The sequence below is a fragment of the Archocentrus centrarchus genome, chromosome 10, assembly GCF_007364275.1.
Source record: "Archocentrus centrarchus isolate MPI-CPG fArcCen1 chromosome 10, fArcCen1, whole genome shotgun sequence".
Lineage (NCBI taxonomy): Eukaryota > Metazoa > Chordata > Actinopteri > Cichliformes > Cichlidae > Archocentrus > Archocentrus centrarchus.
Window position 1 is genome coordinate 5117956 of NC_044355.1, and position 65517 is coordinate 5183472.

Consider the following 65517-nt stretch of genomic DNA (forward strand, 5'->3'; position numbering starts at 1 on the left):
TTAGCAGTCCTCAGTTCCTGCCAGCCAGGAGGAGACAGACACTGAAATGTGACCCTGGTGCTGCAAGTACTTTTGAAATCCCAGTTGCATAGCAACGCATCTCCATCTGCAGCTAAGCTTCTCTCCACCAAAGAAACAACTGTCATTTTTGCTTCACATGCAGTTTCATGCAATGAAACTTTTTTAGAGAAGGAAACATAAACGCCACGGAGTCTGAGGAGTACGGCCCTATTTTTCTAAATTCTTGACTGTCCTTTTACATATACTGTAAATACTTTTCTGGAGGTACATTTATATGTTAGACAAAGACAAAGAGATGCTGAAAAAATGAATGTATCAAAGAGATGGACAATCTACTCGCCAGCTCAGCAACACCAAAAGGCCTGAAAGACAGGCAGAAGAGGACGACTAAAGCACAGGATGACAGAATTATTTCCATGGTTAAGAAAGTCGACTCAACATTTAACCAAAGCAGGATCACTCTGGAGGAGGTAGGCGTGTCAGTGCCGATGTATATGGTTGCGGGATGTCTTCAAAGCATACCATATTATCGGTAATGGTCGAACTATGGCATGGACAGGTATTACTGACGATGTGACTGTGATAGTTGTAGCAGGACGAATTGAGGTCTGTATTCTCTGCTCAGATCAAGCCAAATGCTGCAAATCTGAGACAGCTGGGTCTCAGAAAATGATGAAGTATTTATAAAAATGGCTGTAAATCATGAACAGTATAAATAAGTTGTTTGAATTAAAGCTGAAAGTCTGCGCTTTAATCACATCATGACTGTTTGATTCACAATCCACTGTGGTGGTGTACGGAGGAAAAACTATACGAAAATGTGTATTTGTTCAACACATTATGGACCTAGCTGCAGCTTTCAAAGACATATAGGTGTTTATCATACAGAAAATATTATGAGTGATTATGAATGAGTTTTTTAATGCATTTTTTCTGGCCTGTAAGTACAAAAATAGTTCATTTAATATGCTGAATTTGCTGAACTTATTACTCATGCACTGCAAGTTAATAATCAGGTCATCTTTATAAAACGTTATGCTTCATTTCTCAGGAGTTAAGTGGGTTCTAGATTTTCCTTCTACGAAGTGGAGCTTGTTTCACCTTAGACATCGTCAAGAATTCATCACACAGCAACGCAGACACACAGACATGCAGGATAATTATTTGTTTTAACATCCTTAAGGCATCCTACACACATACACAAACAGCTTATGAGTACAAGCGCACACAGGAAATATATATTCATTCACATCTGTGAGAAAGTACAAAATTGTGTACACAAAAGAACACATAAAATTACATACACATTATAAAAAGAACAGCTGCACACAAAACGCAATCCCCAAATTTTATTTAAAAATCAGGAGACTCATTAGGGCAATTAAGGAGAGACTATTAGGGGGAATGAGAAGATTTTTGTATGCCACAAGATAATTTTCTCCTTCCATTAGGAGCCTTATACCAGTTTAATGAAGTTTGGATGCTGAGCAAGCATGTCATGCTTGTATTGATTACATCTTACACCTGTGCATACAATTAATCCTCTAAAACAAACACAAGGCACATGAGAGTTCTAAACAACACCTTTATTTTGTCTCCATCTTATAAAAACAATTGACATTAAACATACATACAGTACCAGTGAAAAGTTTGGACACACTCACCCATTCATATGAATCCATATGAATGAATGGGTGACGTGAAATGTGACCCCCCCCCCCCCCCCCCCCCCCCCCTATCTACATTTACATAAAGACATGCAGTAGGTATGAAATAAGGGAGCTGGCCTACAATATCAGGTGTGGAATTCTCTACACATGGAAGGACTCACAAAAACGCACACAAACTTGCACATGTTCAAATGCACGTCTGTGCTGTGTGCTCACAGTCGTGTGAAGATTCACTTTGGCTCAGAGCCTGATGCATTTATCTCCACACAGCTTGACATTTTTGTCCCAGTGGTAATCAGTCTTCTGGCCATGCATCTATTATCATCTAACACCTGGAATGTTGTGTTTCTGTTGCTGTACTTTTAGGGACTACAGTGTCTGTTTGTCTGTCTGTTGTTTTTGTCCTTGTAGTCAAAGCAGATGTAACTGATTGGATCTCACAGCAGATAAAAAAAAAAAAGAAGAAGAAAAATTTGGATTGCCGGCGGCATGTTTCAAAGGTCATCACTTTGATAAACAAAGTTAGGCGAGAGAAACGGCACAAAAGGACAGAGAACAATACAAACATAAGAGGACAATTCAGTATTTGTGTTTTGGTTACAACTGGAAACAGACAGCATAGTTGCCTTACAAATATGACATATTAATTTTTAGCAGGTTGTATGGTAAATAAAATGCACTGAACCAGTGTTTATGGAGTATTTAAAGGCGATGAGTGACATGCAAATGGAATAAAATGGAAAAAAAAATGTTTTGTTGTACAATATTAGTCTGCCCTTGATGGCATTACAAGGGCAGCGAATTTATTTAAATTATGATGAATACAGAAATAAGCAGTATTACTTCAGTGCTGTAAACAGTTACAAAACAAGATGTTGGTTGGTGGTTTTCAAGACGACCTGCTGAAGGTCAAACCCAGCATCAGAATGGGGCAGAAAGTTGATTTAAGTGACTCTGAAAATGGCCAGACTTGCTGGTCTGAGTATTTCAGAAACTGCTGATCTACTGGGATTTTCCCACACAACCATCTCTGCAGAGAATGGTCCAGAAAAGGGAACATATCCAGTGAGCTGCAGTTTTCCGGGCTAAAATGCTTTGGTGATGTCAGAGGTCAGAGGAGAATGGTCAGGTTGCTTTGAGCTGATAGCAAGGCAACAGTAATTCAAATAACAACTTGGTGCAACCAAGGTATGCAGAAGAGCTTCTCTGAAAGCACAACATGTCAAACCTTGAAGCAGATCGGCTACGGCAGCAGAAGACCGCACCAGGTGCCACTCCTGTCAGCTAAGATTAGGAAAATTTGTACAAGCTCACCAAAACTGGACAATAGAAGACTGGAAAAACTTGATGAATCTTGATTTCTGCTGCCACACTTGGATGGAAGGGTCAGAATTCGGTTTAAAGAGTTTTAAAGAATGGATCCATCCTGCCTAGTTCAATGGTGCAGGCTGGTGCTGTGGTGTAATGTGTGGGTGACAGTTTCTTGCCACACTCTGAGCCCCTTAGAATCAAGTGAGCATTCTTTAAACACCACAGCCTACCTGAGTATTGCTGCTGACCATGTCCATCCCTTTATGGCCACAGTGTATCCATCTTCTGATAACTGCCTCCAGCAGGATAATGCACAGTGAGCTTACTGTATTCAAATGGCCTGTACAGTCACCAGATCTCAATCCAGTAGAGCACCTTTGGGACATGGTGGAACATAAGATTCACATCGTGGATGTGAAAGTTGCTGCAGCTGGCAAATCTGCAACAACTTTGTGAGGTTATCATGCCATTATGGTCCAAAATCTCCAAGGAATGTAATCTCTGTCATCTTTAATATGTTTCACTATGTGGGAGCATAAATCTCTGCAGATCCATGTTGATTTTATAGGTCCTGTGGAAGGAGAGCGGATGAGAGGTTGAGACCTAGTTTCACATACTCTGCACCCCTCGGAGCCAATGCACAAGAGCAGCTTCAGATTCTAATACACATTATTGCTGAGTGCTGCTTTTTTAAAAGGACAGCATGGCTGTACACTTGGCTGGAGAGCATGGAGCATCTATTTTTATCTGGGCCCACAGAAGGGTTTCTGGGTGGTAAAACTGCAGAGCAAACAAGTTGATGCAATTATGAAGGCAAGCCATGCAGAAAATTATCAGACAATGATGGAAATTGTCATTGAAAGTCAGTCAGACACCTTAATGAACAGCTGAAGGTAAGCCAGTTAACTCACAAAAGGCAGTCAAATTTAACCTTGGATGATGGTATAGCTTCATGGACGTGTTGGGAGACAAGAATGAGTCAAATTATAATACAGCACTGATACTTTCTCCTTATTCTTAGCCTTTTTCATGGTTTGTTTTATTAAACTTCACATAAAAAACCTCAGCTGAACAAATGAGCTATCAGTTTATCCGGAGAAACGTTAAATTACAGCTTGTAATCCAGAAAATATGCGCCTGCGTTTCTGCTGGTGCAGCAACGGTACTCTAGCGCCCTCAAGTGAAAAATGAATGAAATCGCTCTCTCTATGAATGTGCAACATACATTTTGAAAAGTCGGAAACACATTGCTGTTTTTGTTCCGTGTTCACTTCTAAATTTACACAAGATGATTTTTTACGTTAGAAATTTCCCCATCGGAAAATATGAAATTTTATAAAATCTCAGGAATCTTTAAATAAAATCGGTGCAGAAAACTGGCTTAGCAAACAATGGCCGTAATTTATGTGAAAAGTGACAGGCCACAAGTTGTATGATCCAAGTTTATTTAAAGCACCTAAGCATCGTGCAGAATGGCCAGAATCATATACAGTACTGTACAGATATTATTGGATCACAATTAATTAATCCACTGATGTGCACGTATCTCTTTAGTGTTCTAGCTGTTAATTAATTATAAGCTTCCTTATATATTGCTGTGTAACTTGATCTTAATCTGCTACTACTACTTTTTTTATCTGCTCTTGTTTGGTTTATTTATTTGTTTTCTTTTTATTCATGTCTTTTGTTACATGGGCATTATTGCGGGGCTGGGAGGAAGAGCATTTCAGTCCTAGAAGGAGAAATGAGTCATCTTGAGCTTTTCTTTCAAGTCTCTTAAGAATTTATTCACTTAAATTTTTTAAATACTCCTGAAAAAATAGCAAATACCTTGAAAGAATGAAGATAGAGTGGGAAGGAATTAATTATATAGCAAATAAATACTTACATAATCTTTTAATATATATTTATGTCTATATAAATGTGCACAAGAAAGCTTTTTGATACCCATCCTCCTATGGAAAAATAGGTTACTGTACCTTTAACGCTTGCCAAGTTCCGGGTGCAAGCCGTGGCACACATGCGCAAAATTGAATGTTGTGGCGGGAAATGAACGCGACAACAAACTTTTTGAAGTGTTGACGCGCAGTTTGATTGTATATCTCGAAATAGAAAATGGTTGAAGGGCCGGGATGCACATTAAACGGAGAGAAAATCCGCTTAAAAGTCCAGAGAGGACAGAAAGTGAAAGAGATCAGAGGCAGTATGACAACATCAGCCGTAAGTAACCTTATGATATGTCACGGAGGAACAAGTTATGTAGCAAATTAGGCCTGTAGGTTGCTAGTCACCTAGCTGTTATTAAAGAAGATCAAAGATAAGCTGTGCCTGTGCTTTTTTTTTCCCCTGCTGCTAACTGGCTTACATCCTTGTACAGAAAAAAAGCTCCGAGACAAACGCTTTCCACTATTTTTGTGGCTGCCAGTACACCGGTGTGGAAACCCTGGGAAAGGAGCTCTTCATGTACTTTGGTCTACGAGCTTTAAGGTAAGGTAGACAGCTTTTATTTTTTCCCAGTATTAACAGTTTGTGTGCGCGCTGGACGGGGAGTCTAGACTAGAGCGACCCCATCAATGAATGCTGCGTTCAAGTGTTTCTGGAAAACTGACAGTTGTGTCGTTTCAAAGGGAAAGCCTTTTTTTCTGAAAAGATTAGCCTCATGCTCTTTGATTAAAATACATGTATATAATAGCTATAGACACCATATACAACCCTGTGAGTATATTCTGCGGGACAACCCAGCGACTCATCCTACAAGGTCCGTATGAGCTAATGGACCCCACTGTAAACAAAATGTGTACACTTCGCAATATGAATACAATTATATGATCAGGCACTGCTGTCGTAACTAGTATAAAAGATGGATGTAGCTGCTGTGACATCACCCACTGGTTTCTGAAGTCCCATATTGAATGTGATGAGAGTGAGTGGTGCAGGTCTGATTGTGAGAATGCACATTCATTGGCTAACAACTTGTCAATCATAAATCGTGAGCCAATGAGAATAACCTGTATAATCCTAGAGCTAAGCAGTCATAAAGTAAGCTTAACTTACAGCTTTTATAAGTACTACCAAAAAATATGATGAATTTTTGTGATTGCAGTAAAGCTAAGATAATTTTTCACTTATATTAAAGCAATTCATCGATTGGTTTGTGTGTTTTTTGTTGGTACACATCACAATGTTCAAACCTTCATTTGTAATTTTTGCATTTTACCTTTAATGGTGGTCAGGAGAAATCATCAATATGGATAATTCTTTTTTTTATAGAACCAAATGGTTTTCAACTCCATTAATCAAATATAAAAACATCCAGATACTTCATTACACTGATGTGGTTACAATGATCTAATTCAGAGATATTAAATACAGCAGATATAACTGCATCAACAGCAACATATTCATTCATGTAATGCAACTGTAAATGTACCTATGTTATTTTATTTTTAAATTAAAATAGTATTTTAATATAATCATCCCACATCATGGGACGGATGGATTCATATCTATGTAAATGAACCGATGTGGGCAAGCAGTTAGAGGTGTCTCCCAGGCTTATTTATTGCACAGCAGACTCTCCATCCACAAGGCCAACTTTCTGTCGTCTGGTGTCAAGTGTTAAAAGAACCGAGACGTGCTGTCTTTAAATGGTGTTTGTCTTTTTCTCTTTTTTTTGTCTTTCTTTTCTTACTCTCATCCTCCAGAGTTCACTTTGGAATGAATGGATCATTGCGTATAAACCCCGATGAGAGGAGGACTGGGAAGGACTCCGCTCCCGTGCTGGAAATACACCTTACCCACGACATAGTGTGCTTCTTTGACAGCACAGTGGAAATAAGGTAACGGGGACACCGGCCCAGCCTAGATAGATTGAGGTGACAGGAGTTCACCTTGAGGTATGAGTCTCATTGAGTGAGTATGTCCTATATTGGGCTGTCTGAAGACAGTGGCCATTGTTGCATGAAAAACGCAGCCTTTTTGGCTCAACATTTGTCCTGACCATTGACTGTAAGGTCCTGTTGTACTGCTCAGCAGCCAGACACACATTTATTTCTTCTGTCTGAAGGTTTCACCTATGCTATTCCATCTCATAACAAACAAACAAACCATACAGAATATATGAAAGAAACAATTTTGAAAAGTGTAACCTTGAGAGCACCAGTTGACCTCGTGGCACACTTTCAATAACTGTCTCCATAAATTTTCTACCTTTTTCCAGTACTACAACTGTGTGTTTGCAGGTTAACAGAGGGCTGTGAGCAGAGGGTTAGGGCCATGGAGAGTCTAGATATATGCTCCTCCAAGTTCAGCTTCTCCCGCTCAGAGGAAGCAGTGAGGAGCCAGAGTAGCAGGATGCTTTGCGATGTTCTCCTTGACCAAGCCGTCATGCCGGGAGTCGGAAACATCATTAAAAACGAAGCCCTGTTTGACTCTGGCCTTCACCCAGCCGTGAAGGTATGGAAAAGATGATGGATTGTGTTCAGCAGAGGAATACCAAAAAAAAAAAAATGGATAAAAATGCAAGACAACTCTCTCAGAAAAAGTTTAAGCCCGTGTATTATTGAGTGATGCATCGCAATGAGGAGGGTAAAATAGGGGAAAGACAAACAAGCGCATTGCAGCACGGATATGCCTTTCCCTCTGTGCAGTTTGCAAATGGAAATATTTTTTACTTTCATGAATGTACGCGGTCCTTATTGCAACTCGAGAAGGGTTTTCTCTGTGAGTTATAGCATATATTTATCCTAAAACATGAATAAAATATTTTCTAATCTTGATGTGGAAATGATATTACATGAACTGTGAAGGATCCAATATGTCACATAGCTCTTTGGGAATATTTTTTTTTATTTTGTAGGCAAACTATACAAGAAAGGTGTAATTTTTGAGTTACCTATTTATTGCAGGTAAAAGAGCTTTATAGCATGAATACTTCTATTACTCAAATATTACTAGGGGCTCCAATCTGAAATGAATTTTTGCCCTCCTTAGAAAGTTTTAGATAGGATGCAAGAATATAGCACACATTAATCGAGGACTTTTGCAACCCTTCTTCTTCTTCTGGGACCACTGAATCTTTATGAGCTTCTCCTCTATTACCAAGCCCCTAGGAGTCCTGAAAGAGCAACAAGTACTGTTTTTATACACTGTCGGAGCCACAGTCAGGTTCTTTCTGCCTGGATATTTTTTTTGCATTGCATCAGTTTAAAACAGTCTTTCTCATTCCCATCTGCTGCTTTATTGTTTATGTGCTTGTAGTATTGATTTTGCCTGTGATGCGCTATTTGTCTCTGTTTTCAAATGAAAGGCAATACAAATAAGGTTTGCTCTCCCTTTTGTAAACTGTAACTAAATGTGCTTTTTCTTTTTTAGGTTCAGCAGCTGACAGGCGAACAGATTCGCCACTTGGTGAAAATGACTCGTGATTTCACTCTTCTGTTTTACAAGGTTAGGCATAAATCAGAAGTTGGTCTGTGGGATCTGTACGGGTTTATGTTGATCTGTGCACATTTAAATTGGGTATTTAGCTGCCACCTCATTTAGAGTCACTTGCAAGAATAGATTAACTCAAAATCCTATTTTGCCAAGAAAGGAGAGCAAAAACCAAAGCCCCGCTACCTAGAGAACAGAAAAACAAATATTCCTTCCTATACATAACAGACCAGTAAGGAAAGGTAATCTTTTTCTGTTTTCTTTATCCTTGTATTTTTATATCATCTTGTGTGCCCTCCTCATCTCTGTCAGTGTCGCAAATCTGGCTCTCCTCTCTACAAACATTACAAAGTCTACAAGCGTCCCCAGTGTGGCCAGTGTTTTCATGTCATCACAGCCTGTCGGCTTGGAGATAACGGCAGGATGACTTACTTCTGCGAGCATTGTCAGAAAGGAGATCCCAGCAGTGTGAACATCAGGTACAAATCCTTGTACACCTTTATGACTCAGTAGGTTCTGTCTTTATTTCTTTAAGGGCTGCTCCTTTGAAGGTTGGAAAAATATCTGCCACCAATTATGTTTTAACTTTGAGACTGAGATTAGGATAAGCATTTACTATGCCTTTTCTCAACAATGTAGTGCATACTTTATATCAGTGATATCCATCCAGGGGATTAGCGCTCCCTGCTGCAGAGCAGGGGCACTTCTGCAGCAGGAAGTGCACAGACAGATTCCTGAAACTCCTCCTCCTCCTTTCAGCTGCTCCCTTCAGGGGTCGCCGCAGCAGATCATCTGCCTCCATCTAACCCTATCTTTAGCGTCCCCCTCTGTCCCACCAACCCTCTGCATGTCCTCCTTCACTACATCCATGAATCTTCTCTGTGGTCTCCCTCTTTTCCTCCTGCCTGACAGCTCCATATTCAACATTATTTGCCCAATATATCCACTGTCCCTTCCTGTGCACTTCCAAACCATCTCAGCCTTGCCTCTCTAACTTTGTCTCCAAAACACTTGCCACTTCTTCACCTCTCTTGTGCACTGTCTGTGGCTTTTGATGGTTGACCCCAGATATTTAAACTCACCCACCTTCGATGCCTCACCTTCTTACATCTTCACTGTTACACCTGTCTCTCTCTCATTCACACGCATGTATTCTGTCTTGCTTCTACTGACTTTCATTCCTCTTCTCTCCAGAGCATACCTCCACCTCTCCAGGCACTCGTCCACCTGCTTTTTACTCTCACAATGTCATCTGCAAACATCATAGTCCATGGAGACTTCTGCCTGAGCTCATCTGTCAACCTGTTCATCACCATTGCAAACAAGAAGGGATTCAGAGCCTATCCCTGATGTATTCTCACCCCACCTTGAGCCCATCTGTCACTCCTACTGCACACCTCACCACTGTCTCGCTGTCCTTGCACATGTCCTGCACCAACCTCACATGCTTCTCTGTCACTCCTGACTCCCTCATGCAGTAATCTTTCCACAAAGACACAGTGCAGCTCCTTCTGACCATCTCTGTACTTGTACATCAACACTTGCAAAGCAAAACATTGTATCTATAGTGCTCTTTCTTGGCATAAAGCCATACTGCTGCTCGCTGATCATCACCTCTGTTAACCGATCTTCAACCATATCTTCATGGCTCATCAACTTTATCCAACAGCTCTGTACATCACCCTTGTTCTTGAAAACTGTCACCAGTAATATGCATATAAAAAAAAACTAACACCTTGAAGCAATGGATAAGGTCTAGAAATAGCACAAATAAATGCATATTTAATTTAAGTAGACCCTTATTTCCCAAGCGGTCACCATAGCAACTGCATGTTTGATTTGGCACAGATTTTTACCCTGGATTTATCTCGGCTTTGGACCGGCACTAGAAGCATACCAGTTTGGGACCCCCTGAGACAGGGTTTGTGTCTCCTCCCAGAATTGAACTAAGGATCCCGTAAGGCAAAAACATGAGCCAGTATACCACAGAGATACTGTTTAAATAGATAAGTAAAAGTCAAAAGCATTAAAAAAAATGCTTTAAAAAGTGGTTTAAACAGCTTGTTAAAACTAAGGTTTATCCTTGAAAGGATCACAGACTGTATAAAATATGGACGTAGCTTTTCATGTGGAAGTGCTTTAAACCTGCATTCCACCTGAAGGCCACTAGATGGCGATAGCTGCGGTTGCAAAAGGGCAGAGGTGGGCAAGTAAATTTCCCCATGGGCCACATGAGAAACTGGGGCTGGTGTGGAGGGCTGTGCAGAACTGAGAGCAGAATTGAGTTCAGCTCATGTGCAAAAAGACTTCCAGTCCTGGTGAAGACATAAAAATTCCAATCTTAAAAAAAAAAGTCTGATCATGCTGTGTGTCAAAAAGGTATGAAACAGTTTGCTCGCTGGCTAACAACATATTAATAACAAACATTAGCCAGTCACATTTGTTTGTTGCATCCAAGATGGTGACAGTAAAAATGCTTCGAAAAGGGACTTCAGAAAGTGGACGATGTCCATCTTTTACACTATGACATTACCAGCTAAAACTTCAAATGAGTTCTAATTGAACACATTTGAAGACAGGAGGCGGCTTTGATGAATAGGATTCTTGAGTCCATCCAGCAGGTTTTTGGTGGGAAGAAAAAGGTTGGGAACATGGGAATTTAAGAACTATAACATGAGTGGAAATATTCCAATGATAGAGTAAGGCCACAACTCCCTTTCTAATACACAATTTCTAGCTTTGAATTTGAAATTGTAATCCACTAACTTGCTAAAAATGCTTCACCAGCACAGAATAGTAAAGCTAGGTGTCATTTTTCAAAAGCTAGTCTTTTCATAAAGTTCCAGAGCTCTTTTAGATAATATGTTCAAATTTAGAGAGGCCATCTTTGCAGGCAGATGGGCTTGGCAGGGAGTGGGAAGTGTTATGAGGGAAATTAATGCGCATATAAGGCTGTGTTTGCCAGACAGGGCGCAGGCTCAACACCTCCTGGGCTGTGTTTGAGCAAAGCTTTGCGAGGGGTTAGAGTCTAAAGCCCTTACAACGCATTACACAGCTGATGAAGCAATCTGTGAGAAGTTTCCCGAAAGCCGCCGCTACTTTGCTCCTCCATGACTGTTGGCGCTGCAGATTTACCCTCTTGTCAAACATAGTTGAGCTTTATGTCAGAGCACTAACATGTACACTTGGAGCAATTATATGAAACACATTCTTGCATATCTCCATCCTCTGCTTGAACTTCAATTATTTGCTCAGGTAGAAGTCGACATCTGATTATGATGGAATTGTTGTAATCATGTGACTCATTATTATTGTTTTGGCCACAGTGGCTTTATTGACAGTTTTTAGAGTGACAGGAAAGACACGCAGCAAAGAGCAACAGGTCGGGACTCGAACCTGCACTGCCTACTTTTTGCCTCACGGCATACGTAGTCGCCTGCTCTACCACTAAGCTGCCCCAATGACTCATATTTTTTTTTTTTTTGAACAGAAGTTATCAAACTCTTTTTTATGTGTGCACATAATCAAAAGATACACAAATTCTGGACTTAGCTTAATAAAGTGACGCATTCTTTTGAATCTATAATGGATGAATGTGTGCTGGCATTTTTTGTGGTCCATTATGCACAGAATCATAATGCACCTTCACATCAAGCCTCCAACAAAGTTTAAATGTCTGTCACATATTTATCAACCTTTTCCAAAAAGCTAATAAAAAAACAGGAAACTGGATTCATAAATATGTCATTATCATCATCATCATTAGCATCGTTATCACCCACTCATGACTGATACAAGGTCTCTTTCTGACCTCCCATTATTTCTTAAATAAGATGCTAATTGAAATCTCTTTCAAACAACCATTTTAGTTGTTTGTGGATATTTCATATCTATTGTCTCAATAATGTCCTTGTATATCATTAAATGAAAGATGCCAGAGTCTCCGGGACACGGGGCAATGCAAGTGAATAACTGTACTTTGGCATCTTAATAATAAAAAAGTGCTATTTTCTTCTGTTGTGGGTTTTTTTTTTTTTTTTTAAACAGTAAATTTGAAGATTCATGGATAACAACAATGATTATAGTCCAGCATTAAAAATATAAATTAAAGAGCTTAAATAAAAGATGCCAGAGTTGCACATACTGGTGGATTAGCCATTGCGCAAACGTAAAAGATTTTTAACACTGTTAATTTAGGGCACCTGTAGCATAAACCTTACATTGAGTGGTACTCTAATAAATTTGTTAAGCACCATGTGTATATATACACTCTATAAACTATATACACTATATAATGGCTCTTTTTTCTTTTTTGAAACCACTTTAGAGAGGCGGTGATTCAAATTCATTCTCAACATTTGCAACATTATCTCTGTTTCAAGACAAATGTGACTCACATTTTACTAATGTATTAAATGTGTGTCTGTGAAAACAGTAAAAGCCGCAGAGGTATATTCTAATCATCATCGCTTCCCTATTTTTCCCTGTTTATCTAGTAAGCTTCCAGTCAGGAACAGTCTGATTGGTTGGACCCATAACAACAGAACCAGTGATAATGTGGCTAAGAAAGAAGAGGAGGACTGGGCCTGTCAACTCTGCACACTCATCAACCAGCCAACAGCAACAGCGTGTGATGCCTGCCTCACTCCAAGACCCAAGGGTAAGTGAAATGTTCTGTCTTTACAGTCACTCAACTGGAGCGAATAAAATGTCTTTGCTAACAAGAGATAAAACAGTGGCTGTAGTTTTGCTGTTTAGCTGAATGATATCTTGTACAGACAGTGACGCTTAAGCACTTTTCAGTAAAAATGGGAAAAAGAGACGGAACGACACTGCAGCGAGGCGTCGCAGCTTCTCTGTGTGCGTTTGTATGTTGCAGCACGGATAATGAGCACGTCTGTCATTCGGCCATTAAGTGTCTGAAAGAAAATGTCCTTGTAGTGTCACTGTTGCAGCATACGAGCTACAGTTGAAGGGTTAGTTCGTATATGTGTTTCCTTAAGATTACACTGCCAAATTTCAAAGTTATTTAATTAATAGCTGAACGACTTTTGCCTGACGTTCTTATGCTGAGCTTCAAGGACATCGATGCATTGCTGAGGCTTTTTTTTTTTTGTAATATTACAGTTGAATTAGAAAACTGAGGCTTTCTTCTGTTCATCATCACCAAAACAAACCCCCTTAAGTCCAGTATTATTAGATAGCAAAATATTTCCCGCTTCAAATGGGTGAGTGGGTAGGTGTAAATCCTTCAATCCAATGTAATCATCTGAGTTTTAACCAGGTTAAAAGTCTACGTCACATATGTCAAAGCCCATCTGCGCTGTTTAATAAACATGTGTGAGGAAGTAAGGAGCGTGGTGGCATATTTTAGGTTGCTTTAAATGAATAAGATACTTATTTCTCCATAGAAAGCTGACTGAGCACACTTGCTCTTCCAGCAATACCCTGATTTGCATATGCACATTTATACATTTGCAACTTCCACCGTGGACCCCTGTGCATATCCACTGAAACAGTTGGGGGTTGAGGGCTTTGCTCAAGGGCACTTTAATGGCAGCTTTTGAGGGACCGGAGAGTGATATTTATTCAGTTCCCTGTTAATGACTGTTATGTCAGGCCTCACAGTCCATTACTGAAAACATTTTTAAAGCTTTTGATACGGTGGTTCATTTGACAGAATTTTGTACGAGGGCATTTTCAGCACCACGGATTGTGTGACATTTCATTTGACTACACGGCACAGCCATATACTGCCTGCTGATAAATGTTATGGCAAGCTAACCACTTAAAACTAACAACAACCTGCATTTTTCTGGGTGCAGTGGGTGCATCAGAATGAGCTGCAGCTGCTGAACGTGAATTGAGTTTCTCTCTGTCTCCATCTCCCCAGTCCACACAGATGACATTAGCGCTGAAGCATCACCCTTCACCACTGATTTGATTAAATATCCCTGCACTGCCTTCAAGAAACCACAAGAGGAGCTCAAAGTCAACTGGAGGTCTGCGTTTGGGACTTCCACCCTTGTTTTCTCTGACTTAAGCAAGAAGCCAAAGTCTGCAAAAGTCCCGCTTTCCCAAGCCGACAGTCATTTGAATTCCTTGGCGGCAGAAGAAGGTTTATATAAATACAGTGTTTGCCAAGGGACAACAAGCCCCAATTATGCCTCTGGTGGCTGGCAGAAGCAAAGAGCCGAGCTCTCCGATGGGGAATCACTGGCCTCCTACAGTCACCCATCCAAGAAAATGAGAATTGATCACAGTCCCTTTCCCAGTAACAATGCTCAAAATGGAGCCCCCAACTCAGGGTGAGTGAATCTCTTACTTGGATATTCATGGAAGAGTTTTTAATAAGCAAGGTTTTTTTTTTTATTTTTTTATTTTTTTGCAACGTCAGTAAAATGAGTGAGATTTTCAAACACTTAAAAAGAAAAAACTCAGATGGATAGGCATAGTACTATCCCAGGCATATGCAGGATTTTCCAACACACATCAACACAAAATGGTTCGTTTGCTAATTGGGTGTTCATGTGACAGCTTTTGCTGTTACATTTTCAGTGCATTTCAAACCGTTGACACCGTCTCTGTACTCCTGTCAGTACCCACAAAATGGAAGCGACAAGCCGTGCAACCTCCATGCCTCTCAGTCCCAGTGCCCCTTGCTGTGCATCCCATCGTCGCCCAGCTGTCCTCAGAGTGGTCCACAAGGAGGGGGAGAATAAGGGACGACAGTTCTACTCCTGCTCACTACCCAGAGAGACTAAGTGCAACTTCTTTGAGGTTAAAGTGGAAGGCAGCTTATCTGTTTGGCATTGCTTTTTTCTAGTCTTTGCACAACATGTTAGCAGTATGTTCAGAGAACACTTAAATAACTGGAATAAAAGTTTACAGCTTTACATCCAAGCTAACCAAACTTTATTTTCCCTGTTGCAGTGGGCAGACTTGCACTTCCCTTTATGTCACCACGGGAAACGCTGTTTAATGAGGACTGTTCTGAAACTAGGACCCAACAATGGCCGGAATTTTTACACCTGCAGCTTTCAAAAGGGTAAACAGTGTGGCTTTTTCCAGTGGGCTGAGAACAGACTTGGGGTTTCCATCCTACCCGGTTGCTAATGTCTTTGATTGCTCCTAAATTAAACCCCTGAATCGAGTGTTTACGAAAAAAATAGCTTGATACAGAAACAGGGTGGATATATAGTGGATATAGATGTGTTTCCAATTATTTTGTATTCTATGTTCACCTTTTAATAAGACATTGTTTTTAAATGTAAATGAATCCAAAAAGGCAAAAGCATAAACAGTTAAAACTGATTTTATTTACCAAATAAATTATCATGAACTTGCATGGATGCTGTTAATTTAAAAGATATGCATATACAGTTATACATCTTTCAAAAGCAATCGACAGATTTTAGGATCGGCGTGTTTGTCTGGGAGTTTGCCACCATGAAGTGGAACTGAGTGAAGCCAGGGACTTTGTTACAGGCTGCACCTGAAGAGATGAAAGAAAAATTGAAGTACTACAGGAACACAAACCTTTCTAACCCTTTCTCATTAAGATCCCATTTAGCTGCGACATGAAATGTGAGCTTTAAATGCATATGCTGTCTGACAATGAGAATTCTTATAACCTGTTAACATCTGTTCATCCAGGTGTCTCATTATATTCAGACCTCATTTTCTGTGGTGCCAAAGGAAGTTTGTGTGCAGGTGGTGAGAAAAACATTGTGGATATAGGGTAAACAGACACATTACTTAAAAGATGAAAAGGTTGACTTATTTGTAGGAGGAAAGATGAAGGGTGTGCTGCTTTAGCTGGCACTCTAATTTCAGACTTTGCGGTGGTTGACCTGAGAGCAAAACAACTTCTAGGGTAGAACAAATTTTGTTGGAGCTCATCAGTAAAAGGTAAAAGACAAACTCCAGAAAAGAAGATGGCTTCATTTAACTTTAATGTTGCTGCGGTCTAGTTAAACCCTTGGACCAAAAGATTGCTTCAGTAATGCCTGATCTTTATTAAGATTTTTTACTCTTCAGTCCCAGAAATTATATCTGTTCAGGCCTAATTTACACAGGACTGCCTTGTGATCATCTCCCTCCCCAACATGTTTACGATAAACCTTTAAGTGAATTTTACTATTTTATTCATGCATGTGCCAGTTTTTGTGTCAGTACCCTCGGCAAGAAGCTGTATGATTTATATTTGTGAACTCAAACACTCACCATAATGGCCTGTTGTGTTAGCACATATGATAGCTCCAAAGAACTCAGAGTAATGCCTCTTGATTCTGGAAATGGCCGACTTGCAGGCTGCTGAGGGATCGGCCCCGGCCCTCATCAACTCCACGGCCAAGTAACTGTTGGCAGGATTACACGGAGCACACATGAGGCAAACTAACAAGTGCTGTCAGGGGCTCCAACCAGGATCATGACAGTGATGCAGTTCAAATCATAGCATGGGATAAAAATAATGGAATAACCTGAATAAATACTGAATAAGTTAAAAACGGAAAAAGTTCCCTGCCTCACTCTGGTATACAAGAACATCATGCACAAAAATTAACATGAGGGGAATTTGTGTTAATGCACCATTACTTTTAAATTATTTGCTCCATTCAGACACTGCTGGTGCTATTAACTCCATTAGCCTTAGGTCAACTGTACAAAACAATGAGTGACACACTGCAAATTTCCTATAATTGACCTCGGTGAAAGTATGGGGGTTTTTAAATGGAAATTTTTGCAAGAGCCTTGTTCCTCAGTGGATTATTCTGACAGGAGAAATACGATCTTGAATGTTATGTTCTGGACTCTGTTGCAAGCAAATGAGTTTGCGCAAAAAAAATTATTTTTGGGAGTGTATCCTACATAGGAATCATAGACAAGCATTTAAAATTTATGGATAAGCAGTAGTTTAAGAACCACTGCAACACAAAATACAGCTGTTTTTAAAATGGCCTGTTGCTAGGCAGACTTGTAAATCATACATAGTAGGAAAAAAAACAAAAAAAAAAACCTTGGGGTTAGATAAAGGCTTTCTAAAGGTTCTCAAACCACCCAGTAGTTCCTGGAAGGGAATCACAATCTGGTTGAAAACTGGTTGCCTTCAGGTGTGTGTGTGTGTAACTGACTGTTAAGCTGAGTGCAGCTCAAAAGAACAGTATGTGTGCTTACTAAACTATCCTGGATAAATAAAGCCTAAAAAAATAACCCTTCTGAGACTGCTATATTCTCATAGCCTGGAAACAAACAGTCGCTTTAGTGAAATCTCACTTCGGCTGTGGAACGTACAAATGACAGTTTTGGGGCAACATAGTCACACCTCTACTCTTTATAATACTATTTTTGCACTTCCAGCTCGGGGCTCATGCCAAAAGCTGGCTGTTTAAAATCAACACGTCACATATGTCGATATTCTCTGGGAAAAAAAAAAGCCACCTAAAAGTCCTTTTATTTAAGAGGTGGCTGGAAAATAAATGCACAAAGAAGTTTCAAACCAGTGAACATGTCTAAAAGAATTTTAGGTGCAACAACAAAGTTCAGATTGTGTCCTGCTATAAATATACACCTATTTTCATCTGCTGAAAGACTCCACTGAAAGAGTGAATATAATTCCCCCCCATCACTTTAACATCGGTGATGTTCTTTAGTAGATTTTTTTCTGACATATATATATGTTATATGTTGATTTATATTTATTTTTATTTAATAAGAAAAGGGTTGGGGTACCTGGGTAGAAAACGCATCATAACATCTCCATCTCCAGTGGCAGCAGCAGCACCAGCTAAGCTGTCTGCATAGGCTCCAGCTCCGACAATAGGAGAGTCCCCAACACGACTGCAGGACAGGAAACATGACCGTGTAAACACAGTGCAGTGCCACATGAAAAACACACAAAAGGTCCTGCGCCTCTGGTTCTAAACTGGAATCCCAACCCTTCATTTAAACTTGCATATTAATAAAGAATAATCACAGTGTACATACCCTGGAACCTTGTGAGTTAGTCCATTGGTTGATGTACCGGCAGCCACGCGGCCATCACGATCAAGAGCGATCATCCCTGGTGCAAAAAAAATAATTGATTCTGAAACACCAGCCACCTCTTCATAGTTTCAAAAAAAGAAAAAGAAAAAAGCTAGACAAAGTAATTACAAGCTCCCGTGTGAGCTAGTGTTGACACTGATTAAATTTTTTTGAGCACACCATGAAATATCCCAGTAGTTCCAAGCGCACTGATAGGTAATATATAACTCTAGCTCCAACCCATTAAACTGAGAATTCATGTAGAAGCAATAAGGAATATACAAATTCAAAGTCTAAAACCTACACAGAAAACCTCCCTTATGTGGCCCGTTATATGGCTAAACATTTTCATACCTGTCTGATCTCAATGAAGTAGTTAAACACTAAACTATAACGTGCCTCAAGGAAAGCTGGTAAAAACCTACCTATAGTGTCGTGGGCGTGCACGTTAGCATGCTGTGCCCTCTTGCGCCATTTCAGCATTGCCTTCGGCCTGTACGGTCCACAGCATTTGGAAGGATCTGGACTGACATTCTTTCAACAGAAGAGAAAACCGCATCACTGTTTGCATAACGCTATTATCCCGAGACTCAATTACTGTAATGGCACACAAGCTAGACATGCTGATCTGCAAGCACTCTGATTTGCTATGATTTAATTACATAAAACCATCAGCACTATTGTCACCAAGTGGTTTGGTATTTAATAACATACAGTGGGGAGTCCTCCCTGTCTTTCAGTAGTCAAACATGTCCTGCTGAGACACAGACAACCCACTGGACCACCTCATTCAGTTGCTCTGGATAGTGTGTCGGCACATAGAACAAGATGTGGATATCTGTCAGAGCGTGGTGTAGTTTAAGAAAAGGTTCCCTGTCTAATTCAAGGAGTCTTGTCTGCTGCTATGAGTGACTGAGTCAACAGACTGTAGAGGCTGGTGTGAAAAGTTCAGTCTGCTCCTTTGAAGTTGCAGGTAAGTGGAATCCCTTTGAGGTGGATGAACAGCTGTAAAACCTGTGACTGTGAAAACCCCTAACGAAATTTGGACTTTGGATTCTGGTTAGCATGTGGACTAAAAAGTCTACTTAAAGGTGTTTTAATACAGAATATTTAACAGTTTGTTCATCACCACTGCTTGCATGTGTTCTCAAAGTGTCTGTGCATTATTCATAAAGCAAAGTCTGTTATATCCTGTTCCATGAAGGTGAATGTGAAACTCTTTTAAACCATTTCAAGGAGCCTTTGGGGGAAAAGCAAGTGATCAGCTTTATCTATTCCTGCATAACTGTCAAGATGAACTTTGAACAAGACACTTCGTGTACTGGGCTGTTCAACTGGTGTAAATTTGATCAATAGAACAATGGACCCTCTGGAGACAGATAACGGCTGATTTATTCTGCAGATTTTGAGTTATTAAGTTATTGGGGAAAATCACAGGAGCGTTCCACAGAAAACTAACACCCCCCCCCGCTGTAAGGCATCACCTCTACCACAAAATCTGGCTTTTTTCTTTTTTTTTATGAACTACTTTAGTATGCTTGTCAATTGTCCTGTTTAATATCAATCTTTTAGAAGCAGCACGCCTGTAGCCAACACAAGTGAGAAAAAAAAAACAGCCTAATACACAAGCACGCACCTTTCGATAATTAGGTTGGCAGCTGCCCTTCAGCCACTGTGTGAAAATATTCACAGATTTGTTGGTAGTCAGGTCTTCCGCAATGAAGCCCATGCTTTCAGCAAACACTGAAGCTATAAAGAGAGAAGCAATACTTTCAGGTCAAGTTAGACATTCTGGGCCACTCTGACTTTGGGTTATAACACAAACAAAGGGTCACAAACAAAGGAGGGACTGGAGGCAATTCTCTCTCATTTAGGTTTGTAGCACTGGCTTGTGAAGGAAAGCAAGAGACTCTACCGCTCCCTGAAGAATAACGGTTCAATTAGGATGTATAAATTGTTAGGGTTTCTTGACATATGCGCTACATTATTTGATTTAAAAGATATTTATCACTCTGGGGGAAAACTCCAGTTTCTTTTAAAATTACTCGCAGAGAAGTGTGAAGTTCTTCCCGGTCTACTAATTTACTGGAAATGGAGAAATAAAACAACACTCATGGTTTGTTTCCAGGACTTGAGTGCTATACAGTTATTCTCTTTATGGTCTGGGCATTACACTGCAGGCCACTAACTGGCAGTTGCCTGAAGATTAAAGATGGAACTGTCTAAGCAAATGAAATCTGTATGTTGCTGAGCAAATAACAGGAATTCACACTATTCCTTCCAATGTTAACCATAACAATACCTGATTCCCCCACTAGCAATGTGTGGTCAGTGTGCTCCATCACAGCTCTCGCAACTCCGATGGCATTCTTGATTCTTCTCAGGTCTGCAACTGCTCCCACCTCCATTGTATCACTGCTCATAGAGAGTCCGCAGAAAATAAACATCATTTCTGGTTTACCGGGCACAAACAGTATCTGCAAGTCATATATATCAGTCATAAACTAGTGTTGGGAATGAGCCCACGCTGCAACAATGGGTGCATGTATCAGACACTGCCCTCACAATGTTAACCCCCTGTACCCCTCATAAATAGTTGCCCAGAGATGAACCCAAACAATGTTTTTCAGTAGCAGGGGAGTGTATGCACAGACACACCTGGCTTCCTTAGCACTGACTGTAACACAGCATTCTTCAACTGAATTCAAATAGAGAAATGCCTGGAATTTCCACTTTTCTCTGGGAGTGTGAGCGCAAATGGAAGCTAATTCCTAAGGTCTGCCCTTTTCAGTGGTAATATAATGGGCTACATTATACTGAAAGGTGTTTCTAATATTTATCAAAAGAAACTAAAGCCTCTAGAATTTCCACAGAGCTAACTCCTCCCTGACACAGTATCAAAAATTTAACAATTTTGCAGAGCTGATATTTATTGCCAGACTGGTCTGCTGGATTACATTAAATTTTATGGTTTGGACTGTAGCACTCAGAGGCTACAATACATCTGCTGGTGATACCTACTGGATTTCTTATGTGGCTATATTGGATTGTGTGGAAGAGACTATTTTATCCTCACAATGTATTCATGAGTTTGTAGCCAAAAAAATGCCAATTTTCCTGAAGCGCTTTTCCACAGAGAAATAACAAACAGCTTACTGCTTGTTTTTGCTGCGAGATTACATTTGCTTCCATAAAAACTCCTGAGTGGGTAAATGTAATATTTTAGGACATGATAATTGGCAAACATTCAGATCCTACTGAGACTCTTAGTATTTTATTGAAGAACACGTTGCAGGAAAGAACAATCAGTTAAGGCTTTTAAAATATAGACAGCAGCAGCAGCACAAAAAAAAAATAAAAATCCAATAATATGCTGACAACTGCAGGAGATTAATTAACATGGTCAAGATTTAAGTCATCCTTGATTACATATAGGAACTTTCCAATGTATAAAAAAAAATAGTCAATTTTGTACTTGTTCAGGCTCCGACTTGCATGAACTACTACTACTACTAAAGCATAAGATTTGGAAAAGAAGATATCCTAAAAGCTGCACAAACTGGAGCTAGATAGAAACACAAGTTATTTTTCTGTTCTATGTTATTAATCTTTACTGCTTAACTGTGCTGCATTAGAAATGCCTTTTTTTTTTTTTTTACCATGTACTAATAATAACAGCACAGGGCACGTCGATGGTTTACCCGTTAATAATCATTGCGTCCAGCGTGGTCTCCCCAGACTCATCTGGGCTCCCGCCGTAGCCTACGCTGCCGTCACACTGCTCCATTTCACAGCGGGTGCACCCTCTCTCCACTGCGTCCAACACTGAGCCACCAGACTGCAGGACACTCCACGCTGCAGACACAATGAATCAATCAGCATGCGATATACTGTACAATGAAACAAATGCTATCCCCATGGCAGGAAGCTTCTGCCAGTCACATTTTACAGTGGAGGGATGGAGTCCCTGTGCCTAGCAAAATCTGTTGGGCTAAAATTTGACAAAGCCTTGAGAAATACCTTGCACATTTGGTAATCGAGCAGTGTCACATTTGGCTGCAAAAATGAACAGAAACCCTCATCAAATGAGTTTTGTTGTAGGGCACGCAAGTGAATTCATGACATCCGCTTGCCAAATTTAAAAATCAAGGCTGATGAGCTAAAGTTTGTGTAAGATGACCAGTACAAACCAGTGGTATTAAACAGAAAACACTCTAGCATTTGGTCACTGATCCCCCAAGTGCCCACAGAGGATCAAAATACCAACTGGTGGCCTGCCACCAGCTTGCTTCTAAATTCATTGTGTTCAGCACCACATATTCCCCCTCTTATCATTTATGACTTATCGCTCTTGATATTCTATTCTTAAGTTACTGCTCTTGTCTCGGGATATAATTCTCTCTTTCTTCATATCAAACTCTGCATTACACCCTTTTCTTTTTCTGGTGAATGGAAGAGATTAGCCTGCTATTGTCAGCTGCTTCTGTAAGCCCCCAAAGGAAAAGAGGCCTGCATGGGCGGATCAATAGTCGTGGCTCACAGAGTACACCTTTAAATATCTCCTTGCAAAACAGATAGCTGGGTATATTTTTCATTTTCATATCCTCCTCAGGGAAAAGAGGCGATATACATCTGATAAATGAAAGGGCATCCATCTATCAAATAGTGAGATTTTTAGTTAACTTTAATCATCTACAGGTCTGAGCTGTTGCTCAAAATGTTTTGAATACCATTTCTATCATTTTTCATTTTGAGCTGTGCATTTGGTGAAAATCCACTTGACGGATAAGTCCCAAGCAATGCTGAAATATTTTTGGTTTCAATTTGAAAATGTCCAATGTATCATCCAGAAGGAAATCAAATCGAGTACAGGCAGACACGGTGATGGCAGCTATGAAGCCTAGCGGGTTCTGTCCATTTCATATTCCCATCGAAGACTGATGGTCGTGCAAACTGTATGGATAAGCTCCATCCATGAGTCACATGATTACAGGAAAAAGGGAAAAAAACACACATTCATTTTCTTCTGTCTTTATGGAGAATTAATTATAGTGTTGCACTCTTAAGTGAACTACATGTATTTTCTTTCTTTGTAATGTGTAACAAAATTATAACAAACACAATGAGTGTTGCAAATGTTGCCCAGACCAGAGCCAGAACTCCTACAAAACCCTACAGAGCAACATTTGAGAACCAGTGGCTGTGACTGTGGCCAGTTACTGCCTGCTAATTGACACTACAGGATTCTACTAAATCCAGCATTAAGGTCTGCAGCTAAATAGAATTAGAGACATTGTTTTTTATTTAATAACTCATGCGTGTCATTTCTGAAAACCAAAATAAGGTGTGAGGAAATAAAGCATATTAGACTGAAAACAGGAGTGCAGATGCTAAATCCATTTTCTGCTTCTTTATCAAGAATTATGCATCACCTTATAATGTTTTTTGTTTATTAGTTTTCTTTTCATATTGCATTCATATGCAATATTTTACTAAAATCCACAAACTGTTTGTTTGCCCTCGAACTCCTGCACAATCAGGAGTTGAGAAACCAAAAGTGCCCCACAGGCACAGCTGTAAGCTCTTATCTGTATTAGATATTATGCATCATGTTGCCTCATAACCATCTACCAGTGGCCTACAATGACCCATTTGTAGCTTTTATGCACCTATAAGACCTTCTAAAAGCTTTGTATGTATTTTACTTTTAGGACAATAACATCTAATTTATCAAATATCGACTGAATAGCTCTAAGGTGTGATGTTTACAGTATCGATATTATAATATCAAATATTATATTACATCAGTTGACTCATTTGTCTGGCAGATGAGTGTAGTGGTACACTTATTTTTGAGACCAGGCATCCTCAAATCCAGGCCTCGAGAGCCGGTGTCCTGCAGGTTTTAGATGTGTCCCTGATCCAACACACCTGAATGAAATGGCTGAATTACCTCCTCAGTACGCAGTCAAGTTCTTCACAGTCCTGCTAATGACTTCTATATTTGACTCAGGTGTGTTGAAGCAGAGACACATCTAAAACCTGCAGGACACCAGACCTCGAGGCCTGGATTTGAGGATCCCTGTTTTTGACAGTGGTCAGCTGTAGTCGCTTGATTATTCATCCTGTAGATGTCTATATTTCATCTAGCACTCATCTACCCACGTGACCTTTTTTTTTTTTTTTTAACTTTTCCCAATGTAATTAAGTGTATCAGAGGGTTAGCATGAAGAGGCTAAACAATACTTAAGCGTGGACATGTACTAGTACAGCATGTAAAATACTTGCAAGTTTTGTTTGTTTTTTTTTCCTTATTGTAAATTGAAAGCGGAAGTGCGTAAATTCAGTGGACTGTATAATCCCTAGTGACAAAGTCCACTAATATTTAACGCTGAGACAGAAAACTGAGTCAGAAAACAAACTATCTGTAGAGAAATCATTAATCTGTGTGTGTGTGTGTGTGTGTGTGTGTGTGTGTGTCTGTTTTCTATTTATCTGCAATTTTAAACCACAGTGTCACGTGACTGAGCTCTGGACTGAATTAATCTTTTTCAGTAATTCCCAGTCATTTAAAGGAATGACCTACCTACAGCAGTTGCATTCTTGAATGGCCAAGTATTGATCACAAGAGGTAACGATGCATGTCCCAGAGTTAGCAGTGACGTCAAAGCGCAAATCAGCAGCGATGTATACATTTTGTTCTGCCGGTGCGTGGGGATATTACTATAACACTATTAAAACTTAATTACCATAAACACGCGGTTACTTCATAAGCCGTTAAAAATACACAAGCGCCGCTTGAGAAAAACAACTCGCGTTTACTTTTATGTTGGGTTTAAACTTCCTTGTTGTGTCACATGCTGAGTGGGTGGGATTTTCCATTAAAGGAACAGTGACCTGTCTAATGGATAAATAAATAAATGCGTGTACAAGTGGCATAATTTACCTTATGAATAATTTTTTTGTAAGTTTACGCATTTTGAAGACCTATATATAACAAACCTATATTATTAAAAGTAATATTTTCTTGAATTGCCTGAAGCTTGAAAGAAACTTATAAGCTTCTTTTGGGACACCTTCCACTTGTTAGAAAAACATTGTAACCAAAATCACAGTTTGTATAACACCGTTGGAAATTTATAGCTTTCTAATACCTAGCGACGTTATCACGAGTATAATATTGATTCACACTGATGAACTGTTTATGTGGTGAAAGCTAATGCCTGCTATCCTGCTAATTTGCTGGACTAATAACATCCAGTTGCATTCTTGCAGCCACCTGGATTTCATTGTAACCTGACCTTTTTATTGGCTCTTCTCATTACCTGCACCAGTGCGCTCAGACTTGACCGCTTGAAGAGTGTAAGTATTTGTTGCTTGTGCTTTCAGCCATTGTTGTTGCTTCTGTTGGAAGGTTTAATCTCAGGACAGTTTATTTGTGCTTGGCAAATGTCAGCAAGCTGACAAAGCTGCCCCACAGAGCTCCCCTTGTTGCTGGCTATTTTCTCAGGCCATTTTCAGCTTTGCCTGCTGTGCTGCTGGAATTATTTTGACACAGATTCAGTTTGTTAGAAGTCGGCTATATCAGACATTTGTTGCTTTTATGGCAGTCTTTGGGTTTGCTTGTTGTTGTTGTCAGAGAGCCTTCTTTTATCACCATTGCTGCATCTGCCTGTGTGTAGTTATTTCCACACATGCTGAAAAGGTGTAAGACCCAAGACTGTCTGTGTGGGTTCAGTTTGACACTTGTGTGCCATCATACTATTGATCTCAGTATTATACCCTAAAAACTAACAAGATTGTCTGGCTGAAGATGTGCACTCTGGTGACACTTTCACTGCACGCTCTGCTCCCCTTACACCTCTGCTGTCAGGATAGGAAATAGGACTGAAATTATACAAAATAAAAAGCTGCAGACACTAAGTACTACAAAATAAAATGCCACTGACAGAGAGGGACACGTTCAGTTTTGGTTCCACTCCAAAATCTAAAGACTGATAAAAAGATAAAAAAGTCCAGAAAGTGCCCAGACCTCCTTTTCACACACTTCCTATTGTGTCATACAGGACTGAGAACCTCCAGAAACGATAACCCTATCAGCAGCACGCTATCAAGAATATTTTTTTCTACATTTTGCTTTGTGAGTCAAAATCATCTTGTATTTTTTTTCATTGGCATATAAGTTTGATAAAGTTTGGCGTTCCATCCATCATCTTCCACTCATCCAATTCAGGTTTGCGGTGGGGCTGAAGCCTATCCCAGATGAGACAGGGAGAGACAGAAAACCATTCATGCTCACACTCACACCTACGGCTAATTTTGAATCACTAATTCACCTATCATGCATATGGACTGTGGGAGGAAGTCAGGAGTACTTGGACAAAGGGAGAACAGGAAAACTCCACACAGAAAGGCCACAGCTGGCTGGTGAGTTTGATCCTGTGACCTTCTTGCTGTGAGGCAACAGTGCTACTGTGCTGCCCATATAACTGCCTGTCCTGCTTACTTCTAGAACAATTACCCTTTTTTATGGCACTAAAAGGTTCCACTTGTGAAAACCAACCTGGAGCAGGAGCTTAAAAAAGTCCCCAAAACTCTGATATTTCCTAAATTATCTACCCCAGACACGTAAAAAAAGAGGTGACCTCCATAACTTATACAAACTTTGAACAGTTCCTCTAGTCCAAATGGCCCCCATAAAGTTACTACACAGGAGCTACCTTATGGGTATATGGAATCTGGCAATATTTAAAGGAGCATCTACTGTAGAAAAATGAGCATGAATACAGATAATGGGGTTAAAAATTCCAGCAGTATCTCCAAATAATAGGTGCTGCTCATCAACTGAATAACAGTACTATTGTGAAACATGGTGGTGACAGTCTAATTTAATGGGGGTGATGGAGACAGGGAGACTCATCAGAATAGATGGAAGGCTTTAGAAAAAGAACTGTAGTGGCCCAGTGCTCCCAGACTCTCACCCTATAGAATATTCTGTGACAAGACCTAAAGATGCCAGTATACGGATGTTTCCTGTCCACTGTGGGAGAGCTTGAAAGGATCACCCTGAAAGAATAGCTTAAACTGCCCAAATCCAGGTGTGGAAAGTTTGTAGAGACTTTCCAAAGGACACTCAAACCTACTGCTGCCAAAAGGGGCTCTGACAAAATACTGAACTTTGGAAGAAAAAGAAAAATAGTTTCTGAGTTTGGAAAACAAAAAGTGAAAATCAGTCACCTTTGTTTGTAATTTCATTTGATTTCTGAAGTATGGACTGATGGGCAAACACAGGCATTCTATCAATGTAAAATGAAATCCACAGTAGCTGTTTTGCAGCTCAGAGGCTGGATCCTTCAAAAAGTTGGTTGTTCAGAAAACATGAAATTCATTCTGAGCCTGCACTTTTTTTTTTTTCTTTTTTACCCAAAATGAAATGGTCCAGTCAGAGACCAAAAGTAATTGTGCACTCACCCAGTTCCTAGGAATTCTGGACAAATATCTAGTTGATGAGAATGATGTTTATTGTTCATCCACAACCAAAGTACTGTTACGCTGTTACTCAGTGTTTTTGATTTTGGCTAAGACAGACATAAATTATCTTCTGTCTTACTAGAGTGGAAAAATATTTTCTGAAAGTAATGAAAACCACACATAGTTGTGTGTTTGTGTGTGTTTTTCTTTTGTTTGTTTTTGTTTTATTTTCTGAATCATGAAAAGGGGGAAAAAAAAAAATGAGGACGTGAAGTTGTAAAATCCCTGTGTTCCCTGGATGATACTGTTCATAAAAATCAATGAGATGATTGTTTCACACAGCCCGCTCATACCTGCTGCTCAATGGAGACATTATTGGCCCATTACAGAAGAACCAAATGATGAATGTAAACCTTTGGATTTTCATTACGAGTCACTCATCAAACTAAAATTCCCTTGGAGAACACGTTTGGCATGAAGTCATCAGACGAGTATTATCTGCAGTCATTTTAGCATATAAATCTATCCCAATGTTCCATTAGTCTTTTCCTCGTCTTCAATTTACCTCCTGGAAAGAAGCATTTGATTGTGACAGAGTGAAGGAAACTGTCTGTGGTGAGAAGTTTTGGCATGCTCTTCATGTCACACCAAATGGCACTACATTGACACTACATGCATCATGCAGCGATTTTCTTTGAAGTTCCTTGAATAACATCCCCGCAGAGGAGGCAAAGTGTTCCTCAGAACAGAAAACTTGATAGAATTGGATCCTCTCATTTTTGAACGGACAAGAACAAAGCAAGGGCCGGGCGAAGAAACTAACAATATAGTCTAACCTTGAGACGTGGACGCCAACAGCGTGCCCTCTTCTACATTATTCATATGAAAAATACAATTTTCACTTATATTTTATTCATTGGTTTTCCTTAAACAATTGGGAGTCCTAGTGTGATTTGACAGGTATCTGATGGGGAGAAAATGGATAAGAGGGAAAGAGTATTATTACTTCCTCCTGCGTTATTGATCGAAATTAAACAACACCACCCACGAGAATCTCTTTTGACTAATAACTTCATCAATCACCTATGTCTTCTTAAGGTGTTTCTTAATGCCCTTCATAACAGTGCAAGAGGGCGTGCACCATGTCAGGATAGGTGAGTGCAACGGTATCTTAAAAGCTGCATGTAGAGGTAACCAAACCGCTGCGGTGCTGTAACACATGACAAACCACATCTGTTATGAGTGACAGCTGCTGACAGGCATTAGTAGTGATATGCAGTAGTTCTTTTAAAATAGAGCCCAGGTGATATTGATTTGAAGGCAGTGTCTGTTAAATCTAATAAAATACAATCTGCCATAAATTCTACTTTTATGAAAGTAGAATTTAAAGCTGATGTTGTTAAAAATGGTTTTTGACGTTGCTAAAATGGTGATGATTCCACTTTATTATCTAAAGTTTTCGTGTGTGGTTGCTGTGTGTTGGACTGCACTCCATTCCAGAAGTGTTCCTATTATCCCACCGCTCCACTTTCTGTTCATAAACAGTTGTCTGGTTGACACGATATGTAGAAGAAGCAGTTATTAAGTGACCAAAACATCGCTTTTAAATCTCTGTACTGCTGTTTCATGTGGAATAGCAGGATAACAGGCGCTTCTTGTTGTGTTGAAGTGCTTAAAAAAAAAAAAAAAAAGTCCTTCAGGCTGTGTTTAAGCCCAGAGAGATGCAGCAGACTGGTTAGATTCTCAAAATAAATGGTTTTACTAAAACACTGAAGTGTTGGTATTTATCAGTAGGAACAGATAGGAAGTGGCTAGTTTGATATGAGTTGTAATAAAGTGATATTTGAATGTATGTCTGTTGATTTTAGAGAACAGAGATTTTTAAAGAACACTGAGTAACTATGTTTACTTGAGGGATTATCATCTCAGTTAAATTATTTTTGTCAGATTTAAAAATAAATAAATAAATAAAACAAGCATTTGCAATTTTAATCCATCCTGAAACTCAAACAATGGCCATTGAACAAAAGAACTCAAGTGAAATGAATGCTTGTTTGTTTTGTCCTTCTTCATGAATGGCAGCTTAGGTTACAAGTTCTTTTTTAGGGTGTCCTAAGCAGATGGTTTGAAGGTTTGTCCAAAGACCTGCTTTTGTAACACAGTTGCCAGTGGGGAAAGTTTTGATCGTAGAATTGACAGTTCTGTTAAAAGACGAGTTGACTTTCAAAGAGCTAAAATGGGGTAAAATGCCAGCAAGGTAAGCTACAATACCAGCTGCCAAACACAAGAACACACATATATGTTCCATGGCTGGCACAGGACACAGGACGGGCTATTTCTTTGAACAGATCTGTCTTCAGAGAAAACACAACCCAAGTCTCTCATCCGACATCAGATAAAGCACTCTGACCATGAAAGTTTTTTTCATTAAGTTACAAAAAAAGTTAGAGGGTTTATCCAGTTTTCACACCTTAAAGCATAGCCAAGAAATTCCAATTACCCGGCTAAGCTAACTGCAAGTTTATCTGACACATACCTTCTTTGTTAAGTTGAGCAATTGTTGGGATTTCTGCCACAAATAAAGTCTGAAATGTTTGTGAATGACAACCGAATTTAAAAAATCTCATTAAATTATTAATATACAGTATTTTAGTGTGTATGTGTGTATTGTATATACTATATACATTATTAATTACTATTGTAAACACCCTTAATTCTAATATTTTCATTTTAGTTTATCATGCAAGACTGCATTTAACCAGAAAGCTAATCCTACATTACTACATATATGTACATGCCAAATAAATATTTTTAAAAAATAACTTTAAATGATTTAAAGAAGAAAATTGAGCCAAAACTACTAATAAAAAGCAAAGATTTCAAATTCTTACATTGTATAAGTCACTGTCAAAAACCACATCAGCCCATATCTCTTAACTGACGGGAGGAACAACACCCCCACCCCCCCACTCCCCCCGGCTCTTTAGAAGTGCAGCAGGCACTGACTTTCTCATTCCTCCCATGTTTTCAGGCAACTTTAAAAAAATAAATAATACAAACATTTACGTTGCACTTTACTGTATGTCAGATCCGTCTTGTCAGTGCACTATAGAGATTTAAATATTATGCACATATGTTAAGAAAACCCAATGTCATTCAATAACAAGCCCTCATTTGCATAAAAGTTTTTTTTTTTTTTTTAAACTTTGAGTCATGTCAGCTCTTGAGATCATGTTAGCAAATCTGCATAGTCAGTCAGCCGTCTACAGAGGCTTCAGGAGCTTAGATCCAGCTGTATTATTTGTGATTGAATGTTTGAATCTTGTGCAAACTGGGATCTGAGGCCATTCAGTGTTTGCTTTTTCATTTAGCTGAAGCTTGCTGAACAGACTGTCAGACATGCCGGATTAAAGATACCGTAAATCCATGCATGCACTCCTGACTAACAGATGGAAACAGGAAGACAGTGCCCAGTTAGGTGTCATGTATATTGTCCTGCTGCTCCAGTGGGAATATAAGGAAGCTTCACTGTGAAGAATACACTGTGGGCCACTTGTATTATTCCAGCTTCTCCCTTCATTTTAGACTGCACATTATTTTGTTAACATCTTGTCCTCAAAATGTAGTCTGCCTTACTTTTTCTCCAAAATGTTTTGGCGATAATTATGGACGAATGTCTAATTGGTGATTTATTTTCTCGCCATTGTCTCAGGGCAATATAAGAAAATGTAAAAGTTCTATCTGATCAGCATGTATGCATCTTATACTGCAGTATAAGATGTAATAAAAACATAACATGCTCCCTTTGGTATGCTGCGGTTTTGTGATAAATGATACAATAAGTCGCCGTTTGTTTGCTGAATTTATGAGAGATAGCAACAGGAAGTTGAGCATTACTCTCATTTATTTCCCATTTTGCTTAAGGAACATTCATCTCTTAGGAGTCCATTTGAATAAAGTTGAACAAGGAAGCCCCTCAAGTACATCAATGTAAAAAATTGAACTCTGGGTTAAAGTTAGAAAAGACTGCATTAAAAGTCTCTCGCAAAGTTACGTCTGGGATAAGGCTCCTTAATTTTGTTACATAGATTTCTGCGCTGCTGTTTCCATTTATCGAAATCACTCTTCACGTCTCCTTTCTGTAGTCAACAGTGATATATTTAAACACCTGATTAATGGTTTTGAATTCATTGCACACACTGCATATATATTAAAGTCACTCTGCTGGGAGGGGAAATTGCTGTTTAGACAAAGGGAAGTGGCAGAGGAGTGCTCATCAGTACCTTTAGTGATCCAGCGAAGTCAATCACAATGTAATTGTGCCTGTGATCCAGTGGATGGGGCTGAAGCATTAACCACACAGTGCAATTCTGCTATTCTGTTTATGACACAGTGTGTCTAATAATAAAGCTTCCGTCTTGTACTCGCACGATAAGGCTGAAGACCACTAGATGCTTTAAATCAGATTTACAAGTGGCCAAGGTCTAGTTGACAGCCTGCTGATGTGTCTGAATTGTTTGAATGAAAATAAAGCATCTATAAATACATAATACAGAGAGGAAATGAGGTGGATATGGGACTATTCCCCTGAAAGTGGTGTTGCCACATGGAAAATTCTAAGGTTTTTTCCACTACATTGGATCCAACTGCTGCGTAAAGCCGATCCCTAAACATCTTCCAAAGTTGTTTTAAAGGGGTTCTGTGGTGTCTTTAGTGGAGAAATGTCTTGGTAAATGTATCACAATACCACAGGTATTACTCTGGAGATTTAAATTCCTGTTCACGCATAAGAGAGCAAGAAAAGGCACTTTTTTTCCAGCACTGGAAGGGGCACATCCATGCTTTCTTCCCCTCTCTCTCTGTCTCTCTATTCCCCGCTGCCTGAAACATCCTGATAAGACACACTGGTATCTGGGGAGGAGTAACCCTATCACAGTGAGGTGGGATTCAAATTGCTTGATGGAATGACCGATGTTACTTTTTTATTTTTATTTATCTATTTTACTTTTCAGCTTTCCTGATATTGCTACGGGTCAACTAGCTTTCCAAGTGTGACAATAGCGCAGATATGTAGTTTCTGTCAGGGTACTGGGGTAAGGACTGAAGTACAACAACTCATAATAAAATATGAGCACCTAAACTGTTGCCAGCAACCAATGGGAATATTATAAGAGGCCTTATATATTCTATTGTATTGTGTATTTTCAAAGGGAAATCCTTTTTGTGTGTTCATTAGTACCTCAAAAATACAGTGATATGTAGTTTAAGTCTTTCATGACTAAAGATTATGTGACATGAGTCCTTTGAAGCACAATTTAAAAAAAAAAAAAAGATGATATTTTATTGGCTGATATTCTATATTTTTCTCACTGTTTACAAATCCTAAGAAAAGATGAAACTCATCAATATGTTTATGTCCTTTAAGGTAAGCAACATGCTTCATTGGAGAGAGACAAAATCAATAGCCTTTTAGCATATTTTTAATTCAAGTGATCAGAGAGGGAGCGAGACTCCTGAACATCTTTTAGGATCTGTTTTTTCTCTAACCTGAGAATGGAGACATTTTGCGTGTCTCGTGTTGTTTTCAGATCAGATCCGGTGTCCTCTGTGAAGTGAAGTAAAGGTTACACTGAGGACTTTCACCCAGGGAGGTAAGGATTGAATCCATTAGTTCCTGTTCATTTTCACATTCACAGGTAGACGGCGCAGGTGCTTCAAATTTTCACAAAGCAGCCGGGCGCTGCAGTTTTTTTATCGGCCTCTAATCAGGCACTGTTTTCAGTAACGCTTCTGGTTAGCTTATGATTGTGTCAGTCTTGAAGAAGCCCCTTTTCCTAACCCCCTCTACTTAATGAAAAGGGCAGTTAAAACGCACAAAAAAGGAACAAACTGCTTTATACACACTAGCTTTGTGGGCACAAATTCATAGCACATTAGAGGAGATTTATGTGATCTATTAACTCTGGTTTGAAAGTGATGCTAACTGCATGACTTTCACTGCTTTGTCTGATCACAGTGTTACAGAATAAATGAGGAATATTTTCAATACTGCGATACTGTTATAATCTTCACATGCTTGAGTTAATGTGAAGGGTAAATGCTTATTCACCAGCTGGATATTAGTATTTCCCAGCTTCATATTCTGACATCAAACTCCGACATGCTTGCAGTCTTTTAAATAACCTTTTTTTTTTTTTTTTGATAGAGAAACTCAATGAGAGCAAAATGTCCATTATTGTCTTTATGTTTGATGAGTTTGGGGTCAAGGGCCTTTGTCTGTCACTTTCTATCTGTGTTGTTCTGCATTAAAGAAGCACCACTTGGAAGCCCTCAGTCACTGGCTCACAGAGGGAATACAGCCTCCCGCCAGGGATTGAGCCGACTACCTTATTAATTAGCCTTTGCAGCTTTAGGCCAACCTGCTAACCCATTTAATGAGTAAATAATTGCTTCTTAGGTCTTATGTCATCATGTCTTTTATTAATATGGGAAGTTATCTCAAAATTACTCTTGAACCCTCGGAGTGCCAAAACAAATTTGGAGCAGAGGAGAATTTGGCCCAAAGATCCATCTCTAGGCTATAAATCTTGGAGGATTTGTCCCAAAATAAGATAAATTCCAATTTGATTCCTTAAGGATTTTAGGAATTGTCTAAAGACTTCTTGACAGGGGATTGTTATCAAATAATTGGAAAAGTACATCCAATTTAAATATCTTTCTAGAACTTGTACAAACAGACAAATGAAACTTTGGGCTCCCTTACACTCGCTCACTGTTGTTCCTTTTACCTTAGCTTGTTTTGCATTATCTTTGTATAAGGCTTAGCGGTGTTTTGCTAAGCCATTCCTGTTTGAGTCACAAATCAATAACTTGGCCTCTTGGTCTACAGCTGACTTGTCATCGTTATATTGTTACTCAGTGAAGGTTTTTATGACGTTGATATCTTTAGTAGACTTTTATTTATTGTGGTCTCCCCCACAGTTCATTCTGAGGACTTCAGTGTCAACATACTGGGATGGTATCATTTTTACCTTATAGGAAACAAACGTTTTGTTCTCGATGAATGATTTATTTGCATAAAAGGAGACTAAAATGAGTAGCTATAAACAATGGTCCTATTGTCAGAGCAGAAAGATTTGAATTGTTGTGTAATAAGAGGTAGTAATACATATTCATATCAGTTTGAACAAACAAATACACTAAACACCAGTTAATCAGCAGATAAAAATAGAATTTGGACTTAGTTTCTACTCTGCTGCTCTGATTACATGACCTCTTTGCTCTAAATAAAAATGGGTAAAAGGCCTGGACATCAATCAGTTTCAGTTCCCTTCTCGCTGTATAAAATCTTAACTTCATTTAGCTGGTAAAGTAATGACCGTCAGTGGGTTTGTAAATAACCTACTTAGAGAAAATTATACGAGAAAATGAGCTAATTAGCAAGAACAATGCTTGCACTGGCAGTTTAAAACCATCTAATCCCTGTCCTCTATAGCTTTAATGCCTGTCTCCTAATACTTCAGGGTGCATTCTCTAACACTGTAAAGGTTAAGGAATCATTCTTTTGCTGTTTGTGCTTGACTAGGGATGCAAAAACGTATGCGTATGCTCATTGCACACAGCTGTTTAGATTTACTAACAATGTGAGATATAAAAAAAAAAAAAAAAAGAGCAAACAATTCTGTGCATGTCACACATGAGCGGACAATATGCAACATCATCTGCTCAGCTTATTTAGTTTGACGCGTTTCAGATGTTTACGGTGATTAAAAACAGGAAACTTCCTACCAGCAGAGAAATCTTTTAAGATGTAATAAATAAACACTGAGTTTTTTAGATTTGAGAATTTTGTCGAAATATCTGACAAACCAATTTAAGACAGAGATGTCTGTTTACACATGCGTTTGTGGAATTTTATATGGTTTGTGGTTATAATAAGTAATATTTAGCTATAGAGTGGCAGTGCCTTTTTGTGTCTTTCTGTTATTTTCAACCACAGGAAAGCACTATGTGCATAATTTAGATGAGGGAGAACATTTTTTTTAAAAAAGGTGCTTTCTTTTTTTTATGGAGTTTTGTATTCTGAACTCCATACAGTGTGCGCAGGTGGAGATTGTAACTGGACAGGAAGGCTCTCTCTAATCTACAGTGTGCCTGTGGAATGTCCTGAACTGTAGAAAATATTTTTACTGCTATTCACGCTGATGGCTAACAGCTTTGAGAAAAGCTGCTTTTTACCTGGTTATGAAGCACTTTGTCAGGACTGTTGACAACTTAGACTAGAAATTGTGCAACAGAGGAATACAAGTGTCAGTCCAGCTTTTGGGATGTAGACAGGCAGCACCGAGTCAGGATGTGCTGCTAAAGACTGAATATCCAACCTGCCCCGACAGGTGAAATAGTAAATGTCAGGTTTAAGCTAAAATGCACGATATAACATTTCTTGGAAGATAGATTTCTTATGATACAGATACAATTTGTGTATGACATATAAAATATGCCTGTTTTGAATTTTCTCCAAACTGTTTTGATGCTTGAATAATTAATTCAATGCATGAGTTTTGATCATTTATGAAACAGATCCAATCCAATTTCTCTGTTGTCAAGCATATTTTCCCTTTGTTTCATAGCATAATTACTTTAATTATTATAACTAACGAACATTATCAATTAAATGTTGCTATTTTTTTGGTATAAACTCAGTGTTGGTTGATTCATGTGAAGCTATATGTATAATACAGTCAGCTAATATTAGCCGAGCACAGAGACCAGACGCTTTTCAGGTTCCTTTAGTGACATGAGAGTGACTTCCAGCTTCAGGAATAAAATCTTAGATACTGGAAATTCTGTTTTTTTTTGACAAATTATACACTAAAACTAAATGAATAACCATTGCTATTAACCATAATTTGCAGCCCTTGGAGCTGGATTATCAAGGTCAGTCTTTGTGTAATTGTTCTGGTTGCTTTAAATCAAATGCTAATATCACTGATCTTGTTCTTTAACACGAGCTGAAAATTATTAAAATCAGCAGCTTTAAGTCTGAAATGTTCCACATTAAATGTGATGGCTACGATCATTTCCTGAGGTTAAAAAGCAGGGAAATAAAATGTCCTGCTGTTGTGAGTCCGGCTTTTTGAATAGATTATGTTATCTGCTCAGATAACATAATGGCTCAAACATTTAGTTTCAGAGTTATTTTTCACTTCACTGTTAAATACACTCGGGATGCAAAATTATTTAGGGCAAAGTAATCAAATCAGTTTCAGTATCTTCTGACCGCTGACCACAGTTTCCACTGCTTCCTAAGAACACAATTCAATTGAACTTAATTAGAATGAATGTAGTAGGAATTATTTGGACAATTGAAACAAATAACCAATCTGGGCACCACAATTGAAGTGTTTTGTTGGCAATAGAGCTTCCAATCAGGGTTGAACACCTCTCCTCTCCCTGCTGACTTCAGATACCAAAAGACAATGTTCAGTCATTTGCTTAGTAAAGATTTTTTTTTTTTTAGCCATGCTGATTTCCAAATTTAATTTAAGGGCAATTTCTTGCCAAGCAAAAGAAAAGGTCCTCTGGAGTGCTGAGAGTATTGTAGTCCCCATTTTGATCATTGTTTTCTTTCAGGTTGGAGAGAGAATTATTGATTCGGACTCAAATGAAGCTGTTGTGAAGGTGAAAGGTCCATTTGTCGAAAACCTCTCTGGCGTGCGTCTCTGCGGATAATGAGGAAGCATAATGAAGCATGTTAACTCTGCGTTCTGTCGTCATCAAAATTGTCAGCGGCGGCACTTTGATTGGCACCTGTCGCAGAATCAATGGGATTGACTGACATTTATGCCTCACCATCTGTTTCATTGTCGTGCAGTGCGGCTTTTTGAATCAGTGGGAACAAGCAATGATAATTCCTTTCCTCTGACAGTTTCATGGCAGATTTTGCAGTGCAGGGCTGTGTCCTTTTTGAGAGCCACGCAGAGGAAATAATGCATAATGTCATGTTGTGGAGATTGCAGGAAATCACATGGGTATTTCATATCTCCTTGTGTGCTATATTCACACACTCAGCAGGCATGCTCTCCCATCCACGTACCCAATGGAGAATCTGCGGTTAAATCACAATGAGCTTGGTTACACTAACAAGCCTTGGTCTGCTTTATAGGTAAAATAGGAGGTATGTCATTGTTGTATAAACCGGGATAATGTGGTATATGGAGGAAACAGCAGAGTTTTTCCTCCCATGTGGGGCTGTCCCTTAGATCTTTAATTAGAGCAAGTAAAGACAGAAAAATGTAATCAATCCTCTCACCTCTGGGGTTTCTGTGGTGGGAATATCCAATAATGTATATCCACAAGGGACAGTATTTTCATCAATATTCTATTTAACGAAAACGTGTTTTATCACAGAGGTGATTAAATGGTTTTAACAATTCCAGACAGCATCAGAACAAAAAATTTTGCAGGAATAATAATAAAAATAATATCTTAAATGGCTGTGAAATAGATCCTTTTATTACACGATATGGATCAAATAAAAAAAAAAGTTAATACAATTTTTGGAAAGCAACACTGAAATTATTAGAAAACCACTTGCTGTGTACGAGGATACAGCAAGGTTGTGTTATAGTCCTAATTAATGCATGCAGAGGTTTGAAGCTTCAATTTATGCCACAAGACATTTGGGATAACTTTAATTTATGAAGTACAGAGAGAACTTGTGCTCTGACACAAGCAGCAGGGGGTCTTTGAAAGCAGGCGGCATTTTGCTGTGGAAGGGCTTTGAACATCGCTCCCTAAAGCAGGACAGGAATCAAAAGCAAAGGCTAATGTGCCTTATGCGCCACAGTGTTCCATATCCAAAATTGTCTCGAACTGTTCATTATTTAATACAAATCCTTGTTGGGTTAGGTGCATGTCTGACATACTAACAGACAGCTTGTCAGGGTTTTCCAGTCCTCTAGATTTGCACGACTATGGCGGCAAAGCTAAATTTAGCTGTTAAGCTGGAGTGTGTTGCTGTTGTGCTGTTTATAGCTCGATGCTGTTTGACCCTCTGCTACCCCCTGCAGAGCAACAAAGATGTTGTTGTTCTTGTCAGATGCGCACAGCAGCTAATTAGAGCGAGACTAAGTTTGGAGAGCACCAATACAACTGCCATAGGTAGTTTAATGGGGGGGAACATGTGTTTCGCTTTTAGCAGACATCTAAGCAATATGCACTTCATAGAATTTTCACAAATGTAAACCAAAGAAACTGATATGTGAGTCAAAGCGTGTGACAGAACTCCCCGTGAAGTTAAAGTTACTTCACAGAGATCAAGCATGTGATGCTGAGCTGCTGATGTCGATGCTAATGAGAGCGCCCATCGTAGGAGCAACATCTCAAAGGATGAACATTTGGTTTACACATGTAAACACTTGCCTAACTCAACAGTTAGACTACATCCCCACTAATTGTATGGAAACAAGATGTCACATAGCATACATGCATTGCACATGCATGTTTAATTTTGAAACTGCAGGGATCTCAGTGTTGGCAAACGCTGATCATATATGCCTGGGAGTCTACTAGTTAGAATATTTGGAATAATGAGACTCTTGTTTCATTATCGCCACCCCTCCATTTAGCGTACTGCCCTGTAGGATGTCCCACTTCTTTGGATATTAAAGTGGTCATCTAGCCCTCCCAACAGAGAGTGGAAGAGCTTTTAGAGGGCTAGTTCATTGCTGCTTAAAAATCTCCAAGAACAGGATGCCCTGTCATAGTGCATAAAACCCAGGACTATGGGAGATGATGGGGAGAGGGGCAGAGTAAGACACAGTTTGACAAGAAAACTTCTGATGGCATCTACTATTATCTCCATGGTTTGTAACAGAGAGAAACAAAGTGAATCGCAGTGGAAGTAAAACTGCAGGAAAGGCCTATGATCTGTGAAATTCCAAATGTAGCTTTCTGTGGTACAGCTGGTAACTGTTTTTATCTCGATGAGCCTGAGGAATTAAATAACCTTCATTAAGCCTTTTTCACATCTACCGGAGCTGAATACAACTCAGAGTTACTCACACTGCACATTCCCCCCTCACAATACAATCAGTCCCTTAGTTAAAAGAAAACATGCTACAGTCTGTATCGGTTTGGATGGCTTGAAAATACATTTGGATAAAATCTGCATAAAATAGCTTATGCAGTTTCTTGGGGTTGGCGCTGTGTCTGGTAGCGACAGTCTTTGGTGTTTATTGTCTTTTGTTTAGATTTGTATTATTTGATGAAAACAAAAGCAGATGTATAGTCTGCGATCTAATGAATGCCAGTGAAACCATTTGGTTCCCTACATTCAAGATCTGATTAGGATATTCAAATTTTGGAACTTAAATGGCCGTATAATTGCATATATCATTTATAGGACATTTATGAGCAGGTAATGTTGCCACTAAGTTACTTAACGCATTTTTTGTTGTTGTTGTTGTTGTTGTTGTTAATAGTAGATTTATATTCTGTTTTACAATTTAAATGTTTTTGTACACAAATTAGACAGTTATACTAGCTAACCTTTCCCAGAAATTAGGTGCCAAGGACATTTGCATGCACAATGTGGACTGAAGATTATAGTCAAGTATCTATAGTATTTAATTTGTTGCAGTTTTTAAACCAGCCTGATCATTCCACATTTTTGAAGACTGTAGCACAAACTATTTTCACACTATATTTCCTGTGACAGCATATCTCCAGTTCTCTCTTTCTTTTCTGCCCAATGTCAAAAAAAAAAAGCTGGTTCCTAGTTAGTTATCCTGGAGGAAGGAAGGAACCTTCCAAATACATATAATGTAGCCCAAAGGTAGACACTGGTGTCTACCTTTGGGCTACATTATTTCATGCTGACAGAAATAACTTCAGCTCTTTTTTTTTTTTTTCAGAAGTAATATGCATTTATAAATCAAGCACTGCTTCCCCATCAAGAAAAAAAAACAAACTTTTCTACAGTTATCCAAGTTTCACATCGTAACACATAAGATAGACACCACACCCCTCTGGCTTCTATGAGGACTTTGAGTATTTTTATCTGAATGCAGCTCTCGAGGGGGGAGAGACTGCCGAACGCCCACACAGACTTGCTGACAGCCTTCAAACTAAGCAGCAGCACTAAAGCCAAGGTGCACTACCTCTGTTTATGTCATTGCAACATATCTACTTTGACGGTCTTATAGCAAATGGATCCCTCGCGCACGCACACGTACAGGCGCACTCTGCACACGCAGAATCCGTGGCCTCAAATGCTGATGGTGTGCATGTAACCAAAAACTGCTGAAAAGTGACCCTGGACGTGCCCTTGTCACCAACTCAGGGTAACAAGTGAATGGAAATTGGTTTTACCTGAGTCAGGTAATCATTACTAAATGAATTTTCTCCTGAGCCAAGGGTATAAGTGGGATAAATATATATCTCTGAGATGAATACAAATTTCACTTATGTAATGAAAGGCAGGCTGGTTATTGATTTTGGAGGTTACACTGCATGCCTTTCAACACTGGCTGTTCTACATTAGAATGATGGGTTTTCAATTTGGCAGGTGTTTACATGGAACTGTCGACAATTACAGCTACAGTAAGTTTAATGTTTTGTTATTTTTTTCTCCAGACCTACAGGTCCTTCCGTCCAGTGCCAATATGCAAATCATTTTCATTTCGTGCGTGCATAATGAACATAAATGTGAATGTTGTCACCATGTTGATTTTTCCAAACCGTGCTTTTGTGCACCATCACCATCATCATCGTAGCGGGCACACATCACCTTCATTATCGCCCTCGTCTCCACTGTCATCATCTGCATTCTAATCATCATTCTAATCACAAATATTATAATTATTACCATTGCAACTATATGGATGGCACAATCATTGCTATTGTCGTACACTAATAAAGTGGCAGTGATTCATTTCTCCGTGGCTATGACTGCGTTCATTACGCCTCAATAACAGATGGACCCTGTTAACTGCACACGTCTGACGACTGCCGAAGTGTCGGCTTCAGCACACGGAGCAGCTGGGAGGACATGGCCTGTGTTTCAGAGCTGGTCCATGCTCTTCAATAATTCAACCCTTCCAGCTGTCTCATATCAGGCCCAAAGCTCCACGGCCTCCAAGCTCACATCAGAGCTACACCAAGACACTGCTGTGTATAGCTATAAATGGGCCCTCGCATCATTGTTGTTACTTAAAAATCAACGTCTTTCACTAAGTAAAGGGAGTTATATGAAGTTTCATGCAGAATAGAGGTGACCTTTTATTTAATTTTTCAAAGAAATATATCACACGGTCCCTATTGAGGTTAACTAATTTTCTTTAAGAATAAAAGATATTAGTTGATATTAGATTTTTTTTCATTCAAGGCAGGGTTTTTTGTAAGAAGATATATTTAATTATTGATTCATGCCCTGAAGGATAATAGTTAAAGACCCTTGAATGTATTTTTTTTTTCTCCTATAGGCTTCCTGGAAGAGAATGGATCTATGGATGTGGCATCCTGGTGAGATGAAAGTCTAATTATCTCTCAAGAAAACGAGTGGAAAGGCTTTTTAATTAGGACCCAACCGAATCTGTGCACTGAGAATTTTGTACATTGTGATGGATGGTGTGTGCATCTCCTTAGTGACTGCAGACAGAATAATAATCTGGTGAAGGGGAGTGGACTGTGCAAAGCAGGGTGGCCAGTGAATAAGAAACCGGGGGGGAGGAAAGTGTTCAGTGGAGCAGGTGGGGTTGCGAATGAAATTGGAGGGGTGTGCTCCGTAGTATAGAGGTTAGGGTGAGACTAAAAGAAGTGAGCTACGCCCAATCACATGATTCATGAGGCAGACAACAGTGAAAAAAAAAGGGGTGAGAAGTGGAGTGAAAGATCATTTAGGAAAGAGAAAAGTAAATAAGATCAAGATGTAAGAAAAAAGGGAGAATTACAGAGAAAGAGGGAGCAACAGAGCCCCAAGCAGTTGCCATGATTGGTCCTGTTCCCAGCACACAGCCGATTGGTTAGACTTCTCCACACTCCCCTCTCCTTGGCTCTTACCTCCCCTCTCATCTCAGCAGGGGGTACCACAGTCGCCAAGCCCCTTAATGCTCCCCTCCACTCTTCACTCTTATGCTGCGTGGCTGGCATGTAGAATGTATAATCTCTATATAATCATGATCAATGTCTGTGCATGTGTAGGAGGAGTATAATAATGGCAGGACTGAAAGAGTTCTCATGTTTTTTTTTTTTTCTTTCTTTAACATATTAAACATATGAACGTATTTCAGTAAGAAAGAAAATTGGCATACTGTACGGTATATGAAACGCACCTATGCAACAACATGCTCGCGTGTAAATTTACCAGGAAAAATGAACACATGATAATGTGATTAGGTCGGTGCTAACTTCATTATAGGCCTGAAATAGTGAATATGAGCTGTTGGTACGTTAGGTGTGCCTCAGAATTAGAATGCTCTGGGAAGATAGCATCCTGTTTATGTATTCAGAACAGCTCAGAAAAAGAATTGATATTCATCTATTCAAAAATAAACATGCAGGTTCTCTGTTAAAACCAGCATCTTACTGACTTCCCTTCTGTAGGTTCAGAAACACTCAAAAATGGTCTCCCTTTTATCCTCCTGATCCCACCCGTATGCAAGTTCATCGTCACGATTGATTGATAATTGTGAAACTTGAATTAGCAGATAAGACATCCTGGTACTTAAGGACTGCACATAACAAGCTACACTGGTCAGTAGATTGACACGTGGTTATTCTGGCATCATCTTCATTTACTGTCACAGGTGGGAAAGCAAACCGACACCAACAATTTCAAAATAAATGTCAGGAATTAAGTAGCACAGGTGCTGGGCTGCAGGTAAAAGGGGTATAAGGGTTGAAACCCTCAAAAGAATGGTCCCTGGGGTTTAAATATGATAAGGAGAACATGAAATCTCGTGTAATCTAATCGAGACATTTTTTTGTGTCTAATTGTTCAGCTGATTCCCATTTTTAGGTTGAACTAATGAACACTGTTCAGCCTCTAGGCATCCTTTGATAAGTAATTAAATGAAACAGCCTGAAAACGATAAAAATAAAAAAGACCTTATGTTATGGTGTAAGGATATCAGAGACTCATATCTATTTCAGACTCATATATTTATTCAGTCTAAAGCTAAAGCAAACAGGAGTCTCACAGGCTACAGCTGATTATCAGCTAACTTGGAAGGAAGGCTCACAATAGAAACACGAGTTCCTTTACATCCTAATAATCACAGCACATTCACTCTGCTTTAAATCCCGGGTGAGGACACAGTGACCTCCATATAGCTGTACGACGCGTCGGAACTCTTGTGAAGATGGATTAGCAGGATTTGGGCTGTTAGGACTTTCTTCTGATGGGCAGTAACAAGATAGTCTTTTCTCAGAGTCTGTTGACTAAAACAGGCTATTATTCTGTCTCTATTCAGACATTGCATGATATTGGTTAATAAATGGACAATTTATAGCTAGTATTTTTTATTTTTTTTGCTTTTCAAGGCTTTATTAACTCAGATGTCCCAAGAGTGTGTCCCTGGACAAAACATTTGACCCCTCAGCTGCTCAGTGTGACTGTGCAGTAATTAAGAAGTGGCACATTGTAACTGTGTGTTACAAACTTGCCTCTGGAACATTTTTAGTCTGTTTTTGTCATTATTACTGAGTGGCTTTGTAATCATTAGGTACACTATACCTTGCTGTGCCTATACTCATAGTTCTTGGTACTCATCCCCTCTATACGAAGCTAAATTAAATTTAAAGCATTGGCACTACACAAGTATGTCTATTAATGTCAAATTGCTACAGTGTTGCAAAACTTCTAAAGATTGTTTTGTACTTTCTCCTCACATACTCATGCACTAGTTGCAAAGTTGCAGAGTATGCAAAAGGTGGTGCATGATAAACTTATACTGTATGAGTGGAGGTTTTTTTTTTTTCCTTTAAGTCTTTAATTGATTGTGATTGTGATCAATATCCAAGTAAAATGCACAAGTATAGTACATTGGCTGACCAATCACATGGTTCACTGCCGTTCAAAAGTGAAATTCTGTTAACAGTGTGGTCAGGAGGTTTTCTATTCATCTGCTCTTAAAGGCTTGGAGACCAGTGTCTGTTATCTGGCCAAGACATTCCTCTCAGAGGCTATTCCATATTCGGACAGCAGTTTGGATTAAACCTTTGTCCAAGGAGTGTGCTCATGGGTGGAAGAGGAGATACTGTGGTATGGTATGGTGAATGGTGAAATACCTGACATATGGAGGAGGGAGCAAAGGGCAGTTGTAGGTGGGCAGTTATGGGTGTCCAGCTTGTACAAGACAGCAGCAACCTGACGTCTGATGCTGAGGATAGTTACTGCTAATTAAGAACCGGCAGGACACCTCATCCACTCCAATTAAAGCCTCTATCTGGCCAAGATGAGTCATGTGAGCACTCATCCATCTAAGTGAAGCATACTCATGACACCGCTGACCTGTGCTTCACAGATTGTGCCTTGCCTCTTTTTATTCAGTTTAGTGGCCGCTTAACTCAAAGCTCCACCTGCCTAGATGCAGCTGAAAGAAGCCAACAGTATCTAAAAAAACAAAAAAAACCATACCCGCTATTACTTAAAATACCTAGGTTCAAGTGAAAAGCATATTCATACAGGACACAATCTTTCTCTCCTTCAAATTTATGCCACACGGTGAATTGCACGGTATGCACTACGCTCTTCTGGTTGCCAAGCAACTAAATTGGGGAAAATGTTGAAAATAAAAATAGGAAAAAGAAAGTATAATTCTTTGCATGCACTTTAACCACAGAGTGAAATATGATTAAATACAATGTTAGTATTACTCACAAGGTGATGTTACTCATCAGCAGTTATATCCCTCCAGCTCATTTTATTGCCACCCAGGTGAAGACGAGTACATTGACAGAAATATCTGCTAATTAAAACTTAAAGCATTAAGCTTAATTAATGAGATCATTGGCATAACAGGTCGTTTTCAGCCACATTACCATAACTACCCGCAGTTAATGTATCATGGTGATTAATGCAGTGCTTAATGAAGCACTTTTTGCTTCCCTTAGAATGTTTGACACAAAGTTCAGTGACCAGTGCTGAGAAAAATAAAGCCGTAATCGTTCGTCTTATAGAAACACATTTGATGATTTTCATCATTTTTAAAAGGTTAAGCATCTTCATTATGTTGTGATGAAGGCTGTCGCAGAGGTTTTTGTAACATTATACTGTGTATGTGCATATGTATACAAAGTAGGAGATGGTTTTTTTCCTCACTCATCCCTATATGTTTTCACTATTGTTTCTGTCTTTTTAATGGGGGGCAGCATGGCCACAGTTCACCTATCTCCCCATGTTTGTTCTGCTTGTCTTCTTGGATGGGTGTTCTGTTAACTGTAATTTCCCCATTGTGGGATCAATAAAGTATCATCATCATCATCATCATCATCATCAAGGCTGCACGAGACATCTGCTGACCAGCCTCTGTCATGCATCACCAGTCTCGTGTATCTGGCTGCAACTGTTTAGGTTGTCGGTTTATCTAGCCACCCACGCAAAATACATGTGTTACATTTTTCAAGGATTCTGATCAAAAATATGCTTTGGTGGAAGTATAAAGACCTCCGCAGTACCGTGCGCTCTCGGAGTGCATGTTTACCTCTGCTTCCTAGCGTTTCCAAAAGTGGAATAGCTGCTAGAGCCTTCAGCTATCAAACACCTCTCCTGTGAAACCAACTCCCAGTTTGAGTTGAGGAGAAGATGGTTCAACTTTAAACTTTCCTTTTTGATAAGTTATAGTTGAATCATGTGACCCTCAACGATCCATGCTAAGATGCAGTAGGTTCAGGCATTTCTATTCCATTATTGCATTTTGGTTTCCTTCCCCCATAGCTTAGGTTTTGTCTGCTTTATTGTTTTTCATATCTCTGTGCTATTCTTTTCTATTTTTCCCCACCATTCCTCACTGGTGATTGTTGGACCATGAGCATTTTTAATCCAATATTTTAAGCTCTTTACCACACAGAATAATGCTCCATGTGATAATTCTTGATAGAAACTGCCGTGACATAAATTACATTTTATTTAACTGAATAAAAACTATTTAGAGCAGCATGGTGGCGTGGTGGTTAGCACTGCTGCCTAACAGCAAGAAGGTCCTGGGTTCAAATCCACCATCTGGCCAGGGCCTTTCTGTGTGGGTTCTCTCCGGGTGCTCTGGCTTCCTCCCACAGTCCAAAGACATGCAGTTAGTGGGGTTAGGTTAACTGGTGATTCTAAATTGCCCATAGGTGTGATTGTTAGTGTGAATGGTTGTCTGTCTCTCTGTGTTAGCCCTGTGTAACCTGTCCAGGGTGTACCCCGCCTCTTGCCCCAGGGCATGTGGGACCCTGAATTGGATAAGTGGAAAAAAAAAATGGATGGATGGAACAAATATTTACATAAGTGGAAATGTACAGAAAATATGGAATCATTAGCAGCAAAATATACAATAAGTGTTATCAAAGCATATTCAATTGTTGCCAATTGTTCAACAACAACATATTGTGTTTTGTACATTAATAGTATGCTTTTGAAAGAAAACTACTATCCAAGTCTGCCAAACAGATGTCATTTGTTTTCCACTGAATGCTCAGCACAGTTCTTGAGCAAATGCACTTTCTTCCATTCATAATGCTGTGAAATATTCTAGGATTTAGTAAACACTGGCCCCCAAGCAAGAACATTTCCTTCCCTGCTGACACAAACGCACACGCAATCACGTACAAATCCAAAATGACCATACAGATGACGTTTACACTGACTTTAGCTGGAAAGAGATTTAGATAAACCTGAACTTCCACAGTCTAAGACATGGCTAGGTAAGCATGTTTTATCTCTAGTATAATGTATACCCAGTCCTAAAGAGTCATCCATTTCACGGCCTATTTCTTACTCACTGCAAAATGAAATGGTCACATTCTGCTTTGTCATTGTGCCACAACTCATAGCTCAGTAGGCCTCCAGACAAATTAACCCACGCCCCAAGAGTCATTCAGCCTTGTCACTACCATGAATTTATCATGAGAAATGTCAGTCAGTCAAGCGACAAACTCAGCAATATAGCTGGCACTTTTTTCCTACTGTTTACCTTCTCCTTGGAGCACAATAACTTTTGCATCGAACATCACACAACAAAATATAAGACATCTGCAGATCTCTGATTAATCATCTTTGTCTGACTGAATATATGTGCAACAGGAAAAAGATTCACTGGTTTTCGTTTTCAAATTAACTCTTGAATTTCCAATAATTGACGTTTCGGCCTCTCAAAGGCATCAGAGCAACCTCTAAATATCTTATTAAGTTTGAATGGCAAATGTAATAGTAAGCTATCGTTTATTTTCACATCAAGCAGGCACAGAACAACATTGGAATTAATTTGGAGTTGTGTTTGTGTCAAACTGACAAAATCCAATATTCCCTCTCCTTTAAACTCTGCTTATCTCACCACCAACCCCTGAAGGAAGACTGTGACACATAATCCACCGTGTTTTTAAACTTGCAGCTAACTTCTGTGGTCTGTATAGCAGTGGTGCAGTGCAAGAAGAATACAGCAGGCTTTTTTACAGTTTTCCTTAGGCAATAATTGTATGTGCCTGCTGAAAACAAGCAAGAGCAAAGCATGACTGAACAGTATGGTTCCATCCATCCATTCATCCATCTTCTGCCACTTATCCGGGTTTGGGTCGCAGGGACAGCAGTCTAAGCAGAGAAGTCCGGATTTCCCTCAGCTCAGCTGCTTCTTCCAGCTCATCCAGGAGGACATTAAATTGTTTCCAAGGCAGCCGAGAGATATGATCTCTCCAGCAAGTCCTGGGCTTCCTTCTGGTAGGATATGCCCAAAACACCTCACCCAGGAAGTGTCCAGGAGGTATCCCAGTCAGAAGCCTGAATCATCTCAACTGGCTCCTTTCAATGTTAAGGAGCAGCAGCTCTACAATGAGTCCCTCTCAAATGACCAAGCTCCTCCCTCATCTCTAAGGGAGAGCCCAGCCACCTTTCGAAGGAAACTCCTGTCCCCTGCTTGTATCCACAACCTCATTCTTTTGCTGACTACCTAGAGTTCGTGACCACATGTGAGGATAGGAGCATAGATTGAATGGTAAAGCAGCAGGTTTGCTTTTACACTCAGCTCTCTCTTCACCACAACAAATCAGTACAATCCCCAATCTGTCTGTCAGTTTCTTGCTCCACTCTCCCCTCACAAGTGAACAGGATTCTGGGATACTTAAACTCCTCCACTTGGGGCAGCAACTTATCCGGGACTTGTGGGCACTGGAGTGGCCACTCCACCCTTTTCTGGCTGAGAACCGTTGTCCTGGGCTTGGAGGTGCTGATTCTCAGTCTTGCCTCTTCACATTTGTCTGCAAACCCCTCCAGTGCAACCTGGAGGTCACCACCTGATGAAGCCAACAGAACTACATCATCCACAAAAAGCCTAGATGAAATCTTGAGGTCAGTGAAGTGGAGACTCTCGGCTACCTGGCCACGCCTAGAGATTCTGTCCATAAAAACTATGAACAGAATCGGTGACAAAGGGCAGCCCTGGTGGAGTTCAACTCTTACCAGAGACGAGTCTGACTTACTGCCGGCAGTACAGGTCAGGCTCTCGCTGCAGTTGTATGGGGACCAAAAGGCCAGATATCCCATACTCCCAAAGCATCCCCACAGGATACATTGAGGGACATGGTCAAATGCTTTCTCCAAGTCCACAAAACATATGTAGCCTGGTTGGGCAAACTCCCACACACCCTCAAATATCATCAAGTGGATAAAGAGCTGGTCCAGTGTTCCACAACCAGAATGAAAACTGCATTATTCCTCCTGAATCTGAGGTTTGACTAACAGAAAAACTCTTCTTGCCAGCACCTTGGCATAGACCTTCCCAGGGTGGCTGAGAAGTGCGATCCCCTCATAGCTGGAGCATCCCCTCTGATCCCCCTTCTTGAACATCTTATTTATTTATGAACATAAAGAAAATCTAAAGTAACAATACAGAGTGTAGAAATATTTAATAGAGCTACTTTAAAGAAGACTGTAAGGAATTTTTCATTTCCTGTTGAATGCACCAGTGTTTAGAAACTTGTTGCCTATCTAGGAATTGGCAAAGTAACTAAGCTTGCTAGCCTTAACTGTTAAATCAAACCTCTTGTCCAATATGTGGTCACCTCAGGCTCCAAAAAAACATGATGGTAATGACCACAATGTTAATAATAAGACTTCTCAAACTAGTGGCTAACAGCACAGTGAACGTGTCCATCTTTCATATACGTGTACAGTTAGGTCTAAAATTTGTTGGAAAAGTCAGTTTTTGTATTTTTGCTGCTGTTGATTTAAAAACAATCAGTGTGTGATTGAAGTGCAGACTTTGTGCCTTTAATTTAAGGAGTTTTGCAAACATTTTGCATTAAGCGTAGGAATTACAGCCATTTTTATACATAGTCCCCCATTTTATAAGGCTCGAATTTAATTGGACAAACCAACCTAATATAAAGATTGTTTTTAACACTTGGTTGAAAATCCTTTGCAGAAAATGCATGAAGTCTAAAACCCATGGACATTACCAAATGCTGCATTTCCTCCCTTGAGATGCTCTGCCAGGCCTTTTCTTCAGCCACCCTCAGTTGCTGCTGTCTGTGCCTGATTTGGCCATTGCATAATATTTCTTTTCCTCGAGAAACTCTTGGGTTGCGTTTGTAGTGTGCTTTGGGTCTTTATCCATTTGCACCGTGAAGCATTGTCTGATCAGTTTTGCAGGATTTGTCTGAATCTGAGCAGAGTATAGCCCTGTAAACTTCAGAATTCATCTTGCAGCAGCAGTCACATATTCAATAAACATTAGTGGCCTGGTTTCACTGGCACTGGCATGCTTTAAATCTGTTTCTCTCTTCTCCATAGTTTTCTTTTCTCATCATTCTGGTAGAAGTTCTTTGCTTCGTCCGTCCAGAGGATTTTTTTTTTCCTCACAACTGTGCAGCCTCTGTTAGATGTTTTCTGGCAAATTCTTGTTTCGGGGTGTAACTGCTGTGTGGAGTTTGCATGTTATTCCCGTGTCTGCGTGGGTTTTCTCCAGGTACTCTGGTTTCCTCACACAGTCCAAAGACATGCAGTTAGTGGGGTTAGGTTAATTGGTGATTCTAAATTGCCCATAGGTGTGAATGTGAGTGTGAATGGTTGTCTGTCTCTCTGTGTTAGCCCTGTGACAGGCTGGTGACCTGTCCAGGGTGTCCCCTCCCTCTCTCCCTATGACAGCTGGGATAGGCTCCAGCCTCCAGCCCCCCTGGCCCTGAAAAGGATAAGTAGAAGTGGGTGGGTGGGTGGGTGGGTGGATGGATGGATGGATGGATGGAGCGAGCTACTGATTTTACCTAGTTGTAAACGATAGGTATTTCCATCCATAAAGGCATCTCTTGATTGTAGACCTTAACAGTGACAAATTTACTTCCTTGAGAGTGCTCTTGACTTCGTTAGATTGTCATTATTTCTTAACAAAGGAAACAATTCTGTCATCATGCACTTTAATTGTCTTCTGTGGTCTTTTAGGCATTTTATCATTGCTGAGCTGGCCAGTGAATTTCTTCTTCTTAAGAATGCACCACATTCTTGTTTTGATCACTCCTAAATATTTTACCATCTCTCTGATGGTTTTAGACATGAAAAGAAGACCCCTGTTTCCATCCATGTGGGACTGTGTGGGGGCAGTGGATGATTACAAATACCTCTGTGTTCACATTGACAATAAACTGGACTTCATTAAAAACACAGAAGCTGTCTACAAGAAGGGCCAAAGCTGTCTATTTTCTGAGAAGACTGAGCTCCTTTAACAGCTGCTGAATGATGCTCAGGGTGTTTTATGAGTCTGTGGTGGCCGGTGTCATCCTCTATGCTGTGGTGTGCTGGGACCGTAGACAGAGGGTAGCGGATAACAACAGACTCAATAAACTGATTCGCAAGGCCAGTAACATTGTGGGTGTGGAACTTGACTCTCTGACAGAGGTTTCAGAATGGAGGATGCTGTCCAAGTTACGGTCAATATTGGAAAATCCGTCACACCCTCTCCATCTTGTGCTGGACAGCCACAGGAGTTCAGCAAAGGACTCATTCAAGTATGATGCACCAAAGAACGCCACAGGAAATTATTCCTACCTGTGGCCATAAAACTTTATAACTCGTCTTTATGACACCTGGACCATTTTCACTTGTAATATATTGTCTATACTGTACATAATACTGTTTTGCCTTTCATTTAATTTAACATTTTGAGTGTTTACGTTGTCTGTCTTTCACGTTTATTTTTTTAAGTGGTCACCTGCAGCAAAGCTATCTGATTATTTTTGTTTTTTCAGCCTAATGATGGCTACTTGCATCGACTTCTCATTGGGTCTCCTATTTAAAATTAAAATCTATAAAAATAAAAATTTAAGATTTGGAATCAACTTCACTCATTGTATCTGCTTCGTTTGCCGTGAAATAACAAGGGAACGGGCCTCATCTGCCCATGAAACTCCTTGTCAGTCAATTGTCTAATTAATTTTTAGCCTCTGGAAATGGCAGACTGTGTGTAAAAATGATTGTAATTCCTGAAGCTTTATTGCAAAAATATTGTAAAATTCCTTGAAGTAAAACTGAAAGTCTGCACGTCTATCACATATTGATTGTTTAGTTTATAGTTCTTTGTGGTGCTGAGCAGGGGTAAGCAACAAAATTTGTGTCCAACAAACTATGGATCTGTCGATTTTTGCATCTGCCATTCCTAGTTATCTTTAGACGCATTTGATTACAAAGGGAGAAATTCATTTGATAGTAAAAAAGCATGAGTAAGATCCACAAAAAGCATATAACAGTTCAGAAAATAGTTTGTCCCTGGCTAGGAGTTCTCTGTTAAAATCAGAGAAGAAGACACTCAAAACAAGACCCATAAAGTACTCAGTCAGTCTATTATATTGGAAAAAAAAATTCTGCTTGGTGCTGAATGTCTTTCTCTGAAACCAACTTATTACAGTATAAGGGAAACTGGCTAAAAAATTTTCCGGTGGATTATAATTTACTTTATTACCTCCTTGTTGTTCTTATGTATGTTCCAGGGCACAATAACACTCCACAGAGCACAATAACACAGCAAGGTGTCCAAATGTTAATTTAAGGATAACTATACATGCATTTACATAAACATGACATCACAGAGTAACTCCAGAATCCACCGATCATCAGAAACTAATAACGATGATGTGACGCTTTCTATACAAGGAGGCTTATTAATCCTTTGAATCCCGATTATAAAATTTATCACGGTGACGATGGCTTTATTTTAGTTGGATAGTACTGTCATTCCAGATAACCTCACCACAATGACTGAAAATAGCTTGTAGCCTTGGAATTCGATCATGTTTTAACTGTATTGGAAACACTTCTGTCAAAACCCTTTCAGTCTTGATGAATACCGAGTCAAACGACATGCCAGGACATTTGATTTTGAAAAGCAGTTGAGGAGCTTATCTCAGGGTTTTAACGGTCCCATTTGTCGGCCAAACCTATGCTTTTACTTTAATACAAAACAGAAAGAGATCAGGACCTTTATTTAGAAAGCTCATCTCCCCTCTGTTTTTAAAATCCTCTGTATCTTCGGAGACACCAGTGGAACCCCTGCAGGCTCCACTCTCTCCTCTCCCACATGCAAATATTGATCCAAAAGAGATGCATGAGAAATTGATTATTCTATTCAAACACTGGTTCAGATCAGAAAATATAAACAAGTTTGATTTTCTGCTGCGTGTAAGAACATTAGGCTTGCCTCAGTGTAACACGCAGTCTAATTTACAGCATAGGAAACAGCCCTCCATATTTTTAGTGTATATAGTGTACCTGTCTGTACATATGTGTCTAAAATAGTATTGATTCATTTTTGCCTTTACCTAAATTCATACAATCTCAATGCAAGGCTGGAATTCCAAGAGTTCCGTTTTTAAATATTAAAGTGTTGTTGACATGGCTGTATCAGATCATATTCAAAGCAATAACGTCTGTCCTGTGTGTCGCCGATAAAGCATCTTGTTATCCCTTAAGGCGAGAATTATGTCTTCTATCAAAGATTTGATGGTAGGCAACCTAATAGATGGGCCTCTTTTTAACCTCTTTTCAAGAGAAGGAATGAGAACGATGATCGTCCAATCACTGCAGAGCATTAGATTGAACAAAGTATCATTGCCATGGGAGACCAATTTCAGCTCAATTATATCCACTCCCTGCTGCTTGTGCCCTCTGTAGTGCTCAGCCAAGCTGCTGTGAAAGTTCTTCTCATCTTGGAAAGATGTTGAGATAATTATTTTTCTTAATCGCAAACTTAAGTTCCTGTTGCTCTGCTATTTTTAATGGGAATGTTGACACATCAGTTGCTCTAAAATGGCTCCTGTGCTGTCCACCATTTGCCAGGACGTGTCCATCATCGCCGAATCTGATCCTGGCTTTCTGTTCCTGAGAAATTTCTATTGACAGTTTGTCTTGGGATTTGGAGAGAGAAATCAATGGCATGTCTGTCAAGTGTTGATGTGGATGCTTGAGCCTTGGGGAAGGATGCTACATACATGCACTCACTCGTAGCTGAATGCTAAGTCACTGGAAGTAGAAAGATGTGGCAAGTCAAAAGGCTTCTGTTGGGGTTAGGAATAGTTTACTGCTACTGTATGGTTTGAATTTCAGGCGTTTGGGGAATTTACACCTCTGCAGGGTGAATTCAAATAAAAGTCATGGTGTTATAGGAGATGTGTGTATATATAGAAAAGTGTAAACTGAAGGAGACGAAGGTAAAGCTCTTGCAATCTTGCTATTGTCCTGTTGTTTAGTGTATGAAACGATCTTTGTTTGAGTCGGTTGCTTAAAGAAAAACTGTACTTGAACTTTAACTGAGGAACAAAATTGGAGCAGAAAGGCAGGAGCAGAAGAAGCCAGGCGCATGTGGAGTTTTATTTTGAGGTCCCGCGTGACATCCGTGCACAAGTGAAGTGCTTTCTCTGCACATAATGCTGAAAAAAACAGCTTCAGCAACTGTTTTGAGAACAACAAAAACAGCCCCCTTTCCTTGTTGATAGTTCAGATATTATTCAGTTCCAGCTTTTCGTTTTTCAAAATATGTGTCTCTTTCCTTTTTTTGGTCTCATGTGAAAGTTGGAGTTTTGCACTGATGGTTGAATAAAACAAGACATATGAACATATCGAGCTCCTGGAAATTAAAACCGCCGTTCTTTAATGCATTTCAACATAATTAATTTCTGTAATTAATAATTCAGATGTAGTTTTGCAAAACTGTAATATAAGATCATATCGACATAATGTGATTCCATGTGCTAATACTGAAATATTACCCAGCCCCCCGTCCTTGTTAGTGCTGCACTGTGGAGCTGACCTTTTGTTGCTGTGAAAACAGAATTGTTTTCCACGTCTTGTGTCTTACCCACAAAGAGAAATGTCAGCCTGTGAGTAGGTATGAAAAAAAGAGGCAGCTACTATACAAACTGCTCTCTTTGACTGACCGTGCAATTATGAGAAGTCATAAAAGATCTGGCATAAGGAAAGCATTTACATCTTAATCTCCGATTAAACTGAGCATTTCAGACAGAGTTCCCATTATGACAGGGTGGATTTAACCAGCTTATTCTGCTACAGTGACATTAAGTGATTTTTTTTTTTAGGTTTTTACAGCCTTTGTGATTTTAGAGTTTTAACATTATGGGGTTTTGTTCACACAGGGAAAATAAAAAAAAGTGGTGCTCAGTTTATTTGATGTCCGGTCTCTCGCAGTCTTGGAAAACCATTTGAATGAAAGCGCATCCCGGCGTTATCAACAGCCTGACATACTGCTGGATAGAAGAGCCGATGAGTGCATCGGTGTTCTGAACAGAATTGAACGCTACGTTTTGAAAAATTCACAGACCTTGGATACCGCCTCTGTGAATGGAGCTGTTATTTTTGTCAAGGTGTGCTTATGCAGTCTGCAGTGATATGAAACATATATGGGCAAGGAAATTTATCATGAATGACTGCGTCTGTAATTGAGTCACAGCACTCTTTCACACCGCAATCGTTCCTCAATAATGACAAATAATTGTCAAAGAGGAGCTATGTCATTAATGACTGAAGGGGGGAAAAAGGAGGCGAGAAATGTGATAATGATGAATCTCAATGTGTTCCAGAGAGCCAGGAAGCAGCAGCAGCCTCTTTTTTCCCCTCTGGTTCAGAAACAGTGCCAGAGCTAAACTGTAATGGCCTCCTGTTTGTCTGTCACTAGAGGGGGAGAGAGGAAGTTGAATGAGTGGAATTAGATTGCATTTCCCATTCCCTTCATTGTTATTTTTGGTCAAATAACACATTGCTCTTCCACTCACAAGCAGGAGCAAAATGCAGTTGGTTTGTAATCAATCCTTTTTGAAGGGAACTGACGAAGAGCGGGGTGCTCGCTCCTTTGCCTGCCGCTGTGCACAAAATGGAATAAATGTGACATTAGGGGTGCGGGTATCATTACCTTGATGAATTACGAAAGGTATAACGATTATGGAAATTGTCATCGACTGATCATTCATCTCAATTTATTGCTGCTCTGTGCCGCTGCGACCCAGCAGACAGAAATGTTATCATGTCAATACTTCTAAGGGCTGTTATCAATGCTTGCTTTGCTCTCACAATGGTGAAGCACTGTAGGTCTGTCGTACGCCATCCATCGCAATCCAGAGCTCCGCAGTACCCCCCCCCCCCCCCCCCCCCCCCCCCCCCCCCCGACAGTTTGCAAGGTGAAAAGGGAAGCTAATTGAAAAATTGACCGGACACGGTCCTGGAGTGGTCATAGACCGGGAGGAAGATGTAAAGCCGCTAATGAAGAGCTCCATGTTGTTGTTCTTGTTTTCCCTTCAGTCTTAAAACTGCTCTCTCATTTTTACTGCTGTCAATAATGAATTAAAACTGCACTAATATCTCACAGAGGAAATGTAATTATGTCAAAAGATAATTTGTGTAGTGATAAAATTATCAGCATAAAACAGCCCAGTGGTGTTTTTTTTTTTCTTTCCTTTTTCAAAAGTGGGATTTCTGATTACATTTCCCTGATTGACACTTTATAATAGAAACCCTTCATCCTACATCATCATATAAAAAAAATGAAAAAATCAATCACAGTGTCAATACGAAACAACAAATTACACACCCCACATTAACAGTGATGTTTCTGTAATTATGTCTTTGAAGACAGAGCAGTCGTAATATAGCTGCATGCCACAATACAGTGGAAGACGGTCCCAAAGTGATCCATAGAAAGATATTGCTCTGTGCTCGCCGTCAACAACACCAGGTCACCTCGGGGAGCTTGTTAGTGCTCTGTATGTTTGCAAGTATTATCATAACACACCTACCATAAAACGAAAGAGACATTTAGCCTCTTTTACTCACATGACACATCACATTCCCCTTGTTGAGGATATATATGAATATGATTAAACCCTTGACATTCATAATTTGCAGTGCACTGGTGAAATTGGTAGGCCTCAGAGAAAATAAATCATGGTTATGTCAAATGTGCTCATTAGACTTCAATTTATGAAAATTGTGCAGGATATGAAGATTTGCAATGGTCCGGACTCAATGAAAGCCTGTGATAGAGCCCCTCTGGAGAGTTTTCTAATCGCTGCAGCAGGAATATCGCTGCGTAATGGAGGACATATCTCTTCATTAGCCCTGTGTTGGAGTACAGTAGCGTTCGCTCAGGCTTTGATAAACGTAGTGCTGTTTTCCTACCCTGGCACTTTTAGCACACAAAAGTTGCCTACATTTAACCAAGCCCTCTTGGAGAAAATGTTATTGCTTCCTGCATAAAGGCAATAAGTAGCTCGAGAGAGCATAACGGTGTACTTAGCTAACATTAGCTCACAATCACTTTTACTAGGACAGCACAAAGAATTTAGCAGTGCAGCTGCTGGTGGGGTGAAGGGAGGGTTTATTGGGAGTTGTTCTTGTGCCTATTTAAACTTAAAATCAGCTTCACACACTGTTTCAATCATTTAACAGAACGTGATCTGGGAGGACTTCAGTGATTCAATGTTTTCTATCTGGAGAGTGTGCCATTTGTCACCATATTGTTGACCTTATAAGGAACTTGATGCATTTCTGGGTCTTCCTGGCTTTATAAGCCATCTAATATTTTGGATTGTTCTTCAGAACAACACATTTGTCAGCTAAGAATCTGCACAATTTTATGGGTACTTTTAAAAAGATTTTTCAGAGATGATTGAGCACATTGGAAAATACTGTGCAGATTTACACACAATTCATTATTAATTAGCTGCAACCATTATTTCAAGCCATTACCAAATAATTTCAACACAAGTAAAGAACCTATCATGATTTAAACGACCACAAAAAGTAGACAAGAGGTTCTTCAGCTGTTGATGGTTCTTTAAAGAACTAGAGAACCATTTAATAACCATTTAGTAACACATTTTTTCTGAGAGCATGTGTTTCATTGGCAAGTAGGATTTTCAAATGTGTTATTTTGTTGTTTCAGCTTCCTGCATAAACTAAAAGGGTGACTGTTTAGCTTGATCTCTGATCACTGCGCTCTTTGTATTTTAGCAACTGACCAGTTTTTTTAAAACAATAACAGAGTGAAAAACTACCAGAGCTGAAAAAAAACAATGAAGATACTATTTTCCAGCAGCGTGACAAACATTAGCTGCTAAAACACTGCAGCACTAATTATGCCTCCCCTGCAGTGTTTAAATCAGCCGGTCATGTTATAATACAACATAAGCATGGCCCGAGTGAATTTATTTATTTATAATGTGTTATATTACTGGAGTTTCAATAAAAATTCTTTATTGACCTCATTGTCATTATCCATTATTATTATTACCATGATCTTGAGACTTCCAGCAGACAAATAGCTGCCAGGAAGTTAGTTTAGCTAGTTGAAATCAAATGAATCCCATGCATATTTTTTTAAACCCCATCTCTGTGGTTGATGTGATGATATCAGACTGTGTCAATCAGCAATCAGCAATGGCAATCAGAAATTAGGATACAAAACTAGAAATTGGAAAGAAAATATCACCAGTGGGATGGGGTGGGGGTTGGGACGGGGTGTGTGTTGTTAAAAGAGAACTATAATGCTGTAACACGATATTGAATCCCCAGACTTCGACTAATGTATCATTACCATAGCAGACCTGACAGAAGCGAGTAATTTCTACCCAGATGAAAAGCAAACCAGTGTTGCCTTTTGTGGGGAAGTGTGTTTTCAAACTTAGAACCAATTAAAAGGTGGCCGCTGGTTCCACGAAGCCTTGTTAGCCAATATTTTTTGATAAGATTTTCTGCAGTTTTCTATGCGCTCGTGACAAAGGTGTGGCTTTGTGCAATTATTCAGAGATCATCCTGCATCTTTGTTGTGCAGTATCTCTTGTTGCAATCAGGGGTGTGTCTGCATCTCTTTGAATTGGTGGTATTGAGCACAGACTCGAGGGAGAAGCAGACAAACTTAAAAGAAACAACAGCAGTGTTACATAAGTAGTGAGCTTCACGCTGTTATGGCTGGGAGAGTTATGGGGAAAATACCTTTCTGCGGGAGACTGGCTTGCATGTTGGTGCATCACTGGGGATACTTTGAAAAGCAAATCTCAAAGTAGTTAAAATGATTCATTTGACCATTAGTTAGAAAAACATACTGGATAGAAATGGAAGAAAACAGCCAACCGCAAATGTTTGGGTTGAGCTTTAATATCAGGATGCAGCACTAAAAAAAAATACCCTGTAGTGCTTTTTTCCAAAAATGTAATAAGTGAAGCAGCTACTTTAATTTCTTCCCAAATAATGAACTTAATAATCCAGTCTGAGTTTTTTTTCAGATGACTAATAGTCCTGAAAATTAATCTTATAATTTTTAACTGATTCAACCGCAACTCAACTTCTGCAATTTATAATAATTTTTTCTCCTTTTTCCATCAACAGAAAACCATTTTGAATAGATTAAAAAAAATAGATACATATCTTTTGCTGTTTTGCATCATTAGGAAACGCCGCTCTGTCTGAACAGAAAGAGAAAAAGACTGGAATAGTGATGATAGACTGACGAGTGGACCAGCAATGGCCGTGCCCGACAACAGCATCTGTGTAATGTCTGTACTTTACAAACTGACAGCTGGGGGATATGTGTTCTTAGTCCTTAACATTATCCTTCTCCATTTTATGAGTGTCTCTTTGTATTTTTCATATGCCCATTGTTTTGACATTCTACAGGGCAAACTTTCTTTAAGCATCTACCCTTCTTATTTTTCCACAGCAACCTTCCCTACAGTCTGTTTCACTTCTAGTGCAGGAAAGACTGAGGGGAGACATTGGAACACAGCTCTTCAAAAAATCATGTTCAGACTTCTGTTACATAACTGTTGGGCTGTTTTAAACAAAATAATTTTAGCTTTTCATTCACACAAAAGTGATCAATTCTTTATCAGCGATGTTATTTCAGAGCACAAGAGGTGCATTTGTTGCCTTTTTTTTCCATCATGAGTTACTATTGTGGAAAGGAGTTCTGCATTTAGCTGATCTTTAGTTAATCTTGACAGGACTGTACTGAAGATAAGAAAATACAATTTTCAAGTCAATCAAAGCATAGTTTGGACATTTTATTCAAGAGTTAGACTGCATTTTATTCACTTATAAGTCTCAATATTAATCTGTAGACCATCTGCCAATTGTTGGCCTAAAAAATAAAACCAAAAAAAAAAAAAAAATTTATGAAAATGTGATGGATATGAAGTCCACTGCTGCTTGCTGATGAATAACCAGTGTGTTTTCAGCCTGTCTTCTTTCATAGTTCCACAGATATGTATTAATATAATACTCTCAGAAATAAACAGCCCCATGCCTATTCTTCAGTCATCTGCCTCATACCCACAACAAAGAGGTGTCTTTATCTCTCGAGGCTGCCCTCCTTGCTTACCAGTTAATCTTTTTAAATGAAATGAAGGTTTCCACCAGCAGCTTCGAGTTGCCACAGGTCTTTGCCCCTGAGGTTATTCAGCCACCTAAAAAATTCAGAATGACATTGAGTCTCACATTTCAAAAGATGTTCCATTTCACTGTAAGCCCATTTTAAACTAAACTCGACCTTTATTCAAAATGTGACAAGTGGTGGATTTAATTCAAAATAAATTAAAATTTAAAAGTAGATATTATTTTTCTTTTCTTGGAAATTTGATACAAAAAATTTGTTTTTTTTTTTTGTTGTTGTTATTTGGTTAGAGCTGCTTATTTTAAGATTATTCAAGATTCCATATACAAAAAAATGCATATAACTTGCTTTCTGATTGTGTGGTTTTCTGGCATTTTCCTAATTCGACTTGCTGGCGCTGAAGGGACCCACCGTAATCAATAGACGTATTCAGAGAATAGCCTCAGAAGAACACCAAAGCCCTCCCACCCTTGTTTCAAAACTGTCCTCTGAGATTTGAAAGCTTGGCAGAGAGAGGGTTTCCATCACTGTCCTCCTGTACTCCAGGTGACTGAAAAATGTTACACCTCTGAATAAATATGAGGTTCATGTGCACAATCCAACACTTCCCTTTTATTCTAACACTACATTAAAAAACAAACATTAATATTGTGTGAAATAATTTGTATTTGTGCATTAAAATATTTACTTTTTTCCCCCTCATTTTCTTTTTTCCTCAGATATAAAAAATGTGCTTCCCTAAAGTCCTCACGTATAACCAAGGGTGAAAGCTGTTTTGTCCCTTTGGAAGGGATTCATTTCCACATGAAAAGAGAAGTTCTGTCCAATCCCTTTATACATGTCCGTTTAGTTTGTGGAACACAATACTGGACTAACAAAAGGCAATAGCCTTTACGGTGTGAATATAATGTACTGTGCACATATAGAGAGTACATCCATGTTACTTTTGCTTTTTAAAACACATCGGACAAGACAAGACACAGTCTGGAACACATCAGACTCACTGTCTAACCCCTTGGGGACAAATTCCTGCATACATAGGATGGGTAAGAGAGTGTATGCATAATTTGTCAATGTTGCTTTTTATTATGTCCACAGGTCTCTCTGTCCCCACGGTGTGGCCCATCTGTTTTTCTCTGCTGATTCTGTACATATGTAAAACATACAGGGCTGAAGAGAGATATGGTATTTTATTCTTTAATATATGCTGTGCTCTTGGGCTTCAGTGGTGAAGTTTCTGGTTCATGTTTTGTACATTCTGGCACACAACCTGCAATCCTTACATAGCCTTGGAAGCAAATGCAGTAAATAATAAGCTTGTATGCATCTACCACATATCTGTAATTTCAGGGACCAGTGCTGACTTTAATCTACGAGTCTAAAAAAGACACCACAAGAATCAAGCACTCATGATCGTACTGATAAATGCATCCTATTTAGAAGCTACTGATCTATAATGTGGATCATGTGTGTGGATCATGTATTTGGTACGAAGCACTTTCTTTGATTGAGTCTTTATCCCTATTCAAGTGTAATTTCAGACTGTTTAATGCTCTTTCATCATATAAAACACTCGGTGCATTTGATTTGAATTTGGATGTTGAAAGTGGCTGGCCTCCAATAGAGGGCACAGTTGACTGCACTGACACGCACTGTGTGTGACTAGGAGAAAATAAAGCCTTGTCTAAGGTATGGGAAATCTCTGTTAAGGGATGTAAAGTTAATTCAAGTCGTAGTAAAAGGACATTTTTGTGAAACTGAACGAGCTATTTTCTTTGGTTCAAGAAAGTGAAGGACTTTATTCTATCATTAACCCTCTGGTGTACTGAACTTAAAAGAACCTTCATGTGGTTGAAATGTGTGAATATGTTGCTTAGTAACTGAACTTCCACGTACAGTCTCTCTGAAAAGCCCCCAAGAATATTACGAAGCGGGAAAAAAGTAGTTTGACTTGAAGCAGGGAAAAAGAAGGAGGGGTATTGGCTTCAACAACCCTTACAAGAATTCCTTTCCCTTTTTTTGTGTCCTTTCTTTCCTCTTTTTTTTCTGCATGGCCCTTGACTGAAGATAGAATGGCAGAGTTGGAGATAGATTGTTGGGCAGTTGCCTTTCATGCAGATAATGCCATTTGATGGAGGCAAGTTTTTGATGTGCTCCCCGGGTATAATAGAAGAATCAAGCATCGAAGGCTAGGGCTGATTTTGCTTGGAGAAAAGCTGTCCTCAGTGATAACTTCATCGCTGCATGTGGTCAGACGTGGGGTAAATTCAGGAATGGGATTAAAAAAAAATGCCCAGTCAGAGCTGCAGTAGTGGGGCCCCTATTGAGCTGTGGGCCTGCAGACCATAGTTTGAAAGGTCTGTGATCTACCATTGGTATTGTTTGTCTTTCTCTCTTCTCTCTCCCTCAGAACCAAAACGACTCAGCCTCAAAATGCCTTTCTAGTGGGATTAGTGGGCATTGCTTTTGTAATTAATGAAACTCTGCTTCCGTGGTATATCCTCTAAAGTTACCATTTGAAGCCCATCAGATAGTGCCTTATATGTTTTCATACATCACAAAGCTAATTCAAAGTAAATGTGGTTTTGGTTTTAGGCAGGATGGAGAAATGGCTAGGAGGCAAGTGTACTTATCTCTGTAATTGGAGCTCATCAAGATGAAGTTTTCACACTTACAAAGCGGTGAAGGACTTCAATTGTGTCCATACAATCAGCAACTAAAACACAATCATGCTCATACTTTACTGAAGGTTCATTTGAAAGATGGGGAGGCTAAATTCATTAGAATAACCTTCTTGGGTGGTGTTTAGGTTGACTGAACTCAAATTGTGCAAATTTACTGCATATCTCTGCCGCAGTTGATCAATCCACCACAGATGGTGGATGGAGCAAAACAATATGAATCAATCTTTATTCGACAGCCAGACTAACAGCAACATTTTAATTTGAACACCAAGCGTCGCGGTTGTGGCCTTCTTGTTTACCCAACAGTTTAACAGCTTGAATAACCCTTAGCTGCTAGTCTTCTGTGAGAAAATTTCGCATTTATTTACATCACTCTGCCTTTCCCTTTGTCAGTCACACTGAAGGTGAGAAATTGAGATTTGTGTTAGCCAATTATGTGGCAGCGCGCGCGCGGCCATAGGTAAGCTTAATGAACAGCTTCTCAATACAAAGAGAAGAGGAGAGAGCAGGCTGAAGGAAAACAGGCAGGTGGGCTGAGTGGAAGCTGCGGCTCTGAGTAAATACGCCTCTGCTGTTTCAGAATCAAACAGGAATACATATTTCTAGCTTGCATATAAACTGGAACTTATTTGAGTGGCAGCAATAAACGCTAGGCAGTGTATCAAAGGTAGTTTTTGGTGATTACAATATCATTTGAGATTAATGCTCTATTCTTCTAATAACGGGACAATTTTTCTTCACAGGTGCTGCGTGCTTGTTGCTGCTCACCCGTGTAGTTGACCCCTACGGCCTTAACCGCTCCTGATAGGCAGACCAGAGGCGAGGCTGAGGGAAGCGACGGGATGCGCAGTTTATCAGCTGACAAGTGCAAATCGGACAACGGAGCAGCAGAGCGGTTGGCGAGACTCCGCATCCTCACCGAGTGAGTTTTCCGCTTTAAAACGTACAGCGCAAGTGCTTGGCGACAGAAAAAAAAAAATATATATAGTATATATAACCGCGCCACCTTCTGAAAGGGGACAACTGCAGTGTCGGAAGTATTGCCTGCGCTGAGCCACCGGGACTACTGGGAAGATTTGTGGGCAGAAACACGTTTCTCGCGCGGCGCTGCCAGCTGAAGCTCCACCACCACCACCACGCAGCAGCAGCAGCACTGCGTCCACGCACAAGTCGGTTTCATCCTCTAATCAAGCCGAGAGATTTCTGTGGACTAGTGAAAGAGGTGTCTCCGAAGAATTAACACTGTACCAAATTACAAACGCGGTTGCTGTAAGAGAAGCTCCACTACGCACTCAGCCCTCCGCTTCCTGCAAGTTTGGACTAAAGCGCACCGTTGGAAGTTTATGTGCCGCTGCTTCGGACAGGCTCGAAGAAGCTTCGTGCAGGTCAGTGTGCAGTTAGATTTCCCCGTTTTCTTTGACTCTAGATAGACTTCATCCGCGTAATGTTAAAAAAAAAGAAAAAAAAAGCGACAGGATCGGTGGCCCTTGCTCAGTAATGGTGTCTTAATTTGGACTGCATGTTGTACCGAGTCCTTTGACAAGATGTGGAACCGAAACCTACCTGGCGCCCAGCCTCTCTTCCCCATCACTACCTTCAAACAAATGAGTTGGGTAGTATTTTGATTATGGGTTATAGGCTATATGTTTAGCAGATGTACTGCTCTGATGGGTAGGCTACAAGTGCAAGCTCTATTCTTAATAGTACGTTATTTTTTTTGGGGGGGGGGGGGGGGGGGGGGGGGGGGGGGGGGGGGGGGGGGGGGGGGGGGGGGGGGGGGGGGGGGGGGGGGGGGGGGGTGGGGGGTGGGGGGGGGGGGGCCGG

The 65517-nt window shown here is 39.7% G+C and overlaps 2 protein-coding genes across 2 annotated transcripts; one reads left to right on the forward strand and one right to left on the reverse strand.

The window, feature by feature from the left end:
* The first annotated feature begins 5051 nt into the window (after positions 1-5051).
* Positions 5052-15735, forward strand: neil3 (nei-like DNA glycosylase 3). The gene is made up of 10 exons (XM_030738582.1): positions 5052-5222; positions 5380-5489; positions 6707-6841; positions 7244-7457; positions 8376-8450; positions 8748-8914; positions 12932-13095; positions 14329-14743; positions 15035-15215; positions 15369-15735. The coding sequence occupies exons 1-10, from the start codon at positions 5118-5120 to the stop codon at positions 15549-15551; spliced, it is 1749 nt and encodes a 582-aa protein (XP_030594442.1). The 5' UTR covers positions 5052-5117; the 3' UTR covers positions 15552-15735.
* Positions 15736-15764: 29 nt separating this feature from the next.
* aga (aspartylglucosaminidase) lies at positions 15765-25306 on the reverse strand. Its single transcript, XM_030738583.1, has 9 exons — positions 25048-25306; positions 22163-22316; positions 20764-20876; positions 20098-20210; positions 18887-18995; positions 18423-18498; positions 18168-18275; positions 16662-16795; positions 15765-15930 (listed from the first exon to the last, which is right to left on the reverse strand). The coding sequence occupies exons 1-9, from the start codon at positions 25154-25156 to the stop codon at positions 15830-15832; spliced, it is 1017 nt and encodes a 338-aa protein (XP_030594443.1). The 5' UTR covers positions 25157-25306; the 3' UTR covers positions 15765-15829.
* Between the last annotated feature and the right edge of the window lie 40211 nt (positions 25307-65517).

Bases quoted from the DNA above. Each gene is read 5' to 3' on its own strand.
- neil3 (XM_030738582.1), top strand. From the start codon at position 5,118: ATGGTTGAAGGGCCGGGATGCACATTAAACGGAGAGAAAATCCGCTTA. The intron at 5,490-6,706 runs GTAAGGTAGACA...CTCATCCTCCAG, and splicing joins TTTGGTCTACGAGCTTTAAG to AGTTCACTTTGGAATGAATG. The intron at 7,458-8,375 runs GTATGGAAAAGA...TTTCTTTTTTAG, and splicing joins GCCTTCACCCAGCCGTGAAG to GTTCAGCAGCTGACAGGCGA.
- aga (XM_030738583.1), bottom strand. From the start codon at position 25,156: ATGTATACATCGCTGCTGATTTGCGCTTTGACGTCACTGCTAACTCTG. The intron at 20,211-20,763 runs GTATTGTTATGG...CTCTCTTTATAG, and splicing joins ATTGCTAGTGGGGGAATCAG to CTTCAGTGTTTGCTGAAAGC. The intron at 16,796-18,167 runs GTACCCCAACCC...TCCTGCCAACAG, and splicing joins ATGATGCGTTTTCTACCCAG to TTACTTGGCCGTGGAGTTGA.